The 56,749-nt window shown below is 43.7% G+C and overlaps 2 protein-coding genes across 4 annotated transcripts; both read left to right on the top strand.

Annotated features, from left to right (window-relative positions):
- Nucleotides 1-926: 926 nt before the first annotated feature.
- On the top strand, nt 927-25,478 carry LOC117003203 (solute carrier family 22 member 4). Of its 2 annotated transcripts, none has more exons than XM_033072929.2 (10): nt 927-1,377; nt 7,424-7,527; nt 9,159-9,313; nt 12,839-13,010; nt 14,925-15,051; nt 17,027-17,127; nt 18,577-18,791; nt 19,454-19,636; nt 21,663-21,798; nt 23,037-25,478. In XM_033072929.2, the coding sequence occupies exons 1-10, from the start codon at nt 985-987 to the stop codon at nt 23,110-23,112; spliced, it is 1,662 nt and encodes a 553-aa protein (XP_032928820.1). In that variant the 5' UTR covers nt 927-984; the 3' UTR covers nt 23,113-25,478. The 2 variants fall into 2 exon arrangements, with proteins under 2 accessions (XP_032928820.1, XP_032928821.1); XM_033072930.2 differs by having other exon boundaries at nt 933-1,130.
- Nucleotides 25,479-27,376: 1,898 nt separating this feature from the next.
- LOC117003306 (solute carrier family 22 member 5-like) lies at nt 27,377-53,673 on the top strand. 2 transcript variants are annotated; one of them, XM_033073162.1, is made up of 10 exons: nt 27,377-27,862; nt 36,533-36,636; nt 39,165-39,319; nt 40,688-40,859; nt 41,778-41,904; nt 46,728-46,828; nt 49,479-49,693; nt 50,754-50,936; nt 51,539-51,674; nt 52,225-53,673. In XM_033073162.1, the coding sequence occupies exons 1-10, from the start codon at nt 27,470-27,472 to the stop codon at nt 52,310-52,312; spliced, it is 1,674 nt and encodes a 557-aa protein (XP_032929053.1). In that variant the 5' UTR covers nt 27,377-27,469; the 3' UTR covers nt 52,313-53,673. The 2 variants fall into 2 exon arrangements, with proteins under 2 accessions (XP_032929053.1, XP_032929054.1); XM_033073163.2 differs by having other exon boundaries at nt 27,415-27,862; nt 36,533-36,641.
- Nucleotides 53,674-56,749: the final 3,076 nt, after the last annotated feature.

Here is a 56,749-nt window from a genome sequence, read left to right as displayed (position 1 = left end):
ACCACCGGGTTTCTGAGTGCTCCCTGAGGTATTTCAGATGACAGCGTTGTTCAGATTTCTGAAATGGCTTTGAAAGCTATCCACGTACCCGACTGCGGGCAACGCCAGAGTCACGTGTAGAGCACGAATAGCAAATGGATAGGAGATGGGAATATAAAAAGCTTCTCTCTCGAGGCCAGAGCTGCTACAGGCTCCTTGAGCAGACACTGTTGACCTTGTCTATTGCCCAGAGCAAACGCTGCTGGGCAAAAGCACTGGGCTGTATTCTGGACGGGATTTCAGGGGCTGTGAGAACGTTTGATTCCTAAAGCTGTGTCAGGTCCTAGTTTTCCTCTATGCCAGTGTGTAACAGGGCTCCCATTGCTGACGTCGCTACCTTTCGTGGGATGATCCAGGGAGAGAGACCGCACTGGCAGCCCCGCCAGGTCCCAGCTCTTCCAGCTCCCTGTCCATTAACTGTTCTCGTGATGACGGGCTGTGCTCCGCTCCCGCGGGAATGGTGCGATGCTGCGCCTCCATCTTGCAGCAGCACTACAGAGCATAGCCTGTTTTGGGTCTCCGAAGGGAGGAATTCAGGGCTTGGGGAAGGCTGGGGGCGGCGAAGGCATTGCCGCGCTCCTACCAGGCGCTGATCTCGCACCGGCAGCTGCTGCCGAGGCAGCAGCCCGGTCCCGCCCTGCCGGTACCGCCACCATCCAGGCTGCCCCGGCAAATCAATGGAAAAACACGGGACACGCCTCCTTAGGAAAGCTCCGGAGCTGGCGGTGGAGCAGAAGCGGTTCCCGGGGGCAGGCTCCAGGGATGCCGCGGGGAGGCGGGGTCGGCCCCACCTGGGGCTGGCACAGTCTCCCCCAGTCCCGTCCGGCCGGGACCGCCGGGCAAGCACGCACCGCCCCGCGGGGCTGGGCCGGGCGGGCGGGGTCTGCCGCACCGCCTCCGCGGAACGCGCGGCTCCGCGGGACACCCGCGGGGTCCGCGCTCGTCATGCGTGACTACGATGCGGCCACCGCCTTCCTGGGCGAATGGGGACGCTTCCAGCGCCTCGTCTTCTTTCTGCTCAGCGCCAGCATCATTCCCAATGGCTTCAATGGGATGTCCATCGTGTTTCTGGCCGGCACGCCCGAGCACCGGTGCGTCGTGCCCCGCGGGGCCAACCTGAGCGAGGAGTGGCGGAACGCCAGCATCCCGCTGGAGCTGCGGGACGGGCAGGAGGCGCCGAGCCGCTGCCGCCGCTACCGCCTGGCCGCGCTCGCCAACTTCTCGGCGCTGGGGCTGCGACCCGGCTCCGACGTGGAACTGGAGGGGCTGGAGCAGGAGCCGTGCCTGGACGGCTGGGAGTACAGCCGCGATGTCTATCGCTCCACGATCGTCACCGAGGTGCGCGGGAGCGGTGACACCACTACCCTGGGCCGTGCCGGGGCCGGGGCTTGTCATTCTGTCTGGGGAAGGGCGAACAGGGCGCAGGAGCCAGCGGGTGAAGTGCCTGTGGGAAGGGGTCCGGGTGGGCGGGAGGGATGCGAGAGGTAAAGGTTGACGAAGGATCTGCGCGCCCTCGCCATTCTATCTGTGTTTTCCAGGTTGTTTTACTCTGAGACAGGTTTGTGTGGAGGGGGAGTTAGAGGCTGAAAATTGAAGCCCGGTAGTTTCCTCCTGCCACACGCCGACCATTCTGTTAAATTTTCTGTGTAATGGAATTGCTCGTCCTCAGTGTAGCGTTGAATGGGGACATGGACACATTCAGGTAAACACACACCCAGCCTGTCTGGGGCTAGAGTGGACACTCGTTGGCACCCTGGAATGCCAGTGGCTTCCGTGGCCGTCAGCGCTGGAATTGGTGGGAGGCAGGTGCCGTGGTCACTCCTGCGGGAGCCTGACCTGGCTGCAGCCAGGCTGTCCGGTCGGTTTGTAAAGCTCTGCAGTGGCATCATTTGTACAGATGTGGGAACATCGGCGGTGCCGGGTAATGTATGCACTTTTTTGGGTCTTCTGGCCGTGCCGTGGTGTGGTGTCAGGGATGTGCTGTTCTCTAAGGCTGGCATACAGTGTGGAGCTCCGTTAGAGAAGGAAAATTATTCCTCTGAAATGCAGGAGTGCTGATGCTGTTCTTTGTTATGTAAGGGTTTTAGGGAATAACGGGCTCACCCTCATGCCCAGCAATGGCAGCTGGCAGGCTCCGTGGTCCTTCAGGCACTCATGCCCCAGGGAGCCAAGGGCCAACCTCCTCATGCACTGATGGCACACCCTTCGGGTTGCATGAGAAGAAATGGGTGTGGAACCCTCACGAGTCCCTGTGACTCAGCAGCAATATCTGCCACCAAAAAAAGTTGAAGGATGGCACAGCCAGGAGAGGTTTTGATGATGAGGCAAGGAGTCCATAGACTCCGTGAGGACACAGGAGGAGGCTCAGCCACATGCCAGGCAGGGAGGATGTGAGCAGAAGATGTCAGCCTTCTGTCACCTGTTCAAAGGGAAGTCACTGGCACATATGACACTTGCCATTTGTGCTGGCACTTGTACTCAGTCGCTGGAGATCGCTCACAATATCAAATCAAGGCAGCAGTTCATGGGATGTTTGCCCTGCTCCTGGCCATGGGTGAACTGAAGCAGGAGCCTGGCTGCTGCCCACATAACCCACAGGCTGGCACAGCTGCCTGGCAGGTGCCTGGTGGCCACCACTGGCATAGACAATGCCACTCTCACAGCCAGACCAAGGTCAGTTCATCCTGATGTGTCTATGAACTTGTAATTTCTGTTTCGGGGTCAGTTTTCTGTTTTGTAATTTCTGTTTGTAATTTCTGTTTTGTTCTGGGAGAGGCAGTAAATGAAGCAAAAGGAGGAGAAATGTGATTCTTCTTAATGAACAGTAAATAATTTATGTTGGCAGATGCCAAATGAGCATTCTGTGCAGGATTTGGATGGGACATAGCAGTGGGGTTTGCCTGGGGCATGCCAGAGAGGCAATAGCACATTCAGAGATGAAAACCAAGTACCAGGTTCCCATCTGTAAGCCAGATGGAAAAAGAAGGATACTTGTTTTGTTTCAAAATTGTCATGGACATTTGGAAAAAATGCAGAATTTGGTTTCAAAACAAGGGAAAACAGGCACTGATTAAATGCTGGATAGAGCAGTTTAGACAAATTTGAGATGCTTATTTTTGTGCCCAACATTTTTTTCTGTATTAGGAAGGACAAGCAAGGACATGCCATCAGAAGAACTCAGTGAAGAAACAGCTTCAGTTCAAGAATTCAGTTGAAGAACAGAACTTGATGGTACAGGATTAAATGCTGGAGACCTCACTTGATTCGTTCAGTTGCATTAAATCCTGTTAATAGTGCTGCTTGAAGGGAAGTGGGAGATGCCAGCTCAGCACCTGTGTTACTTGGTCTGTGAGCACATGCTAAATACTGGGAACAGAATCCCAGACTGAGTCATTTTCATGGTCTTAAAATGGAGACAATAGGGAAAAGTGAATGTGTGCACAGGTGATCTTTGATGTAAGAAAGGGACTGTAAGTGTAATGGTGAGCAAGTGGAAATGTGAGACCCTTCACTAGTGTTAAGGGACAAGAGTGATCCCTTCACTAAGATGAAGGGCTGCAAGGTTTCCTTTTCCTATTGGCAGGCTTCTGGGGGCTGTTATATTGGTATTCTTTTCTGGAACTTAATCTACTTTTCTTTTATTTCCAGATAATGATGCTCAGATCAAACATGAATTAGAGGCTCAAGGACGAGCACCGATTTTGCCCTTAGGAGTAGGCATTAGGATCCAGTTGGTTCCCTTGAGCCAGCCTGTCACCCAGCACTGAGCTGCTCTCCATCACTGGGACATGGCAGGTCCAGACACCACTTTGAGGCCCCTGCAAAGGGCAGAGTGAGTGCCAGAGGCTCTATTGGGGCTACTGGTCTGTCACCTGTGTCATTCTGCTCAGTCCCTGTCCCAGCCCTGGCACTGATGTTAGTGAAGGCAGAAACCAGAAGCTTTTGGGACTGGCAGAGGCAAGAGACTGGATAGGAATTGCTGTAGTTTGAAGGTATCTGAAGGTCTGTTCTGTTCTGTTACAGTTTTTCTATCAGTGGAGAGCAGCCCTGCCCAGCCCTGGGAAGCCCACCCTGTGCTCGGGCATGGAGGTGCTTGTGCTTTGTCACTTGTGCACTGAGCAGAGCTGGTCTCATTGCTGGACCGGGTTCCCAGGGAGCAGGATGGGGCCATCTGTGAATAATTAACACTTCTTGAGTTGTTCATCATTAGCTTTATTCTTGGAAACAAGTTCAGATTTTCCCTGGTTTGCAGCCCTACCCATTTACACAAGGCTCCACTAGTGTTTTCTTGTCTGATGTAAATGGGTTGTACTCAGGATGTGAATTAGTGATTTCTAATTGGCAGGGGGGATGCTTTGGGCAGTCAGGGCACCTTCTCCAGAAATTTCAGTTTTTCAGAAAGCTCATCCATCTATAGTGTTCCTACTAGCAGCACCTAGCAGAATTGGCTTTCCAGTAGCTGGGAGCTTATCAGAAAGGGTTGTAGGGATTTGACAGGAATGATCTAGTAACAGTGTTTATGAGCGGCTCCTATTCCTAGCATTCAGAGGCTTTGCTTGAGATCTTACATGAACTTTGCTCCCCAATCTGCTTTGCCAGGCACATTACAGAACTAATTATTTTCTGGTTAATGTATAATTAGCCCAGTAGAGACAGTTTGGGAGTTCTAGCTGTAGGCGGTCCAGCTGTGGCTGGAATGTAGCTCCTGTAGCCATGATGTGCTGTGATGGATGTAGCCTCTGAGGAAGGGGTCAAACAAGCTGCATTTCACTTTTCCCTATACACTGAAGCACTAGTGAAACCTTCCCATGTTGATATGTGGTTAATCATTGTGCAGTGTCGTGGCATGAGCCTCAGTCAGAGTGAGTGCCTGTGAGGGGGATGGGAGGCTGGAATTTGGGAGATGAGGTGTAGCTGTAGAGTAGAGATGTATTGTTTCAGCTCAAGTATCACATGGTGCCTAAATAGGTGGATTGTTCACTCAGCAGCTTCAGGTATACTCAAAGTCAGATGGATATATGTGTTTGTTTTCTGGTCAAATGCAGTGGGCTCTCCTCTTTGGGGAGCCAGCTGCTGTGTGCTGTGTGCTGATGCTGTTTACACATCCCCCAAATCTGAAAGACTTGACCATGTGAAAACAGATCCAGTTCTTTCAGATTCACCCAAACTCAAAAACTCACCTAGTGAATTTTTGCTGGGTGTGCAGTATGTCATGGGAGCAAGTGGAGCGAACACCTGGATAGGAGGCATTTGGCACCAAGGAGGTAATACATTTTCATGGGCAAGTTATTATTTAGCTGGGTTTATCTTACAGCCAAAGTGCCTTTGGCACCATGGAGACATTTTGAAAACACTGATCCTAACCTTGAGCAACTCAAGTCTGAAGGTCCAGGAGCAGGCGCTGTGCTGGTGGCCCCAGACCAGGGTGCTCAGTACTCAGATAATTAACAATAGTTTGTCTGAGCTGCAAATTCCGCCATGCTGTTAGTCAACAGCTTTCCTGGATGGGGAAAGGAAGGCCCGGAAGGATGTAGTGAAAGACCTCTGCAGTGTACTTTGAATGCCATGTTTTTTGTAGCTGAATTTAGCTTAGTGTAAATATTGGACTTGATTTCTACTGACCTTCTTTACAGAAATCTGTTTTCTTTCACAGGTGAAGCAGATTCCTCCATCTGTTTTTCACAACTAGCATCCTTGAATGTGCCAGAGCCCAACTGACCCACATGCTAACCTCCACCTTCTCAGAACATTGGAGATAAGTGCAGATGTGTGCCCAGATAGGCCCACACTTCACCACTTCTCCTTTCCCAGCAGGGACAAGAAAATATCTTACAGAAAATTCTGCCAGAGTTTATTTTTTTTTAAATCTTAATCAGATTTAAGTCTTGGAGGCACATTTTAGTCCACAATTCTCCTTGTTCCTGCACTGAAGACCTGTGTATTCCTTGGGAAGAGGCATGGACTGTGTTTTTAACCTCAACTTTTTTCATTGTGTAGCTGGTGTTACTTTCAGGCTGGGCAAAGGATAGAGGTGCTTGACTCCCCTCTGTTGGCAGCGTACTTCTGTTTTGTCTGAAAATAGGCATTAATTGCATCTCTTTCCTAAATTACAGTCCAAAGCAAACTGCATCAAACCACACCACCTTCCTCCTTGTTTTGGGGTTTGCCTGCCTGTTCTGCAGCAGCAGTGAAGCTCATCCACCAATCCACCAGTGAATTGTTTATGGCAGGGTGTGTGGTGCCATCAGACAGCACCTGAGTGTCTCTGTATCACAAGAGTTGCTCCTTGTTACCTGCAGCTGAGTGAGGAGTCTGAGCAGCTCTGATGGCAGGTTTCTGCTCCATCCATGCCAAGCCTTTGCCTGTGCTTGGCCCATCCGTTCTCTGAGCAGAGGGTGACTGCTGGTACGGGCAATGACCTCGCTCTCTGATAGCATGGCTAATTATTAAAATTACTTTAATCTGTGATCTAACTAGCTTACCATTGTGGTAGAATTATCTGATCTGAGAGTGACATGTTTGTAGCCTCTCCCGAAGTACTCCTGGCAGGCATGCCTTAACCAGATTAGTCACCAGGAAGGGAGCAGGCCTTGCCAGAATGATGCACATAGGCTCATGATGCCATTTTTATTTTTTTTAAACTTTGTCTGAGATTATGAGTAGTTTTAGGTGGAACTTTCCACACTGGCTCCTGTCCTAAGTCTGCAGCTCCAACCAGCTGTAATCGTGAGGCTGTGAGTTATTGGTGGCAAGTAATTGGTGCAGGTTGTGGGGTGGAACAGAATTGAGTAACATGTCAGTGCAAGAAAAGAGATTTCATTCTGTGCATCTTCTTACATAGGTTTTTTCAGCTCCAGAAGTTACTGAGATGCAGCAGGTTTGTGCTGGCAGAGGTAAACTGGAAGCTGCCTTTAGCTGGGATGGTTCTTTACCCTTCTCTGTTGCTCTGGTTCACTGGTGGAAGTATCTTGGGGCATGAAGAGCCAGGTCCAGGGGTCTGATGGGTACATGATGGGAGGATTGTACTGGAAACAGGTCCAGGGCAGCCCCTGAGCTGCACACATGGGCTCCCATCAGGTTTGGCATTGCTGGCTGCTCACCCCCTTCAGAGATAATGGGGCTGAGTCAGACAGCTGCTGGTGTTTTGGCCTCCTGGAGTTGCCTGGGGAGGCAATCACTTTCCTTTCTTTTTCCTGTGCTTTAAGCAGGGTGTTCCAACAGTGACCTTGACCAAGAAAATAGTGCCAGTGTGGGTGGAAGTGTGGATATGGGAAACAGAATTCCATTGCATGGAAATGTGTTGTCTCCAACCAGCAGCCCCTGTGCTGGACGAGGCTTGGTGCAGCATTGTAGCTGTGTCTGAGCATAGGCCTTTCTCTTGCAGTGGAACCTGGTGTGTGAGGACGACTGGAAAGCCCCACTGACCACCTCCCTCTTCTTTGTGGGGGTCCTCATCGGCTCCTTCATCTCAGGGCAGCTTTCAGACAGGTAATGCCAAGGGCAGAGCTCGGCAGACCTGGGGCATTTGTTTTTAAGAGACAAAAGGAGTGAAATCTCCAGTACTCTGAATTCTGATCAAAATTAGGTAACTGGACTGGCTTCTTCACAAATCCCATCTTGGTCTACCCAAGGTGAAGGATTTCTGTCTCTTGGGCACATCAGAGCCCAGAGACTGATCTCCACAAGGAGCCCATGTGGCTGCTTTGCAGGATGATGCAGTGGATTTCCCTTCACAACCCACTTCCCATTTGTTTCTTTATCCAGCCTTTTTAGTAGTTTAAAAAATGCTGGGTTTTGTTGCACATTAACTGACAATCCCTTTTTGGAGCTGCAAGATAGAAATTTGCCCATTTGAATGGCATCTCGGCATAGGAGAGGTAGTTTGGTAAAAATAGAATAAGGACATATGAGAGAAAGGAAAAAAGATAACCTGAAAATGATAGCAATTGTCATAGCATCTCACTAAGTAGATATAAGTGTACAAAAAGCATTACAGGCATTTGGTAATTGTCTCAGCAGTGTTGAGGTTTTGGCCTTACAAACAAATGTTGAATGCAGAATATGCATTCCCTCTGCAAGTCTCTGCTCCCCACTCCATACAGCCCTCAGCCCCATGTCCATACTCATGTGGTGAGATCTGTGATCCTGCTTTGACTGCTGTCTGGGAATGAGGTTGTCCTAAGGTAGCAGTGTTCCTCTGGGTGCTTAGTGGAGGTGTTTCAAAACTCACTGGAAGTCTTAATCCTAAAGCCTCCAGCATTAAATTCCATGTGATCTGAATTTAATTGCCTGACTCCTGCCCCAGGCAGAAGTCAGTTGGTGTTACTGTTTGAAAGGGAGATGAGATAATCACTAAATCCCAGTGCTGCCATTTGCCCAGTGGGAGCATTTGAGGAAGTGTGTGTGCCCTGCTACCTGTGGCAGCACAGCTACTGAGAGCCCCCCGTGTGCCTTCCCACATGAATTGCCTTGGGAACTATTTGGGGGTTTTGTCAGTAAAGGGATCTGAGCCTTTAGCTAGGCAATTTCTCCATGACTACTACAGAAGACTTTCCTAAGTGAAGGGTTGCTGCAGGCAATGCAGCCCATGCAGCATCTGTGCCCACAGGTATGAAAACCTGTATGTGACCTTGTCCTGCCTCTCCAGGACAACATGCCATGTAATCCTAATGCAGAGAAGCAGGTGAGGAAAAGGGTCTAGTATGTCTGGCAACTCAGACTGAAACCAGTTAACAAAGCTATTTAGCACACTCGAAGCACGATGACGTTGCAAAGTATAGATGCCAGTAACCTAAAATCATTGCCAAACTTTCAGGTGTGTGTCTTGCAGTCTGCATGTGTCTCCCTATTGTACTGTTGCTAGTCTTCTTCATCTCTGTTTAGTGGCTCTCTGAAGTTCCTGCTCATAGCTTTTCTTCTCTGTTTGTCTCATGGGTCTTGGTAATTTTACTATTTTTTAGTGCATATGAAAATAATAAAATTCTTTAAGATGAACAGAATTTCAGGTTGTGATAAGATGCATAACTTGGGATTGGGTATTTGTTCTGCCTTGTACCCTCCTACAAAGCCCCCACTATAAATACATGCTGTTTCAGTAATAATCTTTTTCTTTACCAAAGGTTTGGCAGGAAGAATATCCTTTTTTTGACAATGGCTGTGCAGACTGGTTTCAGCTTCCTGCAGATCTTTTCCACCAGCTGGGAGATGTTCACAGTGCTCTTTCTCATTGTGGGGATGGGACAGATCTCTAACTACGTGGTGGCCTTCATTTTGGGTATGAATATGTTTGCATTAGATTAAATGTTTGCTTAATGTAATGTAACTTTTTTCCCTCTGAACCTGGATCATTTAATTAGACAGTGGTAAATCTTCACTAGGTAAAATTCCTACTTTAGGCCAGTATAAATTTCTTTTGTTCTGCAACTGTTCAAGCCTGTACTTTCTGTAGGTTTAAAGAAAAAAAAAAAGAGAGTAGGAAGAGTATAAATAAATATCCATTTCATTCCTCTTTGGAGAAGATATTCAAGGCAGCATTCAGAGTTTAGCAGCAGCAGAGAATGCATTTGGGTTAATCTCTTCCTCCCTCTGTACCCTTTGCAGAGAGGTCAGTGCATACCTGAGTGCAAACCCTTGGAGCAAACCAGAAATTTCCAGGCACAATGAGTGTCAGGGGGACCAGAGTAGAGGAGCTGGGTGGCTGCCAAAGCCCCATTAGCCATAAAGTCATTGCTCTCAATGTTGAGATCAGTGATAAAGTCCTAAGTTTTGGAAGGTAAGGTTTGCTTTCTTTTCTATGGGGAGTGTAGGAAAAAAGACCCAGCAGCTGCATAGCTGCAGTTGCTGCCTAGGGACCCTGCAGGAAAAAAGGGACCCTATGGGGAAGGGGGTCCCACAGAGGCTCCCACTGGACATGGGGGTTTCAGGAAAGGCAACTTCATGGGCAAATTATGGGAATGAGTAATGCAGGTCTCAGGGGGGAAACTGGGATTTGCAAGCACTGTCTTTAAAGTGTGCGTGTATATATTTATGGTTGTTTTTAAACCCCTGGCATCAACATTACAATTTGTAGATTGTAATGTGAGCTAGATTAAAACCGTATATGACTAGTTAATGCTGGTCTTTCCTACCCCATGAGATTTAACAGGAAAAAAATAGTTTAGAAGAGCATAATATGAAGTCAGTGCTATGAAGAAGATACAGTATTGTGTCCTCCAGCAGCCACAAGTCACTGCTGCCTGTGGCACAGGGAGGATTAAGGTCAAGCTGTCAGCAGGGAGATTCCTTGTTATCATCATCATTGTAACTGTTTTTTTGCCATTGCTGTCACCGTTGCCACTGTCCTGTTAGTTTAATTCTTGTGTGGAGCTGACAGAGCAGGAGCAAATACCTGCTATGGGAAGTCTGGGAGGTACAGCGCTGGGTAAAGCTGAAAATCCTTGTGGAAACACATGGGTGTTGTGTAGCACAGAGGTGCAGGTTCTGATCAGACAGGAATTTAGCTCCCCTGGGAATGGTGGATGCTGTCTCGGTGCTCAGCAGAATCAAAGCTGGAAGGGAGGGCCAGGAACATTGTGCAAATAGTCCCACTGCTGAGAGAGGGGACTGGGTCTCCCCTGTTATCATTAGGCTTGTTTAATTGGTTAGCTGTGGTTTGCTGGCCCTTACCCCATTGAGTTGTCTCTTCTGCCCTCTTCTCTGTAGAGTTGTCACAGCAGCAGTGGCTCCCAGGGAGCAGGGAGGCAGATTCCTGGGGCACTTGCTAACTGTGCTGGCCATTCCCCAGGAGCCTAGATGCTAGTTCCAGGGGCAGGACTAATCTAAACTAATTTAGACATTAGCTTCCTCATTTAAATGAGCTATCAGCTGACCAGCATTGGTAAGGAAGGAGTTACTTACAGAGGGTGGTCCACCCCACCCTACACTCCATAGCCAGCAAGTCCCCATGAGCACTGTGACTTCTGCCTGTGGCAAGGCAAACTCAGGAGCTTCCAGGAAGGTGCATATGATAGAGGTACTGAATAGGAGAATATGCCCATAAAAAGAAAAGTAACTCCTTAAGAAAGCCCATCCTGATTACAGGATGTGCTGGAAATGCTCCCCTTGTTTCATCCAAGAGCAGGCAGGGCTGACCTGCACTTTGGAGGAGAGCAGGTGACACTAGCGCCTATAAAGCTCCCGTTGACCCTGGCTGTGCTACAGCCCTGGCACCCTCCATCCCTAAGTGCAGTGAGTTTTTTTTCTAAGTTCAGCGCAGGTTTCTCTTGTCATTCAAACTTTCAATATCCAAATGCCTATTGCCTCCCCATGTGCTCAGACCCTGTTTCAGCATCCTTAGCCACCCAGGCTCATGCTACCCTTTGCACTACTGTCCACCTTCACGGAAACAGTTCCTCCCTGAGCTGTTGGTGAACTGCTGTGGTCAATGTTAGGGCTTTTTCTACCACATGCTGTGAATTTTTTCTCTTAGCTTTAGGTCTCAGTTGTTTTCTGTGCTCAAAACTGTTGTGTTCAGGTTTTGGGACTGTAAAATACTAAAAAGGCTTGGGAAAGTATCTTGGTATTGTCCAAGAACTGTTACTCCATGGCTAGGAGAATGAGGGAAGAGGAAAGGCAGGAGAGACCTCATCTCATACAGCTTTGAATTGACACAAATGATAATGTAACATTTAACCGCCTAAAACCAATGTTTCAAGTATCAGTCCCTTTAAACAAGAGCAAGTCAAGAGGAAGATGGTATCATTTATCCCCACACACGCATTTTAGCCCAGCAAATTGTTATTTTCAGGGTTTTTTACTGTGACTTTATTTAGTTACTCCAGGTTTCTGAAATGAGAATTAATGTAACTATCAAATAGGGTTTTCCAGTCTTGGGTATTTTTTCCATCTTCTCTGCAGTAATAAATGTTGAAGTTCTTGCCATGATACACAGCCCAAGTACACTCTCCACACTCTGTGAACCTCCTGTTTGCTCAGTGTCATTTGTGTTTTAACTGAGTCCAGATCAAGCTGGCAGTTATGGACCTTGCAGTGCTTCTAATGTGAAGGAGAGCTCTGTAGACGAGGGGCTGAGAACTCAAATAGAAGTGAGGTGGACCTGAGGGCTTCACTGGATTCTGTTAAGCAGTGGCTGGGTGTTTTATTGTAAAAGAATTCAGGTGCTGTTGAAGGCTTAGAACTGTCTCAGTTTTTATTGCTCAGTATTAGGTTGCTGCATGGTGTAATGGCTGTAGGATGCTTTCCCTGTCTACTGCCTGGCTACTGGAATAGTAACATTACTAGAGGATGGCATCTTCCCTGGTTCTGTCCTTCAGACCATGATGTGCCAATCCAACATTCCAACCTTGCTTCTGTTCCAAAAAATAGGTGGGGAATTTGTTTCCACCTCACCTCACTATAAATTCACATCCTTCCATCCCATGTCAGTCTGCTGTGCTCAGATCTTTGCTCTTCCAGAAGTGCCCTGCAGTGAATTACATCTTAAATCTGAATGGGTTAAGTTAGAAAGCAGGATGTGTTCTAGGTGAGCATGTGGGGAAGGCTCCTGGAAGTCTGCCGGCCATCCCCCATGCCTGTCCTTATCTGTGTCTGCCAATGCATTAATCAAAGCAAACAGAAGTAGCTTCTTTATCTGAAGGTTCCCAATACTCCCAGCAGCTTTTCTGTAAAGGTGTGCCTGTGCTGTGCTGCTCTTTTCTAAGATTGTTTAGTTTATTTTTTGCTTGTAAACGCAATAAAGTATTTAGATATGCTTGAAAACAAAGAGCTAAAATGCTAATCCAACCTCCCTTGTTTTAAACAGGCACAGAAATTCTTGGCAAATCAGTTCGTATTCTATTCGCTACATTAGGAGTTTGCATATTTTTTGCAATTGGCTACATGTTGCTGCCACTGTTTGCTTACTTCATCAGAGACTGGCGGATGCTGCTGCTGGCGCTCACTGTCCCGGGGCTGTTCTGCATCCCGCTCTGGTGGTGAGTCCATGCCAAGGCCGCACTTCCCTCCTCCCCTCCCGCCTGATGCTCTTTGTGCTAGGTACTGGGTCATGGCAGAGGGTCAGGGAGGAGGGGCACTCTTCCATTCACCATGTGAGAAGGCTTTGCCTTGAGGGAGCATTTTCTGTTTGGGTTTTTCTTGCCAATTTTAAGTCGGCTACTACCTAGAGAGCCTCACTGGTGCTGTCTGTGTACTTGAAGCCCTGCTCTTTTTAGCTGGACAGAAGCACTGAAGAAGGGCAGATAGCCCTATTTGGTTGCTGCCTTGGGCATCTACTGTTTTCTAAAGGGACAGGTGTTTGAAAATAGGAAAGGAAAAGCAAGGTGTCAGTCACACTCTTAAAGATAATTCACAATAGGAAGAGTTCTATCATATTATTCAGGTAACTCATTCTTTTTGCTATCTTGAGAACGTTATATCTGTAAGTGAGCAATTAGTATCTTTATAACATTTAAGTGATTTAAACATACCCTTCTATAGTCTAAAAGGCCTCCTGAATGTCCCAGTCTTGTTGCAAGTATCTGCTGTTGGTTTGTTAGTTAGTTGGGCTTTTTTTTTTAACCTTTAAAATGGTTTTCAGACCCAATTCTGCTGTCATTGGATTTTAAAGACAGTCTGATTCTGTTTAAGGGTCAGTTTGCTTATTTCCCTTGAAGTGTTTCAAACTCCTTCATCACAGCAGCATTTCCCTCTGCACCAAGCAGTTTTCTGGGGAGGCTGGTTTTGGGTGGGAGCCTCTCAAATGTCTGCTGTAGAAGAGACACTGTGAGGCACAGGAAATTTGTTCCCAAGGCATGGCTTCAGAGTCCTGTTTTGAAATCTCTGGGCTGGGAATTCCCAGGCCTTTTAAAAGGCTTTTTAAAGTTTAAGCTTAAGAATGCCAAAAACTTCCTCTGATGGCACTTTGTCTGGGGCTTATGTGAGGGTAGATGGGGATCAAGATGCACTGGCAAAGCTCTGCCAAGGCAGGGTGGTGTTAGCTGGTGTTTTAGCATGTGGACCCGCTGCTTCCACGGGCCATGTGGCTTGCACATCCCTCTGTTCTGTACCATTCTTGCTCTTTTACTCATTTTCCTTCCAAATTCTCCAGAAGATTTCCTTCATTATCTCTGCAGTCTCAAGATGCTCAACTTTCCCAGTAAGAAGAGCAGTGGAGGCAGCTCATCTTACAGAAAGTCCATTAGAGATTAATGATCAGATATAAATCATCGGATTTTTGTAATTATTGACCTGGCTTTGAGTCAGTCTTTAGGATCCATCAGAAAAGGAGTGTCTGACCTGCTTTTTTCCAAGGAGAGGAAAAAGTGCTACTGGCTAAAGGGAGCAAGATAGCATCTGTTAAGATCAAAGGATTTAGTTAAGGAAAGTTAAAAGTTTTCTGTCCTGCATTTGGTGTTAATTCATTCAACCTGTGCCTGTAATTGATTACAAAATGTCATCACCTCTGCAAGGGGACACTGCCCCTGCCCTCTGCCTGGGAGAATCTGCCTCAGAGGTATGGTAACATGGTGAGGTTTGTAAGTAAGATTCCTGTGATACAGAACTTTTAAATACATGCTGTGTGTATGTAAAGCATTTCTACATTGTGTGCAGTTTCCTAAGAATATTTTTGATTCACACTGGCTAAGCTACCCCCATCCTGTCTGTCTGGTGACATGTGGGGGTATCAATTATTTCTTAGAAAACAACCACTGAGGACCAAGTATCTGCTTTAGCATGAAAATAGGTCCCATATGTTTGAATTACATTGCCCACATGCTTCTGCGTTGGCTGTCTCCTGCTGCAAGCAGTCTGTGAGATCTGAGTGTAACTCATAGGCACAATAAATATGTTATTTATAACTTGTTACTTTCGGGAAAACATTGAGTCATTTATTCTGAAACTTACTATAGGTTCATTCCTGAGTCTCCTCGGTGGCTGGTCTCCCAGGGAAGATATAAGGAGGCAGAAGCTATTATCCAAAAGGCTGCAAAAATAAATGGCATTCCGGCCCCAGCTGTGCTTTTTGATACTGCAGAGGTATGTTTCATGCATCCTGGTACTTTACCTCACTAGCACTTTCCCATTTGTCTGGTTGACTTGTTGGGAAATGCCAGCAAAGAGCTAGTTTGCACCAGCAGCTATTGGGCTGGCAGTGACTCTTGGTCTGCGGTAAGTGCTGGGTTACTGAGATCAAAGTGAGAGCCCAGAGGGAGGTTTTATCTGTTTACTTTTCACAGTAAAATTCTCTTCCTCAGCAACAGTTTATTGTGGTTTTCAAAGCAAGGGTGACCCAGATTGCTTCATCCTTTGGGCACTGCAAAGACACAAGTGAAATGTGTTTGTGCCCATTTCAGTTTCGTGTATTATTAGCAGTTTGCAGTTTAGCAACAGCCCTTTGCAGGGGGGCTGTGTGAGGGACTCTAAATAAGCACCCATATGAGCTGGGGCTATGTGGAGCCTGAGGGACTCTTCAGGTTGCACAAACCAGCCAAAGCAGCCAAGTGCTACAAGGGGACTTGAAAACCATGATGAGAGTGAAGACAGTGAAGAACATCAAGCTCTTCCTCAAAACGGTGGTTTTTTCTGTATTTCATATCTATTGGTTAAAAGAAAGAAGCCTAGTGCAAGCCTGGCAGCCCACCAAGCCAGGAAGCAGTGTGGACACCGCGGGCTGGTTCCTGTGCTCATCCCGCCCTCTGCTGGGTCTGCCCTCGCTGGACCTCCTCACAAAGAGGCACATTTTTCTTGTGCAAAGACACCTCCAGACTTGTGTCAGCAGTGACCATGTGTCTGTAGGTCGGATTTTCCTCTACTGCCTTATAAGTTACTGCCTTATACTGCCGCCTGTGTTTTGTGTCTGCGTTTCTGATAGAGCAAAAGGCAAAGCACCGTGTGCTCCTCTTCAGTGTCTGCAGGACAAAGATCATGCAAGTTACCCCTCCCCTGGGCAGGATCCATCACTTGACTGTCACACTTATATTTTGGTTGAAGATTTCTTTCCCACGTGGAAGTTTCAGTGTAAATTGGAGTGCATGTTCCAATTATAGGAAGCTCATTCTACACCAACCATGGAAAAGCAGTTCCCTTACTTCACAGGCCAGGCCTCAGATGTCTTTCAAACTGGGGATGAGTTTTTTGGATTGCAGCATTTTATCATTCCTGCATATTTTGTTAAAACAAGGAGACACTCACCTGCTTCATGGAAATTTATTGTGCCAAAGTGTTAGTCCAAAAAACATCATCTGAGGATCATGTCTGCATGCTAAGCCTTATGTTAGAAGATAATTAACATTAATAGAAAGACACTGCTTGGAAACCATAATCTATTCCTGGGAAAGGGTATCTCCTGGATAGTCCTGTAGGGAGAAAGAGGGTGGTTTGTGCTTTGGGCCTGAGGGAAGCCTGTACACACGTTCTGGCTTCGCCGTAGCAACAGCAAAGTGTGCAGGCAAAAAGGCATCCTAATGCCACCCAGAAGATTCCTGCCTCAAGCCTCAAACTAGACCCTTCATCTACAATCTGAGGTGATGGATGCTCCTTTGATGTGCCCTGGCCACCTCACCAACCTTTCTCATCTGTTCCTCTCCCTGTCAGGGTGCTGGCAGGCAGGAACACTGGGTCACTTCCTGCATTCATTTCACATCACCTATGAAGGTTTAAGAGAGTTGAATGGACAGAGCACAGAATGGACAGAAAAATGCAGTTGATAATGAGGTTACTTCTGGAACTACTGTGTGAGATCCTTAAGGAAATGTTAACTCATCTGTCTGATCAGCTGATAGTCCTTTCTAATTAATCATCGTGGTGCAGTGGAAGCTCCCATGAGTACAGCTGGGTACAGAGACAAGCTCCACCTAAGGATTGCGCTTCCTGGTGCAGAAGTGGCCCTTGGGCTGACCAGCTATCCCCTGATAGTCATAACTTCGTAACTGCCCAGATTGTGGGTAGCAGAGGTTGTTATACTCTTAGGTGTGTGGGAATTTTTTTGGTCTTGTTTTCCTTTTTCCTTCAGATGCAGGATTCGAAGCCTCAGCAGCAGCAGAAGGCTATCCTTCTGGACCTATTTCGAACCCGAAACATTGCAACTATTACTATTATGTCATTACTTTTGTGGTAAGGAAATGTGTATTCCTAAAGTACCCAGGCAATAGAACAGTTTCTGATTTGAGGGCACATGCCATGGGCTTAGATAATAAGTCTGAGCCTCAGAGCCATGCTCCAGTGGTCCTTGGCTGGTACATGGCAGTGTCCTCATACCCACACTGCATTAAGGCACAAGAATATAGAGACAGTAGCCTTGACTCAGATGTAAAATATTTAGAAAACTATATGTAACAATTTGTGTGTTTTGAACTAAGTTTTGTTTTTTTGGTTTTTTTTTTAAATGCTCTCATCTCTGCAATCTCTATTTGAAGAGAAATGTTCTTGAAACCAAGGCAGCAATTCAGTAACATAGCAAGAGCCAGACCCATGGCCAGCATTTTTGTTCTATTTCTGTACTGTGCCCATCTCAGTGAGATCCTGGTCCTTACCTGGGCAGCCACAAGAAATGAGGACCCAATAATGCCATATAGACAAACCAGAACTCTTTTCTGTCCATATTCTCCCAGCAGAAAGGAACTGGCTAGCACATTTGGTAAGGCACTCCTGAGATTTGAAACCTGAACATCTATCTCTCTGTGAAGATTAAATAAGATACAACAGAACTGCTGAGGGTGGGAGATCCTGACATGAGCTATAAGTAGGAATGTACAGTAATTTCACAACTATAAGGCACACCCTTTTGACTAAGATTTTGATCAAAACCTGGAAGCGCGCCTTATAATCCGGTGCGCCTTATATATGGACAAAGTTCGGAAATTTGCCAACCCAGAAGTGTGAACCGCAAGCCGCGCCAAGCCGAGCTGTGCGGAGCCGTGCCAGCTGGCACCAGGGGCAGGCGGGAGTGCCAGGGCCCGCGGCACAGGGAGCGTGCCTGGGGCTGTGTTTAAAGGCTACGCTGATCCGTGTAAAATGTTTGCAAATTGAGCACCTGCCAGTAAACCCCAGGATTGCGCGATTCCGTTACTAATTTGTTACTTTGTTGCACGCAGATCCTCTCTGCAAAAAAAAAAAAGTGCGCCTTAAAGGCCGGTGCACCTTATATATGGACAAAGTTCAGAAATTTGCCAACACCTGAAGTTCACCTTTTAATCTGGTGCGCCTTATAGTTGTGAAATTAGGGTAGTTTGCTTGGGAAGCTTGCAAGAATTTTGTTGAATTGTGTCGTTGAGTCCATTGCAGTGAAAAGCCTTTGTGAACAAATTCCACAAAGCTTTTTACTTGGTCTAGTGTATGCAGGAAGAACAGAGAAATCTGAGGTGTCTTCAAGCTGCTGTGGATATGATCACTTAATGGGATGACATAATTAGAAAGAGCGGGTTGCCACTGAGACTTTTTAAAGCCACAATGCCTGTGGCGGTGCTTTGCAATATCCTATTTTTGTAACAACATCTGAGGCAACACTGGAGGTATTCAGAGACTGCTGCTTCTGGAATAATTTGGTTTTATTGCTTTTCTCAGGTTTTTCACATCAGTTGGTTACTTTGGCCTGTCCCTCAGCACTCCAGACTGGCATGGAAATGCCTACATCAACTGTTTCCTCTCAGCTGTTATTGAAGTTCCAGCTTATGTGATTGCCTGGCTTCTCCTCCGCTCCTTCCCACGGCGCTACTCCTTAGCTGGCACCCTTTTTTTGGGGGGAAGTGTTGTCCTCTTCATTCAGTTGGTTCCTGCAGGTACAAAATTAAATATGCGACTTAAGTATATGAAACATTCAAAATATGGTACTGTGTAACAGTTCTGCAAAATTTCTGGAAACCAGGATCAAATTTAGAATTTGAGGTAAAGGTTATGCTGATCCCTTGCAGGCTTAAGTTTTATTTGTATTTTATTTGTATTTTATTTCTATGTGCTGAGTCACACTTGACTGTCATTTATTGTGTAAAATTACTGACCTTTATGTAGTTCAAGGGAAGCAGCTTCTAAAATGAAAGCCAAAAGTTTGCTGTGATTGATCTGATTGTGCTTGCAGGCTACAAAAACCTGCATCCAGATTCCACTATGTGTAATTCTCCACAGGATTGTGTGAAAAAAGGGTGGGTTCAAGCTTGTAGTTTATTGCTGTGTAATTCGGAGTTTTGTTCTATTTCAGGAAGGCTGTTTTTCTTGAAAACAACCAAAATCTGAAAAACACAAAATAACCTGAGCATCTACATTATGCTTAGCGGGGAGTTTGGAGTCATCTAGAGATGGGATTAATAATTTAAAAAACCCTAAAGTGCCAACCTCTTGACCTTTTGGAAAAACACAGCAATACAGTCTTTTGGAGGTAGAAGTAATGCAAGTAATAAGCACAGGGTATTGTTTATTCACCTTGATTTTGTTTTTTCTCCTCCAGAACTTAATGTCCTCTCTGTTGGACTGGTGATGCTTGGGAAGTTTGGCATCACAGCTGCATTTTCAATGCTTTATGTCTACAATGTGGAGTTGTACCCAACACTAGTGCGAAACATGGCAGTCGGAGCGACTTCCACAGCTTCCAGGCTGGGCAGCATCATTGCTCCTTACTTTGTTTACCTGGGTGAGATACCATTTTTCATGCCTTACACGACACAACTGCCCAGAGAAGTTGTCTGAGCTTCTGCAGTGCAGACTCAGCTTTAAGTACTTTCACTTGTCTTTTTCAGTTCCTTTTCTCAACTTGAGTGTAAGTTCACTGTCACACATGGTAGAAATTAAGTGGAGTTTCCTGGGCTTCACAGAAGGCTCAGGCACTTCATTCCTTTAGGTATCATTAATATATCACTGAAGGGGGTTAGAGCTGGTCCAATACTATGATGATGTTTACAAAGTGGGCAAGCAGAGTGGCTGAAATGATAACCACATCTTGAGATGCCAGTTAGTTTCCCAAGAGAGTGTGACAAGGTGTGGTCTTTCAAGTTTTAATGCATAAAAACATTCCTCATGTTGCAGACAGGAAAGAGTTACAGAGGTTAGGGGACTAAGGGTGAAAGTATCTGTGAATACCTACTGTTCAGTCTGGGGTGCTCAATCTCCTCTTTCTTTCAATCACACATGATTTATTTCCTTCTGTCATCACTGGACTCATGTCAACTCTCTCTACCCCTAACAAGTGTTGCTTCCTGCTGACATCTTTGATACAACATGAGCTTGACTTTGCTCTGACAGAACATTGCTGGTGTACTGCTGAGGGTTTAGTGCTGATTCTCTCTGCCAGCAAAGTGGAGAGAAGATGACTACCTGTAACTAATCAGTATTAGTTATGTTAATGGTCCTCTGCATTCCAGTGTAACTGGAACACACTGTGCCAAAAATGATGAAAATACCTTGTCATAGTTTCATAGTTGTACAGTGCAAGTGTAAAGTAAAAGGGTCAGCAGTACTGTGACTCTCCTTAAGGTCTTCAGTCTCCATTGCAGCACTAAGAGAGAAATATAGACAAAATAACATTTTTACTGATTGTTTTTTGTGGGTTTGTTTTTTCTCCCAGGTATCCGTGGACTCAGTCTTTAAGAAATCTTGTTCCAGACATCAAAATAGTTTCTTAAACTTTGAGAGGTTTTGGGAGAAATTTGTCAGCTGCTGCTATTTGCTACAGCTAAATTAGGACCTTGCAGTTCATCCAGCTCAAAAACACAGAGGAGATCAGATCACAAACTTCAGTTCTGTGAGACATACCCAGAGGTCCTCTCTTTAATCTGAGTTTATTCCATACATTATAAAGCATATTGCTCTATCCCAGCTATAAAGCTGTCAAGTCTACTTTTGTACTTTCTCTATCTTCAATACTTTAACTCCTAGCTAATCCCCTTTTCTGAAAGACTTTTTCATTGCTGTGTTGTTGTGACTTGAGGGTTTTGCATCCTGCCTAAACAGCTGTAGTGCCAGCTTGAGGCTGCTGGCAGAGGCTGCTTCCTTCAAGTTCAAAATAATTTTCTGAGTAGACTAAGGTCAGAGCCTCATGTGTGTCTTGGGAAACCTGATGTTCTCTCCTTTTGCAGTAAGGAACACATGAAAGCATTTCCCTATTAAGGAGCTGTTGGTCTGTAACCGACCTGTTCAGCTGACTTAGTCTCTTCCCTTTTGCATCAGCCCAACAGGATACATGATCTCAGGCAATGATGAGTGCATCATTGCTTACAAGCAGTTTTAGTTCCTCATTTTGTATTATTTAACAGAGGATTTGATTCTTGATGGCAGTGTGGTACTGAAGTCTCCAGCAGAGCTATTGCCTTGCAAAGATGTTGATTATCTCAGTTGAAAAATATATTAAAAATACCAAAACACTAACAAACAAAACTACCCAATCTTTTAGCTGGTACACAAATGTGGGGGTTGGCATAAAATTATGGTAGGTGTGGCTATCCAAGAGTACATGTCAAAGCTTTAAAATTGAAAAGTCCCTTTGACTGCTGGCAGGTAATAGATGTAATTCAGCTTTGGATTCACCTTTGATATTGATGAATCTTTCAGCTAATTATTCCAAATTAACTCTACATTACAGCTATGTCTGGAATATAAAATTGACATGTAGGTTTGTCAATTGTGGACTTTAATTACTGTTGGAATGTTTTGTGTTTTGTCAGGTGCCTATGACAGATTCCTACCATATATCTTGATGGGAAGCCTGACTGTGCTGATTGGGATCCTTACCCTGTTTCTCCCAGAGAGCTACGGCAGTCCACTGCCTGAGAGCTTTGAGCAGATGCTGAAGGTGAAATGGTAAGGCAGCTTTCATTCATCCCATGCGTCACAGGAATTCAGAACACAGTCCCTTTTCACAATCAGGAAACATGTTTCTTCAGGTACACTGCAAAACTTCAAAGCTTTCAAAGTGTACTTCAGATTGTTTTCTTTTGAGTTATTAATTTGACAGACAATGACATCATACAATTTCTCCAGAATGTCTGAACCTGAGAGCTGATGTGTGCTGGCAAAGAGGGCTGACCTTCATAGCACCTTGAGGCTGTTGCTTCAGATCTCCAGACACTTTCCATCCTATTATATCATTGATTCTCCTTAACTCTTTATTTAAACTATTTCTTTAAACTATTTATTTAGTAGGATTATATGTATATCCTTAATTCTTCTATTGTAATTTCTTTAGGTACTATTCTAAATTAAACATTTAATAGGATTATATGCATTATGAGACCCTTCATTCTTCCAGTTAAGTTCTCTAGATGCTGTTCTAAATTAAATGCAGGATTTCAACACTCTAGCCTCTTTCTGGGCAGCCAGAGACAGGCCAGGACAGATTTTCCTCCGGTTTATATCATTTAGCTGTAAGCAATGACAGTTCTCTTGTCCCACCAACATTGCCATTTAGGGTACTCTGAGCAAACATTTCTGCTCAAGTCTATGCACATCCACTACAGTGTGAGAAAAATTCTTAGAGAATTAGAGGGAAATTGAATTAACCAAAGAGCAGCTGCATAGCAACCATTCAGCTCAGTGAGAACTGGTATTGGAACAGAATTTGCCCCTGTAAGCAATGACAGCTTGAAAATCTAGAATTCCCTGCATCTAATTCCTAGTCAGTATAAGGAGCTGTCACTATGCTTTCAGAATAAGAAAAATTCCTAGGCCAGGTTCCTTGAGAAAGGACATGTTGCTCTTTATCACAATTAGGGACTTCTTACACATCTCACCTGTGGCTTTTCAGCTTTGCAGTTGACAAACTGTAGCTTGAAATCCTAGAGTCAAACCAGATTCCCCTCAGAGGCTTCTTGCATCAACAGCCTGAAGTAACTGAATTATAATTGCTGAATGACGTTCAAGTTCCAAGCGTTGTTTGCTGCACTGCTTCTGCCATGCAGCAAGGCACACTGTACAGAGCACTGCATTTCATTTAATGTTTATATTAGCAGTGTAACGTGGTTACTGTAGTAGTGCTTATAGGAGAGGGAAGTGTCTGATGACACCCTGGAAAATGTTCTCAGTCTTTTACTTGCTTTCAGTTTCAGAAATGGAAAACAAGCCACTGGCATTAGGAGTTCCAAGGAGAGTCCTAGAAGTCTGAGAACACCTTTATGAAGGAAGACACACCTCTCAGAGAGGCTGAAAGAAGAACAAAATCATCTCAAAATGCATTTTCTGCCAGAGGGAAATGAACAAAACCCAACAGCTACTGCATCACAGTTGTTATCCCCTGTGCTGCTGTCCTCAAATTACATAGTCTACTGATCAGATGCTGTCTACCTGTAGGACTATTAGTCTGTAATTCCATGTCCTGTTTCCTGGGGTTTGTTGGCAGACACAGTCCCCATTTAGAAATGGGGGCATCTCTGTGCTATACATAAATAAACTGGAAGAGAGCCGTGGAAATAATACAGCAGTGACTCCAGGCAGTCAGGTACTTGATGAAAGCTGATGAAAGGGAAAAAAATAGCAAATGTAATGCTGGTAGATTTTTTCTCACTTTGTGTGTTGACTGGAGGAAGGGGAGCTGGGTGTCTGCCTTTCAAAACCTGAAAGAAAGAGCCTGTCCTCCTTTGAAATCTGTGACCAAAGCCCATAGACTAAGCGGAGTCAGAATTAATTTGTAGCAGAACATAGATTTCCCTGTAACAATATGAGTTTTAAACACATCAGAGTGGCTTTAGATGTCACTTGCTTTTCCCAGGACCTGGGATCCCCTACTTCCTGTAAAAACTGCTGCTTTTTCATAAGGCCTGAGCTGACCAAAATCCCTCAGCTTTGTGACTCTTCAGTGTCTTTGGGGAAGGGGGAAATCTTGAGCACTGAGTAAGGACTATAATTTGTTGAGTTTCCAGTGGGTCACACCCACTCAACAGAAAAGGGAGCCGTAGCAAGTCCATGGTTCTGTCCTAACATGCCATGCAAGTTTTAGTTTTCAGGTTTTTCATTGTATATGGACATAAACAGTATTTTAGATCTCTTGGGGTATTGTCTTTTTTTCCCCATAGTATTTGATTTCTCCTTTGAATATATGCCATTTTGTTCTGCATCTTCAGAGAACGCTTACTGCAGTTTCAAAAGATTTCACAAAACCTTTGTAGAATTTACAAACTTAAAGGCAGTTTGATGCTCACAAAAATCTGATTTTCGGTATTGGGTGTGTTCACCTGCAGCTATTAAAAATTCAAAAGGACTAATTTGGGACCACAAAGTTTTTTTTAAAAAGACCCTAGACACCAACAAAGCAGTGTTTTGTTTTTCAAATCCTACAGATTATGCATGTTTGGTTCTTTTGGGGTTTTTTAAGTTCAGAAAAACTAGATTGGATGAAGACAGATGTAGAGCTCAGAGCTGTGCTACTACTGTTTTATGAACACTACATTGTTTGAAGAGGGTATTTCCTCTTATTTTTATATTTATTGGCTGTATGTGCACTTCTTGACTTAAAGTCTATCAGATCTGATAAACTGATTTTTTTCCTCCATAAATAACAATTAGCCCTGATTCACCTTCTATAAGAGCCAACAAAAGCACAGTGTCTCATCTCTAATGCCTGAGTTCAGGGTAGGTTGTCTTGTGCTGGCTCTTGGCACAAGAATGAGGCTCTCCCTGAAGTTCAAGCACAAATATTAAGCTTTGTAACAAATGCAAGGAACTTGTGCAATTAACTCGAGATGCTTTTGGGAGTGGAAATACTATTTTTAATTTCCTGCAGTTATGCTTTTGCCATAAATGTAACATGGCATGAGAGAACCAGTGTCCTGTGACTCCTGATCTTCTCATCCCTTTTCAATAATTTTCTCTATTAACAGCAGTATTTAATACTATTTTTACTTTTACAGAGTTAAAGAAGTACTGTTTAGATGTAACTAAATTTCTCAATAAAGCTCTTTTATTACCATAGAACAGGTTTGAGGACTTGAGTTAAATATAGGTGGCTATATTTTTATGAAGATTGTTATTTTCAGTTGAGACTTATGTGATTGTAGGCTTGGGTATTTCTAAAAGATAAATATTTTTGTACTCTTGAACTTTTCAGTATCATAAAACCTGTTTTTCCTTTTTTAAATAAGAAAAAGTACAGTGTTTTTTAAAATACTGTGTTTTAACCAGTCTCATTTTTCTTACTTAAACCATTGATCTCAAGCTTGTGTCACATTTTAGTATTTTTTTGCAGCAGATTTAATAATCTTTCAGAGGAGTGGAGTGTCTTAAACGTATGTGATGTTGTTATAAGGCCTTATGAAGTCTGAGTGTAGTGGAAATGAGGGAAGCCCCAGCTGGATTGTTCTCACTGATGCAGGGGCCATCGTATTGTGCCTCATCTGTAACCTCTGTCACCTTCACTGGGGTCTCTCTGTGCAACCTTTGATCCTCAGCTGACTTACTGGATCTGCTGATGCTTATATGAAGCTGTAGTAATTGTTAGACATTGCCTTCTGTTTTCACTGTAATAAAAATGTGCACTGACATTGTTTCAACATGCTTCCTGTGTGGATTCTATTTGAAGAGCAAGTCTCCAAACTTAAACACTTGGTGCCAAGAATTTTAAATAAATAATTATTAAATTTATTTAGTGTGGATCAAGCATGGAAAAAAAAAAAAGCCTTAAAATAAGCTCTTTCACAAATTAAGTTCTTCCACACAGGAAGATTATGATGCTGTGGTACAGTTTTTCTGCCTTTCAGGTGAAAATCCCTGGAAGCTGACCCTGGCCATGCTCAGGATAATTTTGTGATTTAACTTCTATTATGCCATTCATTTATTACCTTTGAGATTTTTTTCACAGCTGTGTGATTCCAACCTAGGATAAAAGATCATTTTAAATACAAGTGTTCAAAAAGTTCTGTAAAAAGTACACTGTGGAGGCCGATGGCCCACCAGGGACTGAAATTGCCCCACTCCCCTGGAGAGAATGCCCTTAAGCACTCCCTCTTCATAGTGGTTATGGAAAAATTATCCCAAATATGCCCCTCTGTTTTATGTTAATCTGTTGTACCACCCCTGGACCGTCAGTTTCATACCCTATATGAACCCCTGCTCCCTCAGCCTCCCCGAGCTCGTTTGTCCCTGAACCCCTCTGAGGAAGAAGACCAATAAACTTCGCCTTGGAACTTCCAAACGTGGCTCCAGTCTCTTTCTCCTGCGTTGGCGAAGCGGAGCCTCACAAAAGAGCTGGTCACTCCACCCGGGAGCGAGGACGTGCCTGTGGTTCATGGACATCCTTCTAAGGATGCTTTACCGGAGGATATCGCGGCGCCTCCCCTACAGCTCCTCGCAGTGATAGTACACTATTTTTAAAAATCAATTAGAGGTGGGAAAAAATATCAGCATAAAAAGCCGCTTGAAAATGTGAATTAGCCTTAATGAAGAGCAAGACCAAACTTCTGCAGTGATACAATTCAGGTTTTGAACTGACATCTGTGGGCCTCTGAACTTCCTGACACTAGGTATTGAGCTGGGATTTTGGGCCTAAGATTAGAATACTATTTATTAAATTTATTATTTGTCAAGCATGTAGTATGCATTGGCTGAGAAAATAGTGTCAGGGTCAGGAAAGCTTTTATACAGCTTTAGCTGAGCCTGCTGAAAGAACAATGACAGCTGTGGGAAGGTGCCACAAAGTGAAATGAGGAATCTTTTTTTAACTCCTGAACTTGCAGCAACTGCCCTGCTTGGATGAGCCGAATAATCCATGAAGACTCTGGGCTCATACATGGTACTGCCCCAAACAAGGTTTTATCGAAGAACCTCGTGCAGGTTCACACGTGTGGCTTGGGGGCTGCAGAGAGCCCAGCTGCCACTCGGTGGCAATGGGCTGCCCAGACAGGGGGTGGAGTCACTGTTCCTGGAGGTTTTTAAGGAAAGACTGGACGTGGCACTGAGTGACATGATGTAAATTACAAGATATTATTCCGTCATAGGTTGGACGCGATGATCTGCGAGGTCCTTTCCAACCTCGTTGACTATAATTCATCTCCACCCTGGTTTTTTAATTATTTGGGTAGTAAATACAAGATCCGATGCCTGTATTAATGCCCGTTCCTGACCACAAGTCACGAAGGGCGGGGACTTGTGTCCCAGCCCTGGGCCGGGCGGGAGCTGGAAAGCGGCTCCAGGCCGGGAGATGCCTGCCCGGAGCGCAGCCCCGCGTCGAGGGCCGGGAGCAGCTGCGGCAGCGGGCAGACTCCGGGGCCAGCCACTGCAGCTCGTATACAACGCGGAGCCCATCCACACGGCTCCCCGGCGCCACCCGCCGCTGAGCCCAGCCCGACCCGGCCCCCGCCACGCCTCCGGCCGGAGCGCGCCGGGTCCGCCTGCGCCGGGCCGGCCCCACCTCCGCGGTGTGGGCCCTGCAAACCCCACCCCCAGCCCGGCCCATGGCGCTGGGCTGTGCGGCGGCTCGGGACGGCCGCTTCCTGCCCGCGCCAGACGGATCCGCGGGGAGCGGCGACCGCAGCTCGGCCGCGCCATGCGTGACTACGATGCGGCCACCGCCTTCCTGGGCGAATGGGGACGCTTCCAGCGCCTCGTCTTCTTTCTGCTCAGCGCCAGCATCATTCCCAATGGCTTCAACGGCCTGTCCATCGTGTTTCTGGCCGGCACGCCCGAGCACTGGTGCGTCGTGCCCCGCGGGGCCAACCTGAGCGAGGAGTGGCGGAACGCCAGCATCCCGCTGGAGCTGCGGGACGGGCAGGAGGCGCCGAGCCGCTGCCGCCGCTACCGCCTGGCCGCGCTCGCCAACTTCTCGGCGCTGGGGCTGCGACCCGGCTCCGACGTGGAACTGGAGGGGCTGGAGCAGGAGCCGTGCCTGGACGGCTGGGAGTACAGCCGCGATGTCTATCGCTCCACGATCGTCACCGAGGTGCGCGGGAGCGGGAGGGACTCTCGGAGAGCCCCGGGCTGCCGGGGAGAACCGTGGGGTTATCGCAGTACCAGTACAGCTCCGCCGCGTTCTGCGGGTTTCTGCCGGCACATTGATCTGCTGTTAACCCTGCCATGCCGAGTTTATTTTGATGTCTTCCCTTCACTTTCATTTGCATAAGAACGAGGAAGGGAGTTTTTGAGCTGAGGGTGGTGAGATACCGGAACAGGTAGCCCTGGGAGGTTGTGGATCCCCAGCGTTCAAGGCCAGGTTGGATAAAGCCTTGAGCAGCCTGCTCTGGGGGGAGGTGTCCTTGCCCATGGCAAGGACTAGATGAACTTTAAGGGCCTTTCCAATCCCTTAACATTCTTTGTTTCTATAATGAGCTTCCAAGTGCAGCCTGTTTCCTTACACAGCGAAACTGGTGACACTGTGCAAATGCTTCTTGGTTCATGAGGTATCTGTGGAAGGGGCTGGAGCAGGGCGAGCACTGGGCTCGTCTTGGTTGGTGTGACAGAGATGTCTCTTCGAGCTCTGGAGATCAACAGCGTTTGCTTACTTTCTTTACAAAAATAAAGGTGGTAGAACTCACAAAATCACAGAGTGGTTTAGGTTGGAAGGGGCCTTAACATGTAGTTCCCACCGCCTGGCGTGGGCAGGAACACCTTCCACTAGACCAGGTTGTTCCAAGCCCTTTCGAACCTTGCCTTCAACGCTTGTAGGGATGAACACTTGAACACTTCTCTGGGCAGCCTGTGCCAATGTGTCACCACTCTCACAGTTTAGAATCATCCTGAGTTGTGCAAAATGCATGGGTTGGGCAGCCCTGTTTTGATGCTTTATTCAGAGGACCCTGAAGTTTGCTGTGTGCCCACAGTGCCTCTGCTTTGGTCTCTGTGCTCACCTACTGGGACAGGTCATGTTTTTGTCTGTGCAAGTATACCACTGAATCAAGTCTGGGCTGTGGGCAACCAGCCAAGGGTGAATCTGTGCTGATTGTCACTCTGATTTCAGAAGACAACTGTCCCCAGATCCACAAGGGCAGGTTGACTTAAGAAGCAAGGAAATGGATTTTGAGAAGTATTTTTGAGGAATACTTGAATTTCAGTGCAAGTGTAGGCCTTTTTCAGAAGGCTTACAAAGTTTGTACAGTCCCTGGACAATGAGTTTTATGAAGCTGCAACTTCATAAAAAGATCTGCCATGATTTCTTGCTTTGCAGATTAGATGGTGATCCATGTTTGGGTAGTGATGGGTGTGACTACCAAATGACTGAAAGCTGATCTTGGCAGGTGACTTGGGGAACATGGAAGAGGAGCCATGGCAGCACAAGGGAGGATTGGAAATGGGGACACAGAAGTTGTTGGAAAGTCAGTCAAGGGTTTGAATGATTCTGACAAGTGGTGCAAGGCATTGCCTCATCTGTTTCTAAAGAACTGCTGTTTTCCTCGAGAGGAAAGCTGCTCAGAATTTCTCTGCTCCAGTCCGTGCTGAAATGCACTGTTGTGAAAGGCTGAGTACTCTCAGTGTAGTGTAAGGCAGTTGGCATCTTCTTGGGCAGGCCTCTTTCACAGGCGGACACACGGTGTTGCTCTGAGGGCTGTACTAGGATGGTTTTCATGGCTTAGATCTGGTGCTTTGTCTTTAGAGCTTCACTCAGCTTTGGCTTGATGTCAATTAAAATGTCTTGTGCTATTGGAGTATCATCGAGGAGTTTTACAATCTATAAGAAAAGGGAGCTGTTCTCATAGTGTTGAGAGTGCCCAGCCCTGACGCATTGTGTGTGTGACTTGGCACATGTCCGTGTCCGTGGGAGGCAATGTTTATCTGCCCAGGCATCATGCACTGAGGCAGTATTTTTTTCTCCTCTAATATTAATGCTTCTGAGGGAGTTTTGCAAGAGCTGTGGCCTTTCACACACTTACAGGTTTTCAGTGTTTAACTTATTTAATTTCTTGGCTTGGTGGTACTGCTTTTACAATTAACTAATCTTGTGTTTAGTTGCATATCCCTAACTTGTTGAATAATCATGAGGACCTTTGTCCCAGATTTCCATAGCTGGCACTGGGAGGGGGGAGGGGGATATTTTTCTTTTGAAGAAAGGTTTTTTGCTGAATATCTCATTACTTTAGAGAAACCTTGTTTATGGTTCTGCTTTTCAGGGGAGACTTAAAACATTCAGTTCTCTCCCACTTGAAGAGAGACTTTCTTTTCTCACATAGTAACAACAGAAGGTTGTTATTAACCAGTCTGCAGTATTTAACCAGCTCGGGTAACAAAATCCCTTTCTGTCTTTTACTTTTTGAAACGCTGTAGCTCAGGGCATAAGAAGGGCTTTATTTTATTTTGGCTCAAGAAGCTAACTGTGTCATTCTAATTCCTCCGTAAGTCCTGTAAAAAATAATTTAGGAGTAGTGAAAGTTCATGCGTGGTAGTAAAAGGAGTAAACAGGGCATAATTAAGGGAAAAGATTAACTTCTGCCAGTCATGGCTGTTATGGGGCTATACAGAATAACTGGGAGTAGAATTGAGCAGTGCAGTTAAGGGCATGAGTGCACTAGAAATATGATATAATGAAGTGTTAGATGATACATCAGTCAGAACATTTTAATAACACAAGAATAATTCTAAAACAGTGAACTATAAACAGATGCTGAGTTTTGGATACACTTACTCATCCTCAGCTTCTAAAAAGGTGTTGTATTGTTCATCAGTTTGAGATCGGTACAAGTAGTGTATGCCACATTTGCACGGTTTGTGTCTGTTTTGCTACTGGCAAACTTTAGCGACTGTTGGCTTTTGGTGGGAATTGCCAGGTGTCTAGAGGCTTAGCGCAGGGCTGGTGCTCCATCCTCTGTGGGTGTTCAGAGAGCCAAAGTTCTGGGTGGAGACAAGGGCCCAGAGGTTTCCATTCTCTGCACCCCAGGGATTCAAGTGCCCTTCTGTGCTGCCAGACCACAGTCCCTGGAGATGAGTGGGTTATGCCAGGGTTTCAGGAAGCAAGGGGAGACTGCAGCAGTGATATGTGGAGGACACAAATGGGCTCTGTGACACAGCTGGTTGTCCAGAGATTTCAATGTTCAGTGTTGGAAGGCAGAGGGATGTATTGTTTCACTTTGCCGAAATAAAAACACTAGACATTGTAATTTATAGAGTCATAGAATCATAGAATGGTTTGGGTTGGGAGGGACCTTAAAGATAATCTACAGTAATTTCACAATTATGAGCCACACCTGATTATAAGCCACACTCCCGGGTTCAGACCAAAATTTTAGTCAAAATGGTGCAGCTTATAATCGTGAAATTACTGTACTTCCAACTCCTCTGGCATGGGCAGGCACACCTTCCACTAGACCTGACTGTTGTGGGAGTGGAGCCAGCAGCTGAATTGTAAATCAACCCTGTGTCATCCAGGTTCAGCTCTTACCTAACTCTTCATTAATGTTAGTCACCTCCATTATTTATCATTGTTTACGACAGGTCCTTATTTTTTCTTGTTGTAGGTTAATATCTGCTTATCTTTGTGGTTGAAGTTTTCATACTCCTAACTTCACAGTCCTGGGAGCTAAAAAAAAAGTTGTTTGCAGGTTTGCAAAAGTTTGGTATTACTAGTTTGTCAGAGGAAGGAAAAGTAAGTCTGGTTTTCATTTAATAAGTAAATACAAATGTCTGACTGATATACAAAGGTATTTTGAAAATGCTGGGTTTTTCAAGGTGTGATTTAAAAAGCACATCATGCAGTAGTGTTCAGAATTGTACAAAGTACAGATATCACAACATAATGTAAGATTAGTATTGTTAAAGAATAGTAGGCCTGCAGTTGATACTGTTAAATGGAAATAGTGGTCTTTTAGAGGTACTACAGACAGTTAGTGACAAGGTAAAATTCCTTTTATGTCACCCTTACTTTTAAATTCAAACTCACCTCAGGTATGGCAGTGCCCTCTTTCCTTTTTCTCCAACCATCTCAAAAACGTGATGTATGGGAAACAGTTCTATTTCTGCATGAGAATTGTAAAATATTTGGCAATTTCCTTTCCTGTTCTATGCAAGTTTTATCTCTGTAAAAATGTAAAACAGCTAGAGGAGGGAAAATTAAGCCAAATGTTTATTGAAAAAGAACAAGAAAGGCTTCTGTTTGCTTTAGATAATAAGTTTCAATGTAACATCTAGACCTTCTAAATATTTGGAATATACAAAAGTGTTTTTAGAGGAAAGGGTGTTTAATAACATTCACAGTTCTCAAGTAAGTAGATAATACTTGTATGGATATAAACAAAATCAGCTTCAGAATCAAAGGTTGTAAGTACTTGCTTGTGAGACTAAGATTTTTTTGAGAACCTGCCTCTTCTTCCTGAGAGAAGCAAGTGGAAGGAGTTGTGAGGTTAGACCTCCGGTGCTCTTGATGCACCCTTTGTGTCGGGTTATCTGTAAATGATTAAAGCAGCTAATAGTTGCTAAAAGGCTATTTATTGTAAAAGCATATTAGTCTTTAAAGGCACAGTCATCGACTTTAAAGTTCATGCTAAGTTTTAGTATAAAATCCTAAATAGAAGCAGGAGCTGTCCCTGGGGGTCCCGGTGAAGGCTGGTGTTGCTGCTGGAGCTCTTACACAGGGTACTGGCCTAGCTTCAAAAAGTCTTGCTAACATGTTGATTTTTAAAAAGAAAATATTAATACATGGAACTACCCACCTAATTTTTCAGTTATGCATGCTATTCTCAGCAAGACAGGAAAAGAGTTTAAAAAAATAAAGGAATGGGAAAACACATTATCTTGTATTTGTAAAAATTGTTTTGCCTATAAGGCTTTTCCTTGTAGGACAGGAGTATAACCAGGTGAGACTCTCGAAGTTTTGTATTTGTCACAGTCCGACTTTGTTAAGGGTTCTTGTAATGGCATTAGGGAAGGGTCTTGAGTTTGCGGGAGGGAGGAGATCTGATGGAGTATTTTATAGAGTTTTTATTCTTCTCGGTTTTGTCACTGGGCTTGCTTTTCTAGCAAGGGATTTGGAGACATGGTTCCAGGAGCTGGCATGTAAGAGATTAAGCAGAATTTGGAAAGTGCTCTCCTAGAGGGGTGTGTAAGTGATGACTGTAAGTGCCTGGGACTGTTTAATACTCGGGCCCCAGACTTGTGCTTGAGAAGCAACTGCTTCAGTCCCTCTCCTTTTTGGTCCCCCTGCCTGTTAACCCAAGCTGTCCACATTCCTGGCTATCTCCATAGGCTGTTCTCTTTTTCCCATCCCCTCTTCCTAGCTGTCTTCACCAGTGACTGGCATCAGCCAAGAATCTGCTTACGGAGGTGCATAAGCACACGTCAACTCAGGTGCACTAGTGCTCATTTATGCTGTGTGTGAGGCTGCTGAAAGACATCACCCCTACCTGATGAATTGCCTGGGTAGTAGAAAAATCACAGAGTATCTGTAAGATAAGTAAGAAGATAAGTTTGAACTGTAACAGAGGATGTCCTAAAGTTACAACAAAATAGATCAAGAATGCTCTGTTCCATTGCATACCAGTGATGAGCAGCTCGATGCTTCACAACATCAGCAGCTGCTCTTTGAAAACAGCAGAAGTGTTTTTCTCCTGAAGCCCAGATAGCTTGCCAAGGTTAACCTTATCTTGTTCACAAGATAAGGGGCAAAGGCTGTTACAGCTAGCAGACTAGTTCAAAAGATTCTAAGAAGTGAAAATAGCACATGATTTCAGAGCACTGGGTCATGGTATGCTGCATCCAAACAGCACTGCCAGCAGCAGAGTTTAATTAGTAACTACTCCTGGGACACTTGCTCTTTGCTATGCTGATCTTCAAGCAGTGATGCCCTGGTGACTTCCTCTTGGATAAAGTGCAGTTGAGGGAAGGGTATGGTTGCAGAATGGTTCTGGAAGAATGATGCCATCATCATTGACAAGCAGTATAATAAACCACAAAGGTGTGTCATTAATAAGTTGAAAACTTTGACATTTATTTACTGGGGCAAAGGGTAACAGACCTTAAAATCCCTTTGTTCTAATTGTTGGGCTTCTGTGAAGCCTGTAAATAACTGGTATTGTACAACCAAGGTAGTTCTACTTTGGAAATTTGATGTTGAAGTTCACTTTGGTGCCTCGTTAAGTGATCTTTGGCATGACAGCTCCTCACTGTGCTTTAACAGTGAGATGCCAGAAAAACAAGCTGGTAATCATTGCCACATTTGAATGCCCTGTATGATTCCACCTGCCAATGCAAGAAGGTTTTGGCAGAGCTGTGCTAAACATTTTAATACCATGAACTTTTCCAAGAAAGGTCTCCACCTCAGTGATCTGAAGAAAATGTTTGTTATGGGAGATGAACATGCCAGTGTCTGGAAATCCAAGTGTTTTGAAGCCTTGTGCCAAAGTGCAGGGTGTAGGACCGATGAATAGAGATGGTGGACTCAGAGGCACAGGATGATCAGCTGGAAAGTAATGATCTATTTAGTAATGATAGACTAATGACCAAAATAGATTTTAGTTCTGTTATTGAGGATGTCTGACTGCAGTAGTTGATGCAAAAATAACTTTTTGTGAGTAGGCAAGTCTTTATAAGAGCAGGATTTGTATTTGTGGTGTTTGTTTCTCTGGTAGGTGTTATCATATAAAGGCGTATGATAACCACTGAAACCTTTGGCCTGTATAAATTGTAAATTTGATAACAGTCATTTTGCTGGTATTTCCAAGTTGCCAGGTATATTTTACTGAAGCTTCCTAGCTGGCTTAGCCTCTGTGGTCATGACAGAAAGGCTCAAGCTTTCTTTAGTCTATAATAAAGTATAGCTTTTGTTGAATAATATAGTTTTAGCTATAAATGTGAATTATCATTCATAATCTAAGTCATGTTGATAACTGTAATAAGTTCAATTCCTTACCATGAGTGGGATACATTTGTTAACACATTAGAAAGCTGAAGTTCTGGAAGGAACTTCTGTGATGATGTCTAATTGATGGTGTTGGTGGGATGTGCTGGAGTGCTGCCTGGAGTGCTGGTACCTGAGCTTCAGGTGCTGTAAGGCTGGAAAACCTTCGGGGGGAAATGTTGAGGGTTGTGAGGGTTAGAAGGAGAAATTTTTCAGACATAAAACCACAAGCAGGTTTATCAATGGAAAGGCTATGAAATTACCTGAATACAGTTACAAATTGGAAAAAAGTGCATATTGACCTTAAAAATAATAATTATGGTGACTGTTTTATATATATAAGATAAGGGCTGGCAGCTAAAGTTAGACAACTGAGAAGAGAGTGTAGCCTGTGGTAATGACCATAATTCATCTCTGGAACAGTTTCCAGTTCTAATTCAAAACTGGATTCTATTCCATTAAATAAGTGATGGCCCAGTTGCATTTTGACATGGGAATCTGGCAGTAGAAGGCCATTGCTGGTATTGTTCATGCTGTGCTTAGTTTTAAGTGATCCTCCAGCCTTAAAACGTGGACTAGGATGTAGTTGTAGTATGACTGTTAACAGGCTGAAGGCTGTGAGATTACTGGAGTCAAAGGCTCAGTGCTAAGGAGATGGGGTTGGCAGACAGTGAAACACCAGCATTCCCACATGTGGGACTTCGGGTGAGATGGATAGGGGAGCTGGAACACAGCAACTCCTATGTGTTTATTATGAAGCAGATAAAAGCATTGAAGTGTGTTCCCTACTTGAAAAAAGTATACTGAATTATTTGTAATTGGGGGACAAGGAGGATTAATCATTCTGATCAGGGTGAATATTTTTATTTTGGCCTTTTTAATACAGGTTAAAACCTCTGCCCTCTGGCAGCAGGTACTAGGAGAGCTCTGGGAAACTGGTTTTATGTCCTCCAGTCAGAACATAGCTCTGAAGGAGGGGATGAGGGATCCCTGCTGGGTTTTGTTCTTTCTTCTAATATTTATACACTTTTTGCCCCGAGATAACCAAAATAGAACTAAAAGTCTTTTAATAATAGTTGTTTATGTAGATAGAAAAATAACACGAGTGCTGTTTCAGAAACATCTGACTGAACTGGGTAGGATCTTGAAAACTATTGAAGACTTTATTTCATAAATATTTTCTTTTAATCCTCATTTTTGTTTTAAATTTGGAAATCTTTGTTAGGTATATATTTCAATTTGAATTTCAAAGATTCTAATTCAGGTTAGATTTCCAGTGAAGAATGAGCAGTGTCTTTTCAGTCAAAACCATATTAAAATGTAATAAAGAGGCTTTTTCTTTCTATGTTGTTGTTTCTATAGTTCAGTTTGTCTTAAATTAGGAATGTGAATTTTTAATGGGAAACATTACTGCATGCAGGGAAATCAGGTTTGGGAACTGTTTACAAGGTCATGCATTGACAAGGAGGAATGGCTTCATACTGACAGAGGACAGGGTTATATTGGATATTAGGAAGAAACTCTTCCCTGTGAGAGTGGTGAGGCTCTGGTACAGGTTGCCCAGAGAAGCTACCTCGTCCCTGGAAGTGTTCAAGGCCAGGCTGGGTGGGGCTTGGAGCAACCTGGGACAATGGAAGGTGTCCCTGCCCATGAATGAGCTTGTCCTTAGGGCCCCTTACAGCCCAAACAATAATGTAATTCTGTTCTCACTCCTTCCAAACCCAGCTCAGCAGAGTTCAAGCGGGAGGGGAAATCCTGTTTATTAAAAGACTTTCCAATTCTTTCTCCCTGCAGTGGAATCTCGTATGTGCCAACGACTGGAAGGGACCCCTGAGCACCTCCCTGTTCTTTGTGGGTGTCCTGCTGGGATCTTTCATCTCAGGACAGCTCTCAGACAAGTAAAGTATATACACCAGAGCTGCTGTCTCTTTGATGCTTATTTGTAGGCATTTCTTGTATGTCAGCTTTCCTACTAGTGTCTTTCTGCAACTAACATGTCTTTGTTCCGTGACTGACTAACCTGAGTGTACGCAGAGTGTGTAGAGAAATGCGCTGAAGTAGAACAGAAGTTTAAAAGATTAGGTGTTATCCACGTCTGTTTCTGCAACGAAATCACTCTGCAGTAAACTGGGGCTTTTTTATGCCAGAAAACAGGTGTAGGAGATAAGTTTCGCCTGGAAAAATCTCATTCTCTTCTATTTATTTTGGACTCTGTTCAGAGGGATCCCTGAGGCTTGTTTTCCTTTTTTTTTTTCTTAGGTCAAAATGGGATTTTTCACTTTATAAACAGCTATAGCTGCTGTTTCTCATCATCAAATACAGCATTTAAGTCCAATAATCTGTGTTTGTGGAAGCATAAATGCTGTTCGGCTGTACTCCAGAGATGCAATTCTTGTTAATCAGTACAAACATTAAAAAAAAGGAAAACATCATTAATTTTTGTGATGCCAACAGTTGTTTTGTAGAGCTCAGTTTTTCTGATTCTCTCCCTGGGATTTGCTGTGCCATGCATTGTGTGCTGTCCTCCAAATTCCCTGAGAACAATATGTGGTCCTCTAATTTACTCATACCTGCAAAGTTTCTGTTTCATTGAAACGTAATTTCTATGCCACAAATCTTATGGCATCATTTAGGGCCTTTGCATGGTTTCCTGCCTATCAGGTTGGACCAATCTCAAGCTTAGTGATCTTCAAAAATTAGCCAGGCCTCATGTACTTCTCTCCAAAGATATGTGCTGTGGGTTTTTTCAAAAAAAAATCTCTGGGCTGGCTAGTGTTTGCTCTCTCTGTGATCCTGCCTTCTGCCTTGTTCCTCCCCTCACAATCTAGCTCTTTACCACTGCACAGCCAGCAGGCTGCTGCCAGCCTTCACACCCCCAGTCAGTTCACCCTCGTTTGCAAGCGTGAGTTTCAGCAGTTTCTCCCTTTCAGCTCCTCAGCCATCTGTGTTAGGAAGTCGTCACTAATGAGCTCCAGAAATCTCCTGGGTTTTGTCCTTTCAGCGTGTCCTGGAGTGTTCAAAGCCCTTATGATGGCTGGTGCCTTTGGGCACAAGGAGGTTTCCTGTGGTGCTCTGCAGCAGGCTGTGTTTGCTTTTTCTGAGCAGTTGGCTGCAGCAGACGCCTACTACCCATGTTGGCCTCCCTGCTAATCCCAACCCATGATCTCAGCTAGCTTGTCACTCATCCCCAGGCAGAGCTCCATGCTCTTCTGCTGCCTTCCCATGTGAGAGGTGATTCCCCTCTTCACTCTGGGGGAGTCTCTCACGCCTCTTTCTTGGTGCTGCTGCTTCCAAAGGTTCAGGTGATTCCTTCCAAAGAGCTCCTTGTCTGATACAAGGATCCTGAGTGTCTCCCGTGGTGACTACCCGGCAGGTGAAGCTGGAGCTGGTCTGTTGGCAGAATCCATGAGCTTCCTACTTCACACTCCTGGCAGTCTCCTGCTGCTCCTTCCCATGGTAGCAAAGATCCTCACCAGGTGGAGGTGAGGAGGCATCAATGCAGCCCATCCAGTTACTTGTAGCCACTGAAGGACAGCAAGCTCATGGTCAAGAACTCCTTCTCTCCATGAGGAGAATGCTCCAGCGAGGCTGCCTGCAGAATTCTGCTGCCTGCAATGAGCCTGAGACATGAAGGTTGACAAAATATTTGAGGGTTTCAAGTAACAGTCTGTTCTTCATGTGTTGTGACCCACCTGATGCCCATGACACCAGCAGTAGACCTGCAGGTCAGCATGGACTTTGGAGTTATGAAACCTGCACTCAGCACATCCTGTTCCAACAGTGTGAGGCTGCCCTGCGCCAGGACATCAGCAAACACTCTTATAGTAGGTTGATGGGTTGAGTTGAGTTTGATTTCTTTTCTCTTTGGTTTTTGTTTTTTTTTTAATACTTCGTCAGGAGGTCTTCTAGAATCCCTTAATTTTGTTCATTTTTAAACCAAGGAGAATGAAGATTGCAGCATAGGATCACTGACTACCAATAGCATCTTCCACATCTGAGTTTTACCTCTCTTCCAGAAGCCTTTCTTATTTTTCTTTTTTTAACATGGTCTGCGTCGTGGCCTGTGTGCTCCTTGGAGGAGGAGAAGCATTGGATACTCTTGCACTTTAAGTAACTTGTTCCTGATGATTTGTTTCACTGTTCATCCTATCAGTAAGAAAGGAATAGTGTTCCAGCACATACTTAAAGACAACTAACAGCCCTTGGAATATTAATTTCTCTTGGCCAGTGACGTTTTAATGTGTTTAGAATAGTTGTACCTGTGTTGCATTTCCTGAACCTCTGCTTTTTGCAGAAATTTTATATCTCCTTAAGTATGCATATTAGTAATTTTATTTTTCTGTTTCTGTAGATTTCATTCATGATGTTGTTTAATTATATATATTTTTCCCCCTTTTCTTTCTTTTTTTTAATCTGTCCATGGAAGGTTTGGCAGGAAGAATGTGCTGTTTGCAACTCTGGCAATGCAGACTGGCTTCAGTTTCATACAGGTCTTCTCTACCAGCTGGGAGATGTTTTCAGTGTTGTTTGTGCTGGTTGGCATGGGACAGATATCTAACTACGTGGCAGCATTTGTTCTTGGTATGAAAGTCCTGCTGGTCACTGCATGTGTCCTTTCATCTTGTGCTTTTCCTGCTCCTTTTGGTACTGACTTAGGATTGATTTGTTTTGCCAAGCAACACTGTTAAGAATGTGGCCTCACCATGCATGAATAAATTCTCTTCTTGGAAGCTTCCAGCTGATAGAGGTGTAATTTGAACTATAGTTTACCGTCATAAAAGAGGCAAAACCCCAGAAACTGACTATTTGAAATAAAGTCCATCTTCTAGTTGGAGAGATAATACAAGTGAGACATGATTTTTTGGGATTGGAATTAGATGATCTTTAAGGTCCCTTCCAACCCAAACCATCCCATGATTCTATGATTTTTTCGGGGATTTCTGATGTCCATTTTGGGGCCTAAATACCTGTTTAATTTAAAAGTTGCAAAAGAACCAAGATAGGTAGAGTAATTTTTATATAGTTTTCTTTAAACAACCTATAGTTAAAATTTAAATGACTTTTGCTTTGTATACTTTCAATCTAACTAAGACCATATTTAATCACAAACGTGAATGTGAATTACCTCATGAATCTGAAATTTTAAATATATATATATATAAATGTTATTTACAGTGACCTCACTGTCCAAAGTACCAAATGGTGGCTAGAAATTCTTTTTGAGCCAAGGAAGGCCAGTTCAGGAGTGAAAGCAGTGCTTAGCTAATCTCACTGCACATAGCCTGCTGCAACTGCTGGCATCTTCTTTGATTTCCATGGAAACAAGAAAGATTGTTTTGGTTTGTTGGTTTTTTTTCTCCATCTCTTGATTTGCAGGTCCCAAAACATTTCAGAGTGGGGCACTGACCCCTGTTCATGTATTTAATTCCTCTGACTGCAGCCTGGTCTTTGTGGCCAACATGAATTCCATATGTCTACCCCAAGAGACTGTGAGGTTTTTTGGCTAAATAGTCTTTTAGAGGTGGTACAGGTTGGGAACTTAGTTTAGGCACCTTTGAATTATTCTTGAAAGAAGCTGGTCACTCTTCATAAGCTGGAGAGGACTCTGGAGATCTAGCTACGGTTAACTGTTGAGAATGCCTGGTGATTTCAGCTCCTCAGATAAAATGTGAGATGCTAAAAGGATAAAATTACAGAAATATGACCTACATATTGAGCTACAGAAATGCTCTGTGGTCCGGTTCTCATTCTTTTACACCTATAATTACCTCCATTGATGCAGAATCACAGCATGAAGCAGCTCTGTGGTGCCTCTCCAACTAGACAGCAGAGTGCTATATCCTGCAACTTTGCAGTGCGTTTCAAAGCCAATTGCTAGGGATATTTTCATTAAGTTACTTGGTTGCTATTAAGTTAAAATGCTAATAATCCCTTTGCTGTTTTGAACAGGCACAGAAATCCTTGGCAAATCAGTCCGTGTGCTGTTCTGCACCCTGGGTGTGTGCATCTTTTACGCATTTGGTTACATGTTGCTGCCTCTGTTTGCTTTCTTCATCCGAGACTGGCGGATGCTGCTGCTGGCACTCACCCTGCCTGGGCTGCTCTGCATCCCACTCTGGTGGTGAGTATAACTAACTTACAAGACTTTAGTCTTTAGAGGGTCCTGTCTGCAGATTTTTAAGATGAATGAAGCTAATGAAATTCAGGAATGGGTAGGTGAAGAATGGATCTTGTGTCCTTTACTCTCCCAGTTGTTTAGCTGTCAGTCCATGGCATTGTATGTGATCTGACTAATGCCTAAAAATCCTACTCTTAATTTTCTGTAGGCTTCTGTAAAATTAAGTCTTGCACATGCAAAGAGAAAAAAAAAGGTCAATAAAACTCATACTTCTGCACTGAAGTCCACAGGCTTTTAAGTAGTTGTTCTGGGCAATTGATAGGGTGACACAAATATGACAACCTACAAAACAGTACTTGCACAGCTGTGGCACTTCCATGTTTTCTTCTGTAGTTGTTAAAATACTACTTTTGAATGGCATGTAAAGCTGAAATAATCCATGTGGTGGTGGTGTTCCTTCACTTACGGTAGCAGTTGTGTTTGTGCTTCCATCTCGGTTATTACACAATTGAATGGCTGGGGAATTCTGCTCTCTGACTTGCCTTTCTGTGACAGAATTTACAGTTACTAATTTTATATGTGTTAGCCTCTAAGGATATGCTTCTTAACCTACAGCATGCAACTTGTGTGTTCACATTTCTGAATTTCTTAAAATTAATCCCATACTTGGAATGTTTGGATTGCTCTTTTTTCTGAGTCACTGCTAATTCCTTCAGCACTTCTGAAACCAGTAACGGCATATTAGTCTGGTCTTGTTCCTTACGCTAGTCTGCTCTTGTAAATCTGATTTCTGTTGTCACTGCACTGATTCCTGGAAACTGTGGCATGTTTGGAGATCTTCCTGCCTGGAACAAAGTGTTCGTCCCTTCAGCAGTGCTTTCTATGGAAATGCAGGCTTGTTATTCTGAAACTTCTCTGCAGGGTCATTCCGGAGTCTCCTCGGTGGTTGGTCTCCCAGGGGAGGTTTCAGGAGGCAGAAGACATAATCCGAAAAGCTGCAAAAACTAATGGCATTACAGCCCCAGATATAATACTTGACCCTAGTGAGGTAAGACTTGTTTAGCATCCAAGTCTGGTTACTTGTTTGCTGGACTTTATGTAAAGCAATTAATTTCATACAGATGAATACAGTTATGCCTACACTGCATTACGTGTTTCTCAGGTGGGTGAAAGATCATAGTTTTCTGCTGAAAAGCACAATACCCTTTCCCTTCATTGAGATTTTGCAAAGTCTTTGTGGTCCCATTCCCATGGGAATGCCAACATGCATTCTAATGCAAATATATTTTTCATCCAGTTTACAGCCACACTTTTTCCTTTCAAACTCTCTTTTTCGGAGGAGGATAATAAATTTGAGGTACATATTGCTTAGTGATCTAAATATTTGCACCAATCAGATTCTGTGCTTATAGTCTATAGTCTATAATATAACTCTGTATAAGTGTAACACAGGGCTAATCCTGGCCGGTGACATTGGAAATACTGTTAATTCTAATTCATACTCAACTTCAATTTCTAATCCACATTAAGGAAAGCAAAACTTGAGGCCCTTTCAGGTGAAGTAATGACAGGTATCTTTCCCGTCTCTTTCTTCCTACATGCTCCTGTTTTCTGTGGAAATCTTCCCTTTGTCTGAGCTGAGGGGTGCCTTTAAGGTGTAGAGGCAATTCCATATACATTCAAACATAACCTTGGAAAGTCAAGACAGGCAAACTGTTGTATATTCCAGGACAATGGGCATCTTCCTTGGCAGATCTCCAGAATCCATCTGGGCAGTTGCTGGTTGACGATTGACAGTATCTTGTCATTGTTGTGGTTTGACGCTGGCCCAATGCCACGGATCCATGAGAGTCACTCTTTCACCCTTTCCTGCTGCAGCTGAGCAGCGGAGAGAGGAAACAAAAATTTACAAAGGTTTCAGGAGTGAGATAAGGGCCAGGAAAAATATTTCAAGGGCAAACCAGGCTCAACTTAAAGTTGCAAAGTGAATTTATTACTAACAGAGTCAGAGGAGAAGGATGAAAAGTAAAATAAATGCTTAAAATACCTTTTCCCCACCAGCCCCTCCCTCCTTCCCAGCACAGGGAGGCAAGGCATAGGGGTTTTGGCCACTTCATCACTGAGATTTTCTTCCACTGCTCTGGAAGAGAAATCCTTCTCCTGTGAGGCCGTGGAGTCCCTCTCATGGGAAACAATACTCCATGAACTTCTCTGGCATGGTGTCTTGGTTTGAAAGACTGCTATTTGCTAGGAAAAATAGGAGCCTCTCCCTGAAATGGAGAGTGCAAATGCCCCTCCCTCCAAATTATTATAATTTTGGAATTAGGGGCTCTCAGGCAAAGATATGGGGATATATAGCAGTTCTTTACTAAGATATTTTACGAGACAAACAAAAACAACAGCTATGAAATTAACGACAAACAGAACAGTAACTCAGTTCCAAGTCCTTTTTCAGATGCAGACACCCTTTCCTTGTGCTCAGTTGTTGGTGGTGGAGGCAGGTCTTGCTGCGCAGCTGCAGGAGGACTCGGGTGATGGCAGTGGCGTCCCAGGTGGGAGAGGGATCAAGGAGAGACTTCTCTGCTCACGGTGTGGGTTGTGGTGCTCAGCAGGGTGCCTGGAGGTGGCAGGCGTGAAGCAGAAGGGCGTCCGAGCAGGGAGGAGGTGTGGGGTCCCAAAGCGAGGGAGGGCAGCTCCCAGCATTGGTGAGACAGGGTGAGGTTTTCCAGCAACCGTCCTCCTCTGACCCAAATGAGCAAGAGAGTGAGCAGCTGTCCACACCACCTTTACCTGCCCCCTGAATCTCACAGTGTTTTCCCTCTTCCCCTGCCAGCCCCCTTCAAGATAAACTTCCAAAAAAATAAAAAGGGAGAGGGAGTCTCTCCCCTCCCACTGTCACTAGCCATCCGTGTGTAACCAACAAATTTCTTACCATGACCATGGGGAAAATTCCACAGAGAGAAAAGGGAAAAAGCCAAAAACCAACCCCCAACACATGAGTCCACTCTCACAAGCAGTAGTCATACTGCACTTGCTGCAAACGTGAACTCCACCCCCGGGCAGATAGTCCTCCCAAAACTGCTGCAATGTGGGTCTCTCTTTCCACAGGGTGCAGCCCTCCAAGGACAGGCTGCTCCAGCCTGGGAACCAGGGCCCCTCTCTCCCCTGGGTCTCCCACTGGGTCACAGCCTCCTCCAGGCATCCACCTGCTCTGGAATGGTCACCTCCCTCACAGGGTGCAGGTGGATCTCTGCATCCCCCATGGATCCCCATGGGCTGCAGGGGCACAGCTGCTTCACCATGGTCTCACCACAGCCTGCTCTGGCACCTGGAGCAGCTCCTCCCTTCCTCCACTGACCTTGATGTTGCTGTGTTGTATCCCTCACATGTTCTTACCTCCTCCTCTTTTCTGGCTAGAAGAAAAATTGTGCATGTCCCACTTTGTTTTGATTTTCTTCTTAGATATATTATCACAGAGGCGTTACCAGCCTCTCTCATTGGCCCAGTTTTGAGCAGCAGCACGCCCAATTTCAGAGCCATCAAGGATTGGCTCTGCTGTACATGGTGGAATCTTCCAGCAGCTTCCCACAGAGCCATCTTCGTAGGCCCCCTGCTATGAAAAACCAGGCCATGCCAAACTAGTACAGTCATTTAAGTGAAAATACATATAATATATATCATGAATATAATATACTCATTTGCTTTACAATCCTTCTGTTCTGGGCTAAGTAGTACTGTGCCCAAAAGATCTGTGCAAAACTCCTCTGCATCGGTGGTGTGTTTACGCTGTTCTTGTGTCTGCTATCTGAAGACTGGGAAAGCAGAAGGCTTACAACCTCTTGAGGGTTTAGGAAGCGTGTTTATGCTGCAGAGAGGTTCTCAGAAATCTGGCTGGTCCTTTGCCTTCCTGCATTTGGAATATGTGTTTTAGGTGGAGGAGCCACTCTAACCTATGGTTGGAACCTGTGCAGCTGGAGAGCAGCAATTTTGACTCCAGAGATTTCAAGCCAGTTGAGGTCCAGCAGGTGACAAATCACAAACCAGCTGCCCAACACTAATAAGGCCTGGTTGGTTAAGAGGAGATAGAAATGTTTGGATGATAGGTTTAATTTCAAACTGTTGCTTTGGTTTCCCTGCCCGTTTCTCATAGCTTCTTGTTTGAGCCTGTCCTGGTAAAGATTATGTTGTCTGTTTATCCAGCTCTTATAAAGCAAGGACCCTTTTTCTCATCAACTGACTGAATTATTTTCTTCTGAGTTTTGTTTTACAGTTTGCTTGTTTCTTCTTTGGTTTTTTTTTTTTCTTTCTTTCCTTTTTTTTTTCTTGTTTCTTGGCAACAAATAGTGGCAGAACTGGAGAATACTTAGGAAAGATCAGGTGATTTATGAGAAAGGGCTATGAGCTGTGAAGTGACTACAGTTTGTGTGATATAAATTGGCTTCAGGCAGAGTGAAAGCTATCAGAGGTAAAGGACTGTTAGCCTTTTGCAGAAAATGGGATTTATGAAAGCAAATACACAGAAATTTGGTGCATACCAGACTGCTCTTTCATTATCCACATCTTCAGAAACAACTGTCACTTGGAAAGAATTTTCAAGTTATTGCAGAGGTTAGAGAAACTCCAAGTTGCTTTATCAAAGCTGATACTTTTAATCAATGGAATTTGTCTTCTTAAATCACCTTTTCCATATTTTGAAAAATCTTTCCCTTAGTGTCCTCTTCTTTAGCAGTCTAAATAAAGTCCTAATAAAAAATGTATTCCCTTCTTTTTCTACAATCTTACCAAGCACAAAACTTGTTCTCATACTTTGTGGATTAATACCCTCGCATTGTTTACATGGAAGTGATTTTATGTTAAGGGGCTGGAAAGTTTAATGGGGAAAGGAGAAGTATGTTGCCTTTTTGTTTATATTCTTAGAAGATAATCTCAAAAACAGACTAGATAATAATGGGCACTCTTCAGCTCATTAGCCAGTATGTCTCAGTTTAAATACTTTACTCTTAGGTCCAGCTTGAGTGGTCATTTACTAACTGCCCTGCTGCAGTTTAATGCAGCAATTCTTGTTAATTGTTGCTGTATCTGCAATGGACTTAGAGTTTATTATGTGTTTTTCCTGGTATTTGAAGACTGTTCTGTGTCATGTAAGATGTCCTTGGTCTTCTAGCCCTTAGGCTAAAGAAATGGTCTACTTTTTTTTCAAATGTCTCACAATCCTTGTTACTCTCTTCTAGTCTGAGTGCATTTGATTTGCCTGATTCTCCAGGGGCAGTGCTCAAAACTGGATGTAAGAACCCTTCTAATAGTGACATATAAATTGTGAATTAATGCTGTTGCTTTTTAATTCAAGTAACAAAAAGCAGTTGTTTTGTGAAGCCTCAGGCAAAGAATATTATTATTATAGAATGTGCTGAGCTGGAAGGGACCCACACAGATCATCGACTTCAACTCCTGGCTCTGCACAAGACACCCCAAGAATCACACCATTTGCCTGAGACATTTGTCCAAATGCTTCCTGGGCTCTGTCAGGCTTGGTGCTGTGACCACTTCCCTAGGGAAGTTCCTGTGCCCAACCACTCTCTGGATGGAGAACCTCTTTCTGAAACCCAACATAAATGTTCCCTGACTCAGCTTCATGCACTTTCCTTGAGTCTTGTCAGTGGTCACGAGAGTTAAGGGTTTCAGTCTAAATTTTAAGTGACTTTAAATTACTTTCACAAGTAGTTGGCTCTTACATATGTTTTGTTAGAAGTCGGGCATCTGTTTTAGCAGATCAAAATTCTGAGGTATAAGTTAGTAGAATTTAGTTTCATAATAATTATTTTTGCAGGAATTTAAAGTTCCCATTTTTGTTTGTTGTTTGCTCTTTTGCAGCTACAAGATGTGAATTCCCAGAAGCAGCAGACATACACCATTTTGGATCTGATGAAAACCCGAAATATCCTAACTATCACAATTATGTCAGTGCTTCTTTGGTAAGCAAGTGTGATTCAGGAGTATGTAACTTTAAATACTAAGGTATTCTGAAGAGATACAGACAAAAGCAGCTCAAAAATCAATGAGTAGCTGGCTGAAACAACAAAATTCTGCTTACATAGGTTCTTCATTTTGGTGCCAGTGTAGAAACACATCTAGGTTGGTGTTCCTTTCTGAAATGGGCTTGTCCTGAACTGAGCAAGAATCTGATCAGCTGGCAGTGGATGTGTGGGAATGCTCCCTGATCCTGGGCCTTGCTGCATTTTAACTTCTCATCTGAGATTTCCCTATATTTTCCTGCTATGTGCTTTGTATACTCATCATCTTCAGCTTGGTTTTCACTAGCTGAAGCCATACTTTATGCTCAATTTGATTAAATGGTTGGTTTTTTTCCTTTACTAGAAATCTAAGTAAAGCTGTAAACAGAGAGGGTAACTTACAACCTGCCAGAGGCTGTACAGGTGTGGTTTAATTAGTGCATGTACCTAGTGACCAAACCAGGAAGGTCCCTCAAGTGCTTGGGAGCTAACTAAGTCTATATTCTGTCTTTTTGAACAATGTTCCTGTGCCTTAGTGAGGCAGAACCTTGGAGTTCAGTCCACTGACCTGCCAGCACATACAAGATGATGTGGCATCTTAGGTTAAAGGATGATTTGGCTTATATTTAAGCCAGATTCTCTGGCCCATCACCAAGCAGAAGGCCACAAACACATTGAGAACTTGTGCAAAAAACAACGCGAAAAGAAGAGTCATGTTGGTTCCTTGCAGAAATGTCAATAAGATGGCTATATAATGTCTTACTGTTCAAGTCCAGTCAGTGAATCTCATGTTTGATTGGAATGAGACTACCGTACTCCTCATCTGCTTGATGTGGGGCAGTAGCGCCTGGGCACTGCCAGTTTTCAGTGTGTGGTTGTAGAAATCAAAGGCAAATCCTGTCTGAACAGCATTTCTGGTAGGATGAAGCAGCTGAGAGAAACACTGACGTGACAGTATGTAATCCATTCTACTGGATTCAGTAACCCATACTGAAGGGCTTTTTACCACATCAAAAATCAAGTTTTATGATAGGCAGGAAGGGTCAAATAGGTACAGTTGACTTGCACAGTCTTACCTCCTCCTGCAGAAAAGTATTCAATTAGGTTGGGCAATTTTTTCACTATTCTAATTTGTATGTGAGTGACCTAATCTCCTTTAAATTGATTTCCCAATATTTAAAGATATAATATCTTGTGCTTCCTCACAGCACATGGTTTTCTAACCCATGGTAGACTGAATGGTATATTCTGTATCATTAGTTAAAAGTTCTCACAAGAAAGGGCTTTAAGAGAGGATAATCACAGACAGCAATGTATCACCTTTACATAGTGCTGAGTGTTTTGTAAATTTTGATTAACAGGCTGCTAAACTATTCCCTTTACAGGGTTTGCACCAGGGATGAAGAAGTTTGGCTTCTTGACACCCTAGGATGTGTAAATACCACTGAAGTTTTTCTACAAAATATATAACTATATTAAGGTTTGCCAATGTAATGAGCTAAGGCAATCTGCTACTAAAAGAGAGTTCCAGCATTACAGTTTGTATATAAAAATAACTCCAAGGAGCACAGGGTGTGAAAAACACTGCAGAACTACTTCTGAGAAGAATGGCTCAGGGCAGGGCACCACAGCAGCAGGGGTTAACTCACAGGTTTGTCACTTCGTACCTTCCCAGGTACACTAAGCTGCTTTATTTTAAGTGACTGGACCAAGAAGGCTCTTCCAGTATTCAGTGAGGAGGAGGAAGAGCTAATCTTTTGTCAGTGGTGCACTTGGTGCTGTTCCGTGATTTTGCTCCAGGTTCTAAGGTAGATGCTGGTGGAGATGAAGTGCCAAGTGTTCTATGCCTCATGTTTGCACCCGGACATGTCCTAATCCACTGCCCATTATTTCCTTATTTACCACGTAATTCTTGTAAAGCTTAACCTTCTCTACCCAGCATCTCCCAAGACAGGACAGAGTTTATCTCCAGGGTGAGTTGTGTATTTCCTTGGCCAACTCTCATCTGGCAGGAAATGTTCCAGCCACCAAACTCTGTCCTGATGCACTGACCAGCCCAGGTACCCAGCCATGGCAGTGTGAATTGAATGCTGCCCAGCAAGCTTGGAGCATGACAGAGAAAATCATGGGCTGTTTGGGCCTGCCAGGATACCATACTCCTCCTCTCTGACTTTATACAGAAAGCATGGAGCATAATGACCCAGAAACAATGCTCTCCACCCAGAACTCCCTGGTAAACATAATGGAAAGCTACTGTAGACCTCAGCAGCAGTAAAATTCAGTTGCTCATACTTTCAGCTTAAGGCTACAAACTATAGTAATGGCATCTACTGCATTACTTCAGTGTGAATGATGGTCGCTTTCCTCCCAGGGAATATATTTTTTTCTTTGAAATCAAGAGCAGTCTGAAAGATTAAAATCATCTGCATGGTTTAATAGTTAACCTGCTGTTTCTGTAGTCAGCACGTCCTCTGCTTCAGAGGTGAACAAGGCCACCAGATGCTGAATTTGCCCTACACAGCCATTTCTTGCTTGATGGAAATGAAGAAGAGGTTCATGGCAACCTGAGGAAGAAGAGAGATTTGTTTGACCCTGCTATTGTTTCTTTCAGGATGATAATCTCAGTTGGCTATTTTGGACTTTCTCTTGACACACCTAACTTGCATGGAGATGTGTATGTGAACTGCTTCCTCTCAGCAGTGATTGAAGTCCCAGCCTACATAATTTCCTGGCTGCTGCTTCGCAATCTCCCCCGACGGTACTCAATGGCTGCCGCGTTATTCTTGGGAGGCTGTGTTCTTCTCTTCATTCAGCTGGTGCCTTCACGTATGGAATCGTTAGTTGATCTCACATATGTGTGATGGGTGACGTGCAGTACTGTGCAGGGGGCAGATGTGGAGGAAGAGTGTCCTAAGGGATACTTGTGTCCTGTCTTTGCGCCTTTTCCTTGGTTCTCACTGCTGCTGCACAAGTAACTGCCACAACATGTCATTCAGATACAGTTTGGAAGGTGGATCATTGGCTTTGTGATCTGTTGGGATTAGAGTTGTAGTTCAGTTTTGCCTCTAAACTACATCTCTGACAGGGTGTCCTGATAAGGTCCAGGTGTAAAACCAGATCTAGACCAAAATTTGGTAAGTGGAAGTTACCAAGGAGCTGCAGAACTCACTTCCCAAACAGCTATTGATGATTTTAGAGTTTGTTTAAAGAGTTACTTTCTGTGGAGTCATTGTGAAAGCATTTTTGATCAGCAGAGATGCTTGTACTGAATTGGTGTTGATAGTTAAAATAATATGTAACTACTGGAAATGAGGGCCAAGTAGCATTTATTGGATCTCAAACCATATATATTTTTAGTCCAGTTAGATTAATAGGGTTATGGAGTCATTACTGATAATGATATTGAATATAAGGGGAGGTGTTGTTGCCTAGGACTCATTTACAAATCAAAGATATACAAAAGAGAGAATGTGCAAGAACTGCCTTACTTATTTTATACAGGTAATATGTGCTACTTTCTCAGGTTTGGTGGTTTTTTCCCTGTTCTTTGAGTCAATTGGACACTGATATGACCTGGTTTGATTTTCAAATCTTAACTGTCCCAGTTTAAGTCAACCTAACTTCCTATAATTAAAATTATTATAGCTAAGAGTTCTCTTTATTTTTCACTTGGCAGGAAATGCTGTTCTCTAGAGAAAATGGAAATGCGACTTTTAATAATTTAAAAAAGAAAAAAAAAAAGAGCATTGCTTATGTTTGTGGATTTTTACAGGGAAAAATGACACCAGATACTGGAGTTAATAAGCAGGAGTTACACAAACATAAGGGAGTTAAGGGATACAATGAATTGCAAGAGTCTTAAGTCCTTACTGTGTTTGGATTTCAGATATCCGTGCGTTGTCTATTCTACTGGTGATGTTGGGGAAGTTTGGAATTACATCTGCCTTCTCAATGGTTTATGTTTACACTGCTGAGCTCTACCCAACAGTAGTAAGAAACATGGGAGTTGGAGCAAGTTCCATGGCCTCCAGACTGGGCAGCATCCTTTCACCTTACTTTGTTTACCTCGGTGAGTTAACTGGTCTGCTGGAGAGATGCTCTGGAGACTCATTTCTCATGCCTCAATAAGGACGTTTCTTACAGCTATTTATTGCCACTCAATATTGAGTTCCTACAACCACATTTATACAACATATGCTTTGAATGTCAGGCTGTGATGGGAGTTGGGTAGTTTTGTTTTTAGTGAAAGCACAAATCTTGCACAGGTGCCTTGGTACAAACATTACCACAGAACCACAGAATGGTTTGGATAAGAAGGAGCCTTGAAGATCATCTCATTCCACCTCCCTGCCATAGGCAAGGACACCTTTTGCTAGGTTGCCCCATGCCCTCTCGAACCTGGTCTTGAACACTTCAGAGACAGGGCATCCACAGCTTCTCTGGGCAATTATCAGAAACTTAGAACTGATGCTGGTTTTTTTTTTTTTCCCTTGGGTTTTGGTTGTTTTTGGTTTTTTTTTTGTTTTGTTTTTTTTTTTGTTTTATTTGGGGGTTTTTTGGTGTGTTTTTTGTTGCTGGTTGGTTGGTTGGTTGGTTGGTTGGTTGGTTGGTTGGTTGGTTGGTTGGTTTGGGGTTTTTTTTATTTTTTGTGGGGTTTTTCTGTTTTTCTAGGTGCCTATGATCGATTCTTGCCTTACATCCTGATGGGGAGCCTGACTGTATTGTCAGGAATTCTCACACTATTTCTACCTGAAAGCTATGGTATGCCTCTTCCTGACACCATTGATCAAATGCTGCGGGTGAAAGGGTAAGTGCCCTGATCTTAACACTTCTCTGCCCTGAGGAATGGACTTGCCTAGGTATGTCAGAGGAAGAGGCTGGTTTTGGCAACAAAGGTAGTACTCTGTTGAAAATATAAAAGCTTAGCTGAAGTCTTAGTTCCTCTTCCCAAGTGTTTATGTTCATATGTACATCTCTCAGCTCCAAATTTATCATTTGGCTCTGATGACATAAGAAAAATACATCTGAGGAATGCATTTTAACAGTGTGTTGCTTTATCAAGGTATACAGACATGTTGCAGGTCCTGAAAATCTCCTAAGTGCTGGGGAAGAGATGAACTCTTCCAGTTTAGTTCAGCTGATCTAAAAGGCACTGAGAGCATTTGGCCTTTTGCCATGGCTCTGATTGAAGATGACACATGAGCATAGACATGGGGTAAGAAAGGGACCTTTTTAACTGAAGTCAACAGGATATTAAAATTAGGAGGTTGTAATGTCAGACAGGACTCAGATTTATTTTTTTTTCTAAGTTCTCTCATTTGTTTTTAAAGTTATTATTTTCTTTCTTCAACCCCCAGATTAGAATACAGGCCTCCATCTGGTAGCACAAGGGATTCCAAGGAGGAAGAAGAAAATCCAGAGATTTTTAAAAGCACAGCTTTTTGATGAAACTCCTATGTATTTCCTGGTGGACTGAAAGTTAAATGGACTTTCCTTTTAAAATTTGTTCTAGAAAGGGCTCACGGTAACACTTTGTTTTCTGTAATTTTAACCTTATTTATTAATTTAAACACCATGTTTCTTACATTCTCTTTTTACATGAACATAAATACTCTACAGTCTTCAATGTGATTTTTCAACCATGGTTGTGTTCATGTAGTAGTATAATGGAGCAGAATCTGATCAATCTTTTGTAACTTTACACCTGTAGTTCAGCTGAAAGATACTTGAAAATTATTTTAAGGGCTGACAGGGTGCCTGGATTCTTCAGTGAACCTCCTCCAGAGCTAATGCTTACATCAAGAGGTAAAAATTGCCTGAAAAATTGCTCATTGCTTTTGGTCCCTTGACTTCTGTTTCTGGACAGGATACTTATTTATTATAGTGAAGGTTTATGAGAACGTGCCTCTCTGTCATCTTACTCAAATGAATTTGCGTGTGCTGAATTTGTTACCAAATTGAGAGAGATACAAAGAAAGATTTTGAAAATTAATTCTAACCTGGTATGTTTTAAATCAGCATAGACTGAAAGAATTGTCTTGCATAGAATATTTAGTGCTCAAATTTTGTTCACAAAATTCGCTTGGTTCCAGTGCTGGATTTCAACTGTACCTTCTTGGTGAAGTTGTTTACATCTGACCTTGGATGTTGCCTTTTTTTGGACTGTATTTATTCTAAATAATGCAAATGGTTTCACCTGTGTGTAGAGGGAGTGGTGTTAGTTTGGGATTCTCTCTTTTCAATGTGTGGTGAAAGTTTCATGTGTAAATTGTTTTAATGTTTGCTGTGCAATTTGTATGATGGAAACAATTCTCCTGTCTTTGTTCTGTGTTTTTCCCACTCAGGTACACATGCACACAATTAATATATTTAGTTGTATATTTTTATGTTAATCATGCCACTGCATTTGACTTCATGGTGGAATGTACTGAGAACAAAACTCAGGATATATCTCTGACCACTGGTTCTGTGTCTTCAAATGTCAACTATATGATTGCTGTGAGTTCTGTTCACTCTAAGTTAGGTTTCACTTAACTTATGTGATCAGTGAATTGTTTTTAAATTGTTTTAAAAAACACCACAAATCTTGTTGACAGTCTGCCAAGAAATTGTTCCTTGTACTGTGGAAGTGTGACATTACCTGTGTTTGTTTTAATACACAGTATGTATGTACACAGTCTCATTTGTGCTATGCTGGTTACAGTGTGACAAATGTGAGTGGTGAAAGGTTTCTCTCTCATGGCACTTGTGTTTTGTTCTGTCTTGTTAAATTTAGACAATAATAATAAACAGCCTAAACCTTTGTATCCTAAACTCTCAGGGTCCTTTACTGCAGCAGCTGGTTGGGGAAGTTTTGCGTTTTCCTATGGTGTATACTGGCTGATTCGAGTATTTCATTAACCAATGCCCCAAATTCTGATCTTTGTAACAGACTCCAGCAATGGGACTGATGTGTACCTTGAACTGCTTGTCACAGGGAGAAAGTACAAAATGCTGTATAGATGATAAATTTTTCCTAACAGTGTCTGGAGCTCTAGGGTTTGCTTCACTTTTCCTGCACTTTCTTACATCTTTATTTAGGATTTTAATTTGTGAATGCAGGAGGGAGCTGACCAATGTCACTGAGTCAGAGAATGATACCGACAAACAGGTTTTTTCCATTGCTTATGTTTTTAAAAACATAAAGTCTGAGAAATGTGGAACATAATTGATATAGCCAACTTACTGTTTTATCCTACTCTTTTCAATTTCAGGTCTAAGCCAAGGATCTTGTTCTAGTGGGTAGGCAGAATCCAGCTAACAGGCATCTCCAAAAGAAACTGAGGGAATATTTTAATAAACAAGATACAGATAAAAGGACCTGATACAGTCATGGGCAAATCTTAGAGTGGCATCCGTGCTGGCAGCAGATAAGATTTGTATAGAGTGTGACTACAGATAAACCTGCAGAATAGGGAGAAGGGACAGCATTTACAGTAATTTCACGATTATAAGCCGCACTGATTATAAGCCCCACGTTACAATACAGACTGTGATAAAAGGTATCTATTCTATCACCATCTGTTGAGGGTGGGGCCAGTGATCCTTATCTCAACGGCAGATATTCTGCTAATGGCCCATGCATTGAAACCAGGCAGGGCATTGTTCTTTAACCCATCCTTCCTCCAGCCAGTCGTTTTCTGCTAATGGCCCATTGAGTCCCACTGTGGGACTGATAAAATTACTGCATCCCATTGGGAGTTGCTCCAGCCGGGGGGAAGAGTCCAGCATTTCTTACCAAGATAAAACAGAGGTTTTGGGACACTAAGGGGAACCCCTTTCTCCACTGGACTCCAGAGGAAAACTGGATTTCTCCACTTCACCATTGGACCTCCGGAGGGAAACTGCATCTTGTACAGGAGAACTGCTCCAACTGAGCCACATCTGTCACTGCAGGAGGATGCAGCCACCATGGAATGGGACTGCTGCCAACACCCTGCCTGATGGGGTGCCAGGTTGTACTCTGACTTTGTCAGGGTTTAGAGTTTGTTTCTTTGTAGTACTGTATTTCTATTTTAATTTCCCTAGAAAAGAACTGTTATTCCTAATTCCCATATTTTTGCCTGAAAACCTCTTGATTTCAGAATTCTAATAATTTGGAGGGAGGGAGTTTACATTCTCCATTTCAAAGAGAAGTTCCTGCCCTTCTCAGCAGACACCTGTCCTCCAAATTAAAACAGCAACTTTTCATTCTCTGTCCATATATAAACCGCACCTGATTATAAGCCACACTTTGGGTTCGGACCAAAATTTTAGTCAAAATGGTGCAGCTTATAATCGTGAAATTACTGTACCTTTGGAAGAGGAGTTGTGATAAACCTGTGAGCTTGTGCTGTGGAGGAGAAAGGTGAAACAGACTTTTGCATTCAGACTGACATTAACCTGGGAAATCCTGCATGGTTTGGGTGACTGTATCACAAGAGCAATACATGTCATAGTTACCTGGTTAGGGAGGATTCCCCATACCCAGAGAACAATCCCATTGTGTATCTTCACCAAGGGAAACAGCATATGACCTTGGGAACAAGGATCCCTTCCTCTTCCACTCTAAGACTAACTCCTGTCATTACCTCAGACATGTCAGATAATCCTGTGTCTTTAGTTTCTTTGCTTTCGAGTGGAAATGCTGTAAACTCAAAAGGTATCACACTACTTGTCATGTTGGTGCTCCACTGTCAATAATTGTTAGAATCTATGACTCTCCTGACAGTGAAGGTAATGCTCCCATAAGCATTATTTAGTATTTCATCTTCCACAATGAGGCAAATTTGGCTGACTTCTGACACTCTTGTGATGTGAACTCCTCCCCTCTTTCCAATGAGCAGTTACTTGGGTGGGCAGACATGGAGGGGGTGCATTGCCCAGGGAGCTGGACTGCAATACCTATTTCAGCGTTTGCAGAATAGAACCTTAGTCCTGGCAATTACAAATTACTTTCTTAAAACATAGAATCGGCTTAGGAACATAAAGCCTTACTTAGAAATGCTTTTGGGAGTACCTTAAACCAGTAATGGCCACAGCCTTGTATATAGAAAGATATATAAAGTTCTTCTAAGAATGTAAATATTTCTAGTTGTACCTACATTGATTCTTGCCCTAGTTTTTTATAGATAAATGCTTGTTATTTGTAAAATTAAGAATAAAATATCTTTAAAATGATATATTCTTTTTTTTTCTTTTTCATCTTCATGTTTAGAAATATATCCTAGTATCTATTGAAAGGCTGTTGGTATGAAGTTTCATTGTTTAACAACCAGTCTGAGATCTCTTGGACTGTCTGTACCCTGGATCCTTGTGTAAGAGGTCTCTGCATGCATCCAAATAGTAACAGTCCTGCAGCACCCAGGAACCCAGCAGCCCAGAGCCCAGCAAGAGGTGCCAGCAGCAGATGCAACCCAGATGTGCTGCCTGAGATCTGAGCAAAATGAAACAAGCCTTTTAGGATAACCAGTAGGTCGAGAGACAAGATTCTATCCCTCTACTCTGCTCTTGTGAGACCCTACCTGCCATGCTGTGTCCAGTTCTTGGGGCCCCAGTATCAGAAGGCATGGAGCTGCTGGAGCGAGTCCAGAGGAGGCCCTGGAGATGCTCTGAGGGCTGGAGCCCCTCTGCTCTGAAGCCAGGCTGGGAGAGCTGGGGCTGTTCAGCCTGGAGAAGAGAAAGAGAAGACTCCAGGGAGACCTCAGAGTCCTTCCACTGCCTAAAGGGGCTCCAGGAGAGTGGAGAGGGGCTTTGGACAAGGGCATGGAGTGACAGGACAAGGGGAAATGGCTTCAAACTGACAGAAGGCAGGATTAGGTTTGAGATTGAAAATAAATTCTCAACTGTGGAGGGGCAAGTAGC

Source organism: Catharus ustulatus, chromosome 15 (assembly GCF_009819885.2).
Source record: "Catharus ustulatus isolate bCatUst1 chromosome 15, bCatUst1.pri.v2, whole genome shotgun sequence".
NCBI classification, from domain to species: domain Eukaryota; kingdom Metazoa; phylum Chordata; class Aves; order Passeriformes; family Turdidae; genus Catharus; species Catharus ustulatus.
The sequence above is the reverse complement of the archived record's forward strand: the minus strand, read 5'-3'. Positions and strand labels throughout refer to the sequence as shown.

What these genes read in the sequence shown, in the direction of transcription:
- LOC117003306 (XM_033073162.1), top strand. Translation starts at nt 27,470, where the DNA reads ATGCGTGACTACGATGCGGCCACCGCCTTCCTGGGCGAATGGGGACGC. An exon ending in GCTCCACGATCGTCACCGAG is followed by an intron (nt 27,863 to 36,532) that starts GTGCGCGGGAGC and finishes TTCTCCCTGCAG; the next exon opens with TGGAATCTCGTATGTGCCAA. An exon ending in ATTATGTCAGTGCTTCTTTG is followed by an intron (nt 46,829 to 49,478) that starts GTAAGCAAGTGT and finishes TGTTTCTTTCAG; the next exon opens with GATGATAATCTCAGTTGGCT.
- LOC117003203 (XM_033072929.2), top strand. Translation starts at nt 985, where the DNA reads ATGCGTGACTACGATGCGGCCACCGCCTTCCTGGGCGAATGGGGACGC. An exon ending in GCTCCACGATCGTCACCGAG is followed by an intron (nt 1,378 to 7,423) that starts GTGCGCGGGAGC and finishes TTTCTCTTGCAG; the next exon opens with TGGAACCTGGTGTGTGAGGA. An exon ending in TTCTGCATCCCGCTCTGGTG is followed by an intron (nt 13,011 to 14,924) that starts GTGAGTCCATGC and finishes AACTTACTATAG; the next exon opens with GTTCATTCCTGAGTCTCCTC.